Source organism: Aulonocara sp. 'chitande type north' Nkhata Bay, linkage group LG7 (genome assembly GCF_057382095.1).
Source record: "Aulonocara sp. 'chitande type north' Nkhata Bay isolate Kocher_YH1m ecotype deep benthic linkage group LG7, A_spYH_male_GT1.1, whole genome shotgun sequence".
Lineage (NCBI taxonomy): Eukaryota > Metazoa > Chordata > Actinopteri > Cichliformes > Cichlidae > Aulonocara > Aulonocara sp. 'chitande type north' Nkhata Bay.
Window position 1 is genome coordinate 60,888,799 of NC_141350.1, and position 72,089 is coordinate 60,960,887.

General features: G+C 38.8%; 2 long non-coding RNA genes and 1 other non-coding gene across 3 annotated transcripts in view; all 3 read left to right on the forward strand.

Annotated features, from left to right (window-relative positions):
• Positions 1-3,839: 3,839 nt before the first annotated feature.
• On the forward strand, positions 3,840-6,193 carry LOC147326482 (uncharacterized). The gene is made up of 4 exons (XR_015130611.1): positions 3,840-4,141; positions 5,018-5,066; positions 5,224-5,287; positions 5,686-6,193. It is a non-coding gene; the product is annotated as an uncharacterized LOC147326482 (long non-coding RNA).
• Positions 6,194-12,797: 6,604 nt separating this feature from the next.
• Positions 12,798-12,961, forward strand: LOC147326483 (U1 spliceosomal RNA). Its single transcript, XR_015130657.1, has one exon. It is a non-coding gene; the product is annotated as a U1 spliceosomal RNA (small nuclear RNA).
• A 57,940-nt stretch (positions 12,962-70,901) lies between these two features.
• The window catches only part of LOC147326484 (uncharacterized), a 2,402-nt gene continuing 1,214 nt past the window's right edge, over positions 70,902-72,089 (forward strand). The window contains exon 1 of the long non-coding RNA XR_015130613.1: positions 70,902-71,221. This is a non-coding gene — a long non-coding RNA (uncharacterized LOC147326484). The remainder of the gene's footprint in view (positions 71,222-72,089) is intronic.

The following is a 72,089-nucleotide window of genomic DNA, read 5'->3' on the forward strand; positions in this document are numbered from 1 at the left end:
CCTATGTCTGTACTTGACCACAGAGGCAGAGCATCATTCAACCTGCCAGCTGCCTATCTTGGGAGCTTTTCAAGGATGACAGACTCCACTTTCTCTGCAGCAAGACAGCTCATAACTTTTTTACAGTGTCTCCCTGTCCTCAGACTTCTATATATTCTTCTGTAATAGATAACTATACACTATCATTGCAATCTACACTACAGCTCAAAGGTTTGAAGTCAGTTTTCACCTGGTTTATAACCATGTGATCTGTCCACACAGCAGTGATGGTTACTAAAAATGGGCCCATGTATATGTGTGTAGACATTTCCTAATGCATCATGGGTGATTTAACATAAATGATTCATTAAACACACATCTGTGAAAACATTTCTGATCATTTTCATGTAATATTATGTTAAAAGTAAATGTAAATTATTAATTAAAAAGACGACAGTTTGAATCTGACCACAAACCTTTGAGCAGTAGTGTGTGTTGTATGCATGTGTCTGTCTGTATCTGATCAGGATTTTGTCATCAGTGTCAACAAAACGCTCCTTTTTTTAGCTTTTTCTGTCATCAAAATTGAGTTGGAGTGTTTTAACACTGATGGCAATCTCTCCCTAACAAGTCCACTTTATTGCGTGCTCATTTTCTCCTATTAGTGGTTCATAGGAGTCTAACTAATGAACTGTATGCATGTTTCCTAATCTGTCACACTTATCAGTGGCTCATGGTTGCTTAAGGCCTATGTCTGTACTTGACCACAGAGGCAGAGCATCATTCAACCTGCCAGCTGCCTATCTTGGGAGCTTTTCAAGGATGACAGACTCCACTTTCTCTGCAGCAAGACAGCTCATAACTTTTTTACAGTGTCTCCCTGTCCTCAGACTTCTATATATTCTTCTGTAATAGATAACTATACACTATCATTGCAATCTACACTACAGCTCAAACGTTTGAAGTCAGTTTTCAGCTGGTTTATAACCATGTGATCTGTCCACACAGCAGTGATGGTTACTAAAAATGGGCCCATGTATAAGTGTGTAGACATTTCCTAATGCATCATGGGTGATTTAACATAAATGATTCATTAAACACACATCTGTGAAAACATTTCTGATAAACTTTGCCTAATTTTATGTTATAGCAAATATAATTTTAAAATTAAGACAAGAATGTTTGAATCTGACCACAAACTTTTGAGCAGTAGTGTGTGTTGTATGCATGTGTCTGTCTGTATCTGATCAGGATTTTGTCATCAGTTTCAACAAAACGCTCATTTTTTAGCTGTTTCTATCATCAAAATTGAGTTGGAGTGTTTTAACTCTGATGGCAATCTCTCCCTAACAAGTCCACTTTATTGCGTGCTCATTTTCTCCTATTAGTGGCTCATACGTATATAATTAGGAAACATGCATTAAGTCAGTGGTCCTCAACCTTTTTTGTGCCACGGACCGGTTTATGCCCGACAATATTTTCACAGACCGGCCTTTAAGGTGTCGCGGATAAATACAACAAAATAAAACTAGTACCGGTACCGAAAAAAAGAAGATTTATTTATGACACACTTGAAAAGACCCAGGGACACTGAGTTAACGATAAAAACGATAACAAAATAACTCTGAATACCGATAAAAACACTGAAAACCATACATTTCACACCTGAGCCTCAACTCTCGCGGCCCGGCACCAAACGACTCACGGACCGGCACCGGTCCGAGGCCCGGGGGTTGGGGACCGCTGCATTAAGTGCACTAATTTCTCACACTTATCAGTGGCTCATGGTTGCTTAAGGCCTATGTCTGTACTTGACCACAGAGGCAGAGCATCATTCAACCTGCCAGCTGCCTATCTTGGGAGCTTTTCAAGGATGACAGACTCCACTTTCTCTGCAGCAAGACAGCTCATAACTTTTTTACAGTGTCTCCCTGTCCTCAGACTTCTATATATTCTTCTGTAATAGATAACTATACACTATCATTGCAATCTACACTACAGCTCAAACGTTTGAAGTCAATTTTCACCTGGTTTATAACCATGTGATCTGTCCACACAGCAGTGATGGTTACTAAAAATGGGCCCATGTATAAGTGTGTAGACATTTCCTAATGCATCATGGGTGATTTAACATAAATGATTCATTTAACACACATCTGTGAAAACATTTCTGATAAACTTTGCCTAATTTTATGTTATAGCAAATATAATTTTAAAATTAAGACAAGAATGTTTGAATCTGACCACAAACTTTTGAGCAGTAGTGTGTGTTGTATGCATGTGTCTGTCTGTATCTGATCAGGATTTTGTCATCAGTGTCAACAAAACGCTCATTTTTTAGCTGTTTCTGTCATCAAAATTGAGTTGGAGTGTTTTAACTCTGATGGCAATCTCTCCCTAACAAGTCCACTTTATTGCGTGCTCATTTTCTCCTATTAGTGGCTCATAGGAGTCTAACTAATGAACTGTATGCATGTTTCCTAATCTGCCACACTTATCAGTGGCTCATGGTTGCTTAAGGCCTATGTCTGTACTTGACCACAGAGGCAGAGCATCATTCAACCTCAATTCAAATATTATTCCTTAAAACTTGCATAGATCACCAATTATGAATGACGATTGATTAAATATTAACTGGTGTATGGATTGCAACAATAATAGCGAGTGTGTAGATTATATTACCTTTCCTCAGTTTATCACATTAAATCTCAGCTTACTAGTGACCCAGCATTTTTCTAAGTACAGAAGTGCTAAACAACATCATTTTTTCAAGTAATATAAAAATCATCTTTATATATTACCTTTTTAAACATCCCATTTTTCTTTCTAATGTCATTAAAACAATTTTGCACATTTGAATAACAGTAGTCAGACCTCCAGATCTTTTAAGCTTTCAGTTTTTTTCTCAGTGTCACACATGGATTAGTTTTCGTCTCTTTCAATAAGAAAGTCAAATCTTCAAACCCTAAAGCAATCTTTGTTTCTTTCAATCATTCCAATATTTTTCATCTTCTGTTATATAATTGCAGTTAACCAGGGCTTAGCTACTCTGATCTACAGGAATTTTGGGGGTGTGGATACCCATTTTCTTTTTTTCATAGGTGCGGAGCCTTTTTCTACAAAATTACGAATAAACTGCATTTTTTAAAATTACCTTTAACATAAATGTAGACTGACAAGTAACTCAACCGATCACACAGTGATCAGTAGAGAAGAAAGAAAATAACCCATTTCAAAATTTCTAGTTCAGATCAAACTTATTGTTCTGATTAAGGAAACAGTAAATCTGGCCACATTATTGTCCCGATCCTCCAATTTTCCCTTTCCAATGTGACTAAATTAAATTAAATTTTTTTTAAATAAAAGCAGTTGCACACCCAGATATTTCTTACAGTAAAAATCCTCCAACAACCTTTCAAAAGAAATTTTTTTGTCTTTCCTCAATTTTGAGACCAACTGAACCCACAAACCTGAAGCTGCAGACCCCAAACTAACCAAATTTAATGTTTCCTTAATCAGCACAGTAATTTTTAAGTCTTTATGTGTTATGTTTACTCACAGTTTTGATGCTTGCTTCTTCGACTTGACCCACGATTAGCCCTGCACCATCGCTCTGCTGTTTCCTCTCTCCTCATGCTTCTCCTTCATGCGTCCTGTCCTCAAATATAATCCAACCTGCCTCCTTGTTTCCTCCTTGACTTGTATTCGCAAAATTTCCAGTTAAATTAAGAGTAATCCAGAGAAGTTTCCCTGCTTCAAAAGCTCTTCCAGTTGCCTGTCTTCTTGTCCTCCTTCAAATGTGCAGTTTATATATTTGTATTTATTTGACTTCATATTGCCATGACAACATAACACAGAGCATCATGGTAGATTAAAGCAGGTGGTTCTGTCCGCTACAGAAATGCTGATAAACTCAATTTATTTGAGTTGTCTTAACTTAGAAAAACTAAGTAAGATGGAAGTTTTTCTTCTCAGTGTGGAAGGATGAAAGATGTGTTTTGAAAATGCCACGTCACTACCGTCCTCCTCCCTAGCACGGATCAGTCCGCATGTTCATGGTGCCAGCATTTTTTATGGAATATGTTGAGCAAACCTAGAAAAGCGTCAGCTCAAGGGATTATTGTTGTCATTGCTGTGGATCTTTACCTGATACACTGACTTGGTGAGTAAATGTTTACTCTTATTCAAACTGATTTTGTGGCTTCTCTTAGTTTAGAACCAGGTTTATAATCGTGCTAGCTAGTTAGTGTTAGCCTAGCGTTGCTGCTGCGGCTGGGCTCATGTTACTTAAAAATTAACACCACAGCCTTAAAAACCTTATATAAAAATATGTCTGTGAAATTTTCTGTTGATTGTTTGAAATAAAAAAGTGAGATAAGAGCCCAGACAAAATTCTTCGGGGGGGTGAAAACAATAAGCCAGGAGTTAGCTGTGCTTGCGGACTCTTATCAAGCCTTGACCTCCCGGTCAGCTATCGCGCTGGTGGGTAACAGAGCTCTCCGAAAACGTGGAAGCACTTTTGCAAATATGTGATATTTTGATAAATTAAGTAGATATTTGAGCATTACACAGCTACATTCTCCACTGAAAATATCTTAAAAGGTTATTTTGTGACCCAGAAAGGGTAATCTAGGGGAAAGGAGGATCGCATATGTCGGCCATGGTTGTCGGAGCCTGTGCGTACTTGTAAGCTCGCCAATGGCGGAGGAGCGCGGCTTATTGCTTTTTCTGGGTCACAAAATCAACTTTTAAGATATTTTCAGGCGAGAATGTAGCTGTCGAAAGTTCAAATATCTGCTCGATTTATCAAGACATCACATATTTGCAAAAATGCCCCGACGTTTTCTGAGATGTCCATTTTTTTCATGCTTTGTGGCACCTTGAACATCTGTGGCATCTATTAATGTCAAATCTAGCCTTTATTTAACAACATAAGCAAACTCTATGTTACAATGATTGCACAGCCATTAAGGATCAAATCGGTTTCTGAAAAATGTTCTGTTTTTTCTCCCTCTGCTTGCTTCTTACTGTCTTTGAGGCTCGGGACCAGCACTCCTGCTGTTGGACAGAAAGACATCAACTCAGTGGTAAGTATTTTGGTTTTCCAATATATTAGCAACTGTCAGTGACATTTATATTAATCAGGCTGAACTTTAGATCAGCCTGTTTTACTTATTGTTTTATTTGTTTTTTGGTTTGGGGAAGTTGTTTCTTTACTGATCTTTTCCTGTCTTCTGTTATTAGACTTGAGATATGACTGCACTAGGCTGTTGCTGGTGACTCCAGTTAATTCTACAAGACATGCTGTGTAAGTAAACAAACAACAACAGTTTGGTCTGCATTTCTTGAAAGATCACATCCCCCAAACTTAGTTTAGAGGGTCTACACTGAATATAGTGAAGTCTGCAAGTTTTCTAACAGCAAAATTTGTTTTGTGCCCAAATCATTTTGCACATCATTAGAATGAAAGTTATTGGCCATGTTTGCATAGCCCTTTTTAAAATGATGCTTTCATGACATTATTGTGTGTCGGGTGGGGGTCAGGGCTATCCAGACTGACAATTGGGACATTGAATGTCACCTCTCCAGTGGGGAGGGAGCCTGAGATTGTCCAAATTGGAGTCTGTTTTATACCAAATGCAGAAAAAAATGTTTTAAGAAAGCAATTAAGTTCATGTTCCAAAAAATATGATTGTTTGCTTGCAGGACACCAGGAGAGATGAGTCCTCCGTCACAGATGGTGTGGTCAGTGAAGATGGTCGCCTGCAGGTTCAAGCTCATTGCATCTCCAACCCACATCCACTGCCACTGTACTTAAGGGAAGTTAAAGACTTTCTTCTGCACCTACATTTGGATCACCACGATCCATGATAGTCATTCAGGCAGTAATGCCTGGAGTGGAAACAAGCCATCCTTAAAATATTACAACATTCCAGCTCATGTGTTGGAATGCAAAACAAATGTGTTGTTTAAATTAGAGACTACACTTGTGACAGAACAACACATATTTTTATTTTGATTATATAAGTAATGTAAGTACAAAACAAACTTGTGGTAGGCCTAAACTTATTTTCAGAATAATTACATCTGCGACCTTGTTTCATTGTAAGATTATAACAGTGATGGCAATATAATTGTTTGTTGTTCAGCAGAACAGTGTCCAGTATGTTGGCTGTTATACTTTGTTGTGTTTGAAAATAAAAGTTGGTCTGATTTTAACATCATGACAAAAAGTGTTGTTAATTATTTTTAATCATATTCAGGTTACCACAAATTGTTTTTTCATTTAGTTGAACTTGAAATGTTTGTCAGTAAGTAAACAATTAGCACTGTACAGTCAGAAATATCAAGTTATTCTTAATACTGCAGACTTGCACTGTATAAGTTGTCCTAACAGGCATCTTAAGTAAGCTTTACTTAGTTTTTTTTGAGGCAATGAGTTTCCTTAATTTTTTTGAGTTCTGGGAACTAACAAGGCTTTACAGTGTACTCAAAATGAGTAAGTTGCCCTAACTTGGTCAACTTACGTAAACTTGATCCAATTTTCTTGAGTTCTGGGAACAAATGAGCTTGTACAGAGTACTCAAAATAAATAAGTTGTCCTAATTTAGTCATTTTTAGCTAAGCTTTACTCAATTTTTTTGAGGCAACGAGTTTCCTCAATTATTTTGAGTTCTAACTAATTCGATTTTACAGTGTGTAAGAGCAGGAATTTAACTACAAACCCTCATAGTTCCCGTCAGTATCATTCATTCTGCTCTGCCTCAATGGTCACAGTGGCTAGTTTAAGTACGTTTGCCCCATAGAAATCCACTGATGTTCAGTGAGTCCCTTTGATACATGTTTAGACCTTCATAATTTTCAGGGTGCATGAGTGTTATATCTCCATCTCATCCTAAACATTTTACCAACATGTAAAAGGCATACGTCCACAAGATTTTGATTTTTTTAATTGAAACTTGTTTTATTCTGAATAAATGTGTGAGATGGCCCTCGGGCCTCTAAATCCACGTCCAGGTTTGGGTGACTACTTGGATTAGGGGAGTATTATTTAGAGCAATGTTTGTCACTTTGGTTAATTGCTAAACTCAGGCCGTTTTTGTTCAGTCTTTTTCTAACTGAACTTTCACATTTAACATGCTAACTGAAGCCTGTAGAGTCTGAGCTGTAGCTCTTTTATTTTCTGTATTGTACAGTCTGACTTAGGGGTGGATTTGCTGGGATTGGTGACTGTGTTGCATGTTTTGAATAATCTTCTTCAGAGTAGACTTTTGGTGTAAGCTGATAGTGAATGAAGAAAACTATAAAAAGCTGCTGTGGTTTTAATTTTCCAAGAGAGGTAATGCACATAATGCAGAGACGAGCGCACGGGGGATATCCAAATTCTAGGAAGGCAGCCTGCTGCTGTACACAGGCGGATTCTTCTCAGTCAGAGTTCTTAACAACTTGACTGTTTTCTCCAACCACACAAAGAGTGCTGTTTCCATTCTGGGAAGTCTACTCATTGGTGTAGGCAGCTCTTCAAATTATAAGTAGCTATATATGAGCAGCTATATTAGCTTTGACTTATCATGTGTTAAATATTATACTTTCCTGGTTTAAAATTTATGATGGCTCAAAATTCAAACCTTACAAATTAAAACCCTGAATCATCACCACCTGTGTGAACTACAAGGGTGCCATCCTTTTTCTTTTCAATCCATTAAGTACCACATTTTACACACTGAGCAAGAAAGGAAGTGAGCTCTTCATGGTGACCCCAGAAATTTTAATGTATCACTTTCTAGCATACTACTGACACTGCTCGACATCTTCTTTTCTTTTTTTTGCGTGTCCCGTTTGGTTCTTTTGCCATCAGAATTATTGTGGAAAGACAAAGAAAGATGCCCAACAGATTTACTTTACCAAATGGACCATCCCAGCCTTGCCTTAATGATCTATTTGATTCACCTTTGCTTTTATTGTTTATTTTGTTTTATTTTCACTTGCTAAACATGGGACAGATTTGACTGCGGGAAAGAAAACGGAGAAAGAAAGAGGGAAAGAAAAACAGCGGGGAAGAGGAACGTGATAAAGGACAAAAAAGAAAAACAAACAGACAAAAAAATACATATATCAATCACCTGGATCACCTGTCAGGAAAGAAAAAAGAGAAAACGAGCAAAAAAAAAAGAGAGCAATATAATAAATAACATCATCGCGATGATCTATGTGAATATAACAGTAAATACTAAATATTGAATATTATTGTGCAGCACGTAAGATCGACAGCACACAGTGTGCTTTGAGGTAGGAGCCAGAGTGACAGGGGGGGGTCACTGCTCGACATCTCACAGTACAGTATAAGAGTCCCGCCACAAGGAGACACAAAAGGCTTTCAAACCAACAGTTTCTGCTTCCAAAGTGGCGCCAGCCGTCACCACTGATCATCGTACTTATGTAACATAAACTGTGGATGCATGTTTAAGTTGATACATCACTTAAAGCCACCACTGTTCAGGCATCACATCTGTCCATTAGGTTTCCCTTTCATACTCAACATTTTTATCCCTGGGTACTAACTTTTTTGTTTTTGCTGACTGTTTATTTATTTGTTTGTTTGTCTAATGCTCTTGTTGCACTGCTAAATAGGCTGTAGCCAACATGATTTATAAAGGGATTATAAAATCTAAGAAATTACTGCATTATTTTACTCTTATTAAACTCACTTTCCTAAAAACTGATTGCAGCTTCTACTTTGTGATGTCAATGTTATGTCTCTAAATTATTTCATATCATTCATGGGAGATATGCTTGATAAATGATAAGTTAACAAGTCACTGCTACCAGCCTAATCAATTCATTGGGGCGACCTGCGTGTTGTGCTGCATTGTCTGATTTGGTCATAGTGTGTAAACACCTCTAGAGGCCACTGTTGTATAGCTGCTGCAAACTGAACGTGCCCGTACCAGAGGTTATACTTAAAATGGCAGCTGCCAGGAAGTCTCTTTGGACATTTGTGTTCGCCCTTTATGAAATAGATATGTTGTATTACAAGGTACTAATGCACCCTTGCATTGGTAAAATAAATTCTACTAGAATAGCTGATACTCCCTTACAGAAGATTTATTTTGACCTTTCTAAAGCCTTCTTTAAAATTTAGAAAATAAAATGAAAACAGGCATATCAAAAAAAGCCTACTAGAAATACTACTCTGCATTACATCCTAACACTTGGTTAAATCCTAATATGTAATTCTGGTTTAATAGTTTATTTCACTAAATGTGATTATGCACTGAAAAAGAACATGTTGGGTTTACTTAATTCAATAGTGGACACTGGTTGCACACAGATGTTTTGCTTTGGCAGGAGCTTAAACAACTGAGGTGAAGTTATTCATATTCAATAAACCTGTGCAATTTGTGTTGATAAAATATGATTGAAACAAAATATCCAATTTGAGCTCCTGGATATTTTAATTCTTCACAAATTTCACACTTTATTCCAACACTATTCAGTGACTTTTACCCAAATACTATTTGGTCACTGAAATACTATGTTATCTTCAAATGACATGTTGGTATTATATTCTAAATACACAATTTTCCAGTGAAGGCCTTACAACAGATTGTATTGTTCTCTTCCAAGATGGTTGCCAGCATCCACTAGTAACCTTTCAAAACAAAAACAGTAATTTCACTATAGTGACAGTAGGTGAATCAGCGGTCTGAAACACACGGCCCGGGGCCGACTTGCGTGAGGCCCACATCACCCCTACTTGCCACCCGTACTGTTGACGTGAGGAAATATTGTGCATTTTGGTCCTTGAAGTTAGTTTTTGTTACGGGGGATTTTGTTGTTGAGTGCAATGTGAAAATAACTTCTATAAAAAGCAAAAAATGATTTAATATGAAGGCAATATGAGCAGAGAGTAAAACCATGTTGAGGGATTGGCTGTGTTAGTTCAGTGAGAGTTATTTGTAAAGAAAACAATTTTCACTAGTAGACATAAATGTACACTTATGTCTGCATTTTTATTTTGTTAAATAAAACAAAAATTATAGCAAAGTGCTGCCACATGTCTGAGTGCCAATTCTTTTTTTATTCAATGAAAGGTTTTAGTTAATTAAGATTGAGGAAAAAGAATTTGCATTCACATTTGCAGTTTTGCCTTGTTATACAATATTTGAAAATTAAAACAAAACACTACATTTTCTGAAATATTAGTGAGTTTTTTCTTGTTTAAAGACAAACGTTTTTATACTACTTGAACACTAAAGTGACCCTCCAATGTGATGACAGTGCCAGCAGTGGCCCACAGCTCATTTAATGCTTTCTCCTAATTGGCTCATAATGGTCTCTCATATGTATGAACTATGTAGGCTATCTCTATTTTAAAATAATGGGTGGGCAATGAGAGCATCTCCTCGATGTGTACAACAGGACAACAGGGAATACAGAGAACTGACTGAGGACTTTGTCAACTGGTGCCAGCAGAACCACTTCCAGATCAACACTCCGAAAACCAAGGAGCAGGTAGTGGACTCCACCTACACCAGTGAACATCCAGAGAATGGGCATTAAGATAGCTGACTCATATAAGTGATCTGATTAATAAACGGATCTGGAGTAACAACAGAGTGTCCATCTACACAAAAGGATAAAGACGGTTGTATTTGCAACAGAGAAGTCTTTTGGAAGGGAGCAGGGAGAGCTCCTGAAGACCTCAGACGCTGTGGTGGTATTGTCCATGTTTTATGGTGTGGTCTGCTGGGGATAGGAAGAAACTGAACAGGTTCATCAAGAAAACTAGCTCTGTTCTGAGATGTCCTCTTGACCCAGTGGAGGTAGTTATCCCTGTCAGATAACAGCTCCCACCCCATACAGGTCACCCTTCAGTGACAGGCCGTGTTCCAAGTGGACATTTTGGAGGCCTTTCCCTCCAGCTGCTGTCAGACTGTACACTGCACAACAGCAATATTCACACACTGGGGTCTTTGCATATATCAGTGTGCAATACCTGTTAATACCTATTAACACCCAACCACTGCACTATGAAATGACCACGCCAAGCAAACAAACAATGTTTGGGTGCTGCAGATGGAAACGGACCATAGCTTCATGGTGAAATTCCTCACAAAGAGCAGAATCTACCTTGTCCTTTAAAGTTTTTATGGCCACCACTTGGGTCTGCTCACCAGGTACTGTGCCATATAGGTGGCCCTTGTACACCGTGCCAAACCGGTCCTCACCGAGCCCCTCCATAAATCGCACTGCTGACATGTTAATCTCACGCAGCTTCGCCTGCAGCCATGAAACAATAAATACATGTCACCAAAGACTCTGGCCACCAGAATTCAACAATACTTAAACAAATGTATGTAAATCACATTTACTGTGACCATATTTAATGTTACCTTGTTATTATTATTGCTACCTGTTGTTTTTGATGATTCAGGGGCGACAGCTCCGTGTCCTGGGAGGGTGAGCTGCTGAGCTGGGAACGAGGTGGTGTGTCATTTGAAGCCTTATGTTTATTGCGACACAAGCAAACCAGAAAGAAGAGGCAAGCGATAACCAATGGGATGGCAACTGCAGGTATTAAAATAAACAGGATCTCCTTCCTGGGGTTTTCTTGTGTTTCATTCTTCTTCTAATAGTAATCTGTATTATTACATCATATATAAGTATATGTATGTATGTAGATATATATAGATAGATGGCTATGGATATAAATAAATAGACTTACATATATAAGTACTTATCTATTTCTTAGTCTATATTTCTTCTATTTTTGCATAGCATTATTGCTGTTAGGTATGCTGTGTGTGTTCATTTGTTCCTGCCTTGTGTACTCTGCTGTAGTAACAATTTGAATTTCCCAACTCTGGGACTAACAAAGGTTTTCTTATCTGAAATGTATCTAAACCCAGCTGATATCTGGCTACATTTTCTGCTGAGCATCCAAATCACACTGAAGTTTACACACTGTATAATGCCTGATTTCTTGTAAATATTTAGCGATGGCCTTATGAAATATATTTTGATAAAATGTTTATCAGGCCACAGTGAACAATGGAAAATAAACAAAATTAAAACAAATAATTAAAAACACTGAAAAACACTCAAAAATATATTTTTTTAGAGATGTCTTAACCTGGTTATGCTGTACCATCCAGACGTGTATGTGCGCCGGACCCGCGTGATTTGAGACTTCCTGCCATCTTTAGCAGGTAATAAACTCCCGCCAAAGCAAAAAGTTGCTCTGAGTGAATTCAGTCGTTGTTAATGAGTAAATTTTTAGTGTTTTTATTTGGATTGTTTTCTGGTTGTTTGTTGCACACGGACATGTTCACAGACGTGTTTTCGTGAGCAACACTGTTCATACTCCGAGACCGTAGCGGGAAACTGTTGGTTGCCTAGCAGCAGTTAACGAAAAGACCGGAAGTGACTGTGCTTCAACTAGAAAACTTTTGCGTTTATCCTCTTTTTCCCGAGTATCAGACAAACTCGTTTAGCAGCGTGCTTTACCTTTGAGTTAGCTGAACTTCTGGTGGTTTGTTGGTGGATTTAAGGAGGTTAAATGGATGAAAAAAAGTTATCTTTCAGCTAGCTCTTGTTGCGCAGATACAGCAATGCATGATGGGAAATTCTCCCGGTATTTGTAAAGCTAAATAACCTTATGGGGCTCTGTTGGAAACTGCTTCATGTGTATATATAAATAGTGTGTAGTCCCAGCTTCCTACAGGCTGTGTTTGTGTTGATTTTGAGATTGTGAGCACCGTGAGTGTGCAGGGTTTGTGTGTGAAAGACTGCCCCATACGTGAGCTAAAGAATTCATACTTACCTGGTAGGAGAGATACCATGATCACGAAGGTGGTTCTCTCAGGCCGAGGCTCAGCCATTGCACTCTGGCTTTGCTGACAGCCTGCGAATTCCCCAAATGTGGGAATCTCGACTACATAATTTCTGGTAGTGGGGACTGCGTTCGCGCTCTCCCCTCATCATATGTTGAAAGAAAAATGAGTGGGAATGTTTGCGCTTATTTTCAATGATGACGTCATGCAATCTTCTGGCTTCCTAACTACAGTTTTATCAGTGAGGCCAGGGTAAGCAGGAGAGGATGCTGTCTTATTTAAAAAAGTCTGTGCAGCATTTGGGAGGCCTGTAAACATTAACAAACACAACTTTGGATGGGGCCTTCAGCTGTAAAGCCACATATTCAAAAGACTGAAAACTTCCAGAAGACAGCTGCTTACATTGAAATGATTCATTAATGACCTCAGTGAACTGCTGTCTGTGATCTGTGTTGATTTTGACTGTGTAATTATTGCTGGGGATTTTAACATTCATGTGGACAACCCTCAGGACAAAGGGACTAAAGACCTGAGTAACACTCTGGGCAACTTTGGGCTGACTCAGCATGTAACAGAGGCCACACATAATAGAGGACACACTCTTGACCTACTGATCTCCAAGCCTGAGCATTTCAAACATTGCTGTGTCTGATGTGGGCTTATCTGATCATTACTGTGTTTTCTTTGAAAGTAAAATCTCAGCCCACACAAATATATCAACAGCAGTGATCACAAAACGGTGTATAACTGAAGACAGTAGTGAGATCTTTAACCAGGTCTTCCCATTAACACCTGACCTGTCCAAAGGTTCAGTCAATGAGCTCGTCAATAGCTTTAATGCAAAACTGTTAAATGTAATGGATACTATTGCCCCCATTAAGGTGAAGGTTATCTCTGGAAGGAAAAAGTCTCCATGGAGAAACTCCACACTAGTGAAAAATGAAAAAAGAGAGTGTAGGAAAGCTGAGCGCAGATGGAGAAAAACAAACCTCCAGGTTCACTATGACATCTATAAAGAGAAACTTCACAATTATAATTTACAACTGAGGAGTGCAAGAAGGTCCTACTTCTCTGACATCATCACTAAAAACAGCCATAATGCTCGGGTCTTATTTTCTACAGTTGACAGGCTAACAAACCCTCCTGTGCCAGTGGCAGCTGAACTTCATTCAACCATGGCCTGCAATGACTTTGCCAAATTCTTCACAGACAAAATCCAAAAGATTAGACAAGCAGTTGGTACATCAACAGCAGATCCAGGATATGTACTGTGTCCACTGAAAAACTGTTTAAACACCATCAAAGAGTTTCACCCGATTAACAGCAAAGACCTGGAGGACATCTTAGGTCAACTGAACTCCTCCTCTTGCTGTTTAGATGTCCTGCCAACAAGTTTTTTCAAAAAGGTCTCAAAGACTTTAGAGTCAGACCTGTTACAGATCGTCAACTTTTCTTTATTATCAGGTGTGTTTCCAGAATCACTAAAAACTGCTGTAATCAAACCTATACTGAAAAAGGACAATCTTGACAAGACACAAATGAAAAACTACAGGCCGATCTCAAATCTCCCATTTTTAAGTAAGATCATTGAAAAAGCAGTTTCTCAACAGCTCAATTACTTCTTAAAACAGAATAACTGCTACGATGCCTTCCAGTCAGGTTTTAGACAGAACCACAGCACTGAAACCGCTCTGACCAAAGTGTTTAATGACATATGTCTGAATACAGACAGTGGAAAAATGTCAGTCCTAGTTTTACTGGATCTCAGTGCAGCATTTGATACAGTTGACCACAACATATTACTCAAATGACGGGAGAACTGGACAGGTCTTTCAGGAACTGTACTAAACTGGTTCAAAACATACTTAGAAAACAGGAAATACTTTGTATCAATAGGTAACTTCACATCTGAGCAGACAAGTATCACATGTGGAGTTCCCCAAGGTTCCATCTTGGGACCCCCTCTGTTTAACATTTACATGCTCCCACTGGCACAGATTATAAAGAACAACAAAATAAACTACCACAGCTATGCAGATGACACACAAATATATATCACAATGTCACCAGGAGACCGAGGCCCTGTACAGGCTCTTGGTAAATGCATTGAGGAAATTAATGACTGGTTGTGCCACAATTTTCTCCAACTAAACAAAAACAAAACTGAGGTAATAGTCTTTGGCGCCAAAGAAAAACGATTACAGGTCACCAGAGAACTTCAATCTATACATCTAAAAACCACAAACCAGGCGAGAAATTTGGGTGTAGTGATGGATGCAGACCTAAACTTAGAAAAACACATTAAGACAATAACAAAGTCAGCTTACTATCACCTCAAGAATATATCAAGGATAAAAGATCTGATGTCTCAACAGGACCTGGAAAAACTAGTCCATGCATTCATCTTTAGTAGGCTTGATTACTGTAACAGCATCTTTACAGGTCTACCTAAAAAATCAGTCAGACAACTACAGCTCATTCAGAACTCTGTTGCTCGAGTCCTCACTAAGACCAAAAAAGTGGACCACATCAGTCCAGCTCTGAGGTCTTTACACTGGCTGCCTGTCCGTCAGAGGATAGACTTTAAAGTTCTGATGCTGGCCTATAAAGCTCTGAATGGTTTAGGACCAAAATACATCAGTGACCTCCTGACCCAGTATGAACCTTCCAGATCCCTCAGGTCATCTGGATCCGGTCTTTTATCAGTTCCTAGAGTCAGAACCAGACACGGAGAAGCTGCATTCAGCTTTTATGCTCCTTATATCTGGAACAAACTCCCAGAAAGCCTCAGATCAGCTGAAACACTCAGTTTATTTAAATCCAGGTTGAAGACTCATCTATTCTCAGCTGCATTTGAATAAAGCACCAAATCCACACTTTTAAGCTTAAATTTCAAAACTTACATTAACTACTGATCTTATCTATTTCTGATTTTATCTGTTTTGATTTTATATACTGTTTTGTTTGTTTGTTAATTAGTTAAGCTTAAATTTCAAAACTTACATTAACTACTGATTTTATCTACTGTTCTGATTTTATCTGTTTTGATTTTACATACTGCTTTGTTTGTTTGTTTGTTTGTTAAGTGGGTTAGAGCTCTGGGTAGCTCCCCAGCTGGGTCTAGACTGGGTCTAGAGAGTATTTTAAATTCAGGGAATTTAAAATAGAAAGTAGCTCGTCCACAGAAGGACTGGTAGCTCCCCTTACGATAAGGGTTCAGATCGCGCGAACAGGTGTGAAATGTGTGTGTTTAGTTAGTTTGTTTGTTTGCTTGTTTTAATCAATTTTAAATCATACTTTTTATTTGTTTTTGTTTCTAATGTCTCTGTAAAGCACTTTGAATCACCTTGTTGTTGAATTGTGCTATACAAATAAATTTGCCTTGCCTTGCCTTTGTTCAAAATCACTACCCTTTCAGCTTGTTCGTGGCCACCAACAGATTAGGTCTGTTATTTTCATGTTTATTTTGCCATTTTATCTGCATAAAGCTTTTAAGTAACTTCAGTTCTTTTCATAAATATAAAATAATTATTACTTTTTACATTTTTAACCCTTTAAACACCAGTTTGTTTGTCCACTGCGACTAGCTGGAAGACAACCTCAAATCTTGCAATTTTATATAATTGAGTTGCTACTGAAATTTCTTGTATTATTAATAGTAGAGTATGGGTCATGTAATTGATTCACATCAACATTGATTATAATGCATTGTTATTTTTGTGCAGAGAGAGCAAAAACATGAAAACTCCCTCTCAGCTTGTTCGTGGCCAAAAATGGCCACCCCTTGTTTACAACTACAAAATGCTATAAAATTCATATATATTAAGAAAAATTTCCACTTTTTTTTACTTGATTTTTTAGATTAGCATCAGTGCTGTTCATGAAAATCAAAATTTCATTCAAATTCAGAATTCTAACCCTTTAAATACCAGTTAGATCACATAATCCTAGGAACTCATAAATGGAAAAAATCACAAAACCCCAATTTTTTTCCAAATAAAACATGCAAACTGAATTATTTTCTAACCATGATGGAGGTTAGATGCATAGCAATAAGTAAAAGTATCAATGAGTTTTATGTATCTTTGTTTTTTTTGGTGCAGTAACAGAAAAACAAAAAAACTCCCTCTCAGCTTGTTCGTGGCCAAAAATGGCCACCCCTGTTTACGTTTACAAAATACTATAAAATTAATATATATTAAAACATTTTTCTACTTTCATTGACTTGACATTTCACACCTGAGCCTCAACTCTCGTGGCCCGGTACCAAAGGACTCACGGACCGGGGGTTGGGGACCGCTGATCCAGATGAAGACGTGAGCCAAAGATCCTTTAAGTTTCATCTGATGAACTTACCTTTTCCTACATATGAAAAATGATGTGGTGTGAAGTAAATCGGGTTTGTATATATGTAGCCTCAGATGAGCATGAAATTTCATTTTTGACCTGCTTAATAGCAGTCTCAAATATTAAAGTCTTGGTGTTACAAAATCAATTGACATGTGCAGCAGCTGAAATATGACACCAAAGGCCACTCTTAATACAGACAGAAGTCGGGTAGTCAAAAATCTCTTATTCTGCTTTTTGTATTCTGAACTTCTTGAGTGGACAGCCAACAATCCTACAAATAGACTAGAGGATGTGCCTGAAATGTTTGTTAAAACAAATAACTGGACCTTACTTGTTAAGCTCAATGTTCTGACTGTCACATGGAGACTTTCAGGTTGTTTTACGTTTACTATCACAAATGAATGTTTTTTTCCCCTAATGAATATACATTTTAGGTCTAAAGTGTCTAAAATCTGCAGTTTTGGAATTTTTCATGTGGATAACAAAATTAAAAAACAGAAAAAAAACACTCCAAAAAAAAACAAGTGATACATGTCACGAAGGACTGACATAATTTGATTCATAAGACTTTATTTGATATTCACACACACCATATTAACGGTTTCAGATAGTTCATCAGCCATATTGATCAGTCTAAGGCAGGTGGTTTTGTATGCTGAATAAAAATCCTGTCGACAAACGTCAAATGTTACGTACGGTTCAAAATGACTCCCGTACAAGAACGTAGTAAGGTCTACTATTGACCAGTAAGAAACCACCACACTCACACTGCAATGGGGTCCACAAGATTTAGTTTTCTTCGTCCAAGTCAGACTACAGGCTGAGGACACAACTCCGGCCTGGAATCCAAGGCCCAAAGCCATGAACTTCTTCTTTTTGCATGTTGTTGTAAGTTAAAATCCTAATAAAACATCTAATTATTTATTTACCTGCTGACTGCAAAACAGCCACCACACCTCCGGCTGTCACTTCTCCTCCATTAGAAGCTGCAGCAGACGACATCATGCCTGCAGCGCAGGAGCCTGCAGCTATTCCAGCTGAATTGAAACCTGCAACTCCCAGAAGAGCAGGAGCAGTGACTACAGCACCTACTGCAGGAAGACAAGACATGTATCAGACATGGATCAGGCTTTGATTCAAATTAGTTAAAGATAAATAAACTGCTTACTTGCTCCTGCAGCAGTACACACAGCTGTCACTATAACACAACATAAGAACACACATTAACATCTAACTGGGCCATAGCTCAGCACACAGCTGATCAAGGATTTAGATCAAGTAACTGAGCTACAGAGAAGACGGGGAGGCTCTACGCTACGATGGAGTTTTAGAGCCACAAGAAAAAAGTTGTTGATATGGACATTACTGTTCCACAACAAACTGCTATAATTACTGTTTCTGCTACAAAATTCCTTATTTAGATGAGTTAGTGAAACAAATTGATCAGCCATTGTGTGATACAACATTCAACTTCTTTATTACACGAGGATGTAACCATCGATAACCTTGCATCTGTCCATTAGATCGTGGCTCAAGAGTTGGCAGTTTGTCTTGTAATTGGAAGGTTGCCGGTTCAAGCCACGGCTCGGACAGTCTTGGTCGTTGTGTCCTTGGGCAAGACACTTCACCTACCGCCTACTAGTAGAGGCCAGAGGGCCCGATGGCGTGATATGGCAGCCTCGCTTCTGTCGGCCTGCCTCAGGGCAGCTGTGGCTACAACTGTAGCTTGCCTCCACTAGTGTGTGAATGTGAGAGTGAATGAATAGTGGAATTGTAAAGCGCTTTGAGGGTCTTGAAAAGCGCTATATAAATGCAATCCATTATTATTATTACCAGCCCTTTTTTGGTACAACCTAATACTTATCACCACACTGCGTTTATGAGCTAAAACCAGGGAGTTTTAGCTCATGAGCTAAAACTCCTGTGAAAAGCATTTTAAAGTTGTGTTCTGGTTATTTTAGCTCATGTTTCCTTCTTGCTAAAACCAATTCTGAAGTACGGTTTCACCAACTCAGATGATATACAGTAGCAACCATGGCAGCTTGCCTTGAGACAGCTGTAATCTCCACATTTTGACTTTATTCTCAAAATGATCGATAATACCTTTCTTAACTTTGCCCTAATACTACATCGTATTATCCTGACTGCAGCACAGTTACATGTAATTGTTTCAGGAAGAAACACTTGGTTACTGATCATCAGGATGCTTCACAATGAATACATGTATTGATATGTATTTATGAGTTTTAGAGACAAAAATAAATAAATAAGCAAATAGGTTTGTTAAATGCCCGGCTGTGATGGCTAAGGCTGTCACTGAAACACAAGAAAGAAAATAAAAGATCTCACCACAGCTCAGTCTGGAATAATTAAGACATTATCTGTAATGCTAGAATCATCAACTCATATAATGTAGAGATGATCTGAAAAAGGCAGCTGTACTCACACTGTATATACATAACACTATTTATACCAATTCCATGTGCAATACTCAACTGTATATACATAACACTATTTATTACATATTACTTACGTCTTGTATATTGTACATTTTATATATATATATGTTTTTCCTCATGTTAATACTGTCCATATGTACATAGCGCTGCAGAACTGTACCCCCCCCCCCCCCCCCAGCATGTTTACACTGAGTATGAGATGCTCTGTACAACTGTATAGTGACAATAAAGGCATTCTATTCTATTCTATTCTATTCTATTCTATTCTATAGACCCATTGTTCCACTCAGGATGAGGAACCTAAGATTGGACTGTGTCTTAAACAGAAGTGAGCATCAGCTGTTATTTCCTGGATAATGAAACTGAATGGGCGTCACTGGGTCTGTGAAGTAAATAAACTTCCTTTAGTCATCATAGAACAAGTGATTGTGAGGCTGGATCTCAGGAGGTTTGACATAGTTATTTATTTTATTTATTTTATGTTTTTTATTATGTATTTCACACATGTGTTATTTCAAGGATTGTTCTTTCTATTTTAATCCTTATGTTAAATCAACTGCTTAAAATAAACACAAACAAAAAGGAGGTTATGATACGGAGCGTGTTTGAATGTTATTTGGGTCACTGAAAATGTGTCTGCATTATGTGTGTCCATTCTTTGGGGTGTGGTATGCAACAGAAGAAAGACCGCAGGTACCAATTAGTGTAGAATTTCCTCACATACTTGAGTCATACCTTGATTCTGGTTTAATCTTGTTAAGAAAAATAGTGAGAAACAGAAATGGAAATAAAATGGGTGAGTATAAAAGGCTTATCACAGCAGACACAAGAGCAGAAGGTGAGAGGAGTTATAAAAACAACCAACGTTTGAGAAGCCCTGGACAGGAGATCCTATGAAATGGCAGCACTGGAGATCATGACAAGACACACGTTCAGGAAAGTTTATTACACTGCATTTAATCCCAGTCATTTTCAGAGAGAGATTAAAGGTTGAAGACTGATTTATAACAAGTCCCCACACAAAAATAGATAAAGCACTAAAAGTGCCTCACTGACGAGCAAGAAGTGCAATAAATAACTGAGAAGTGATACATGCTGTATGGGCGTCGCACATATGACGAGTTAGGAGTGAGAACGTGTTGATCTGCAGGGAAGCAGGAGACTGTTGTTATAGAGTGGATTGAGGATTTTTATTCTTTATTTCTATTTTTCAAGACTTTGTGAATTGTCTTTTTTTAAAATAACTTGGCTTACCCTTTTTGGTTTTGTTAATATTGGCAATAGTGTGAAGTACTATTGTTGGGTTAGAATATATTTATTATATAGGTCATCCAGTTAAGGTAAATGTCATGTTTTGAATTGTTAGAATCTGATGAGCATTATTTTATTTTCTTTTTTGTTGTTTTGTTTTTCTGTTTTCCCCCTGAGAGATTACCACCTTAACGTGGTCAGGCGGTGTGATGGCTGCAGTTACAGCCACACAGTGGTAATATCAGTGTAGAGGCTTACACACAACACTGCATTCACATTGGTCTTTCTTTAAATATAAGGTTTAATTTACAGGATAATAAATAACTGGTTTTGGTCTCAGTTAGGTTTTTGTGTGCTTTACCCCTTTTTGTGATTTTTGTGGGCTGATCAGCCACTATTTAAGTTTCCCCCGTTGTCTTCTTTAGTGAGGTCAGTTTGTTTGAGGTATCAGTATTGGTTGTTGTTAACTTTGAGTAGAGTTCTGTTATTTTGACCTCTTTTATGGGCACATATGATTTTTTTTTTTTGTATAATTTAACCAACTATGTTGTTGGGTTAAATAAATAAAAAAATGGGGGGGGGGGGGGCTGTACTGTGGTGGCCCTGAGAGGCCAAACGCAAACCATCAAAAAGGAAAGTTATGAGTTTAATGTTAAAATACGAGAGCGTTTCTCTCGTATCTGTCCTGATACTGCTATTTCATCTGCTATCAACAATAACCATACACTATTATTGCAATCTATACTACAGCTCAAAAGTCTGTAGAGAATTAAAAATGTCTTATTTTCTGACAACAGTAAAAATCGTTTAGAAGTTTTACTAAATTAATCAGAAGCGTAAAGAAATATAAATAATTAACGGTAACATTTATCATAAATCACAAATGAGATTTAGTGGAATATCTCCTTAGTGTTGTTGAGACTCTCCAATTCTTTTTGTCTCGGTAGAGATCACGCAGAGATGTTTCCAAATTTCACACAATCCTTTTATTACCCATTTTCCTTACAGATGCATCTGGAGATCAGCACACTGCATCCTGTGCAGTCCTACTCTAAAGGCTGATCTGAAGAGTTTCACACAACAGCTACAGTTATAGTCTCTGGTCTCCAATTTCTACAGTAAATCCCCCACAATGGAAAAACACTGGTAAAGTGGCCTGGGGTGCTGACACCCTGACCCCCATCTCCTTTTAAGGTAATGTACATTGGCAATTGTCTGCCCCTCACCCTCAGTAAATCTTGCTACTGTCCTGTGTTTGGGGTTAATTGCCCCACTTCCCTGCACCCCAGTTCTTTGTTCCCATCCCAGGACTATTTTCTATTTTCTAATCTTAAATCCTATAAACAACAAAATCATACTACGACACACACTAATAAACTACATTCACTATGACCTCAATACCTATTACACAGTCCATTATTTCTACAGTGTACTGTTATGAAAACAACAGAATGATGATGAGACACTGTGGTAAAGTCTTACAGGTATATTTGCAGATAGTTATCAATACAGGATAAACACTGTGGGCTCCAGGAGACGGGGCAGAGGTAGGGAAGGTTGTCTGGAGGCACACTCAGACACTGTCACAGAAGGTCATGGAGATCCGTAACACTGAAACGTCTGCACAGAAACAAAGAGTGAGCAACCCATCTTGCCTCAATGATTACCGCCCAGTAGCACTCACCCCCATCATCACTAAGTGCTTAGAGCGACTGGTCCTAGCACACTTCAAATCCTGTCTCCCCCCCACCCTGGACCCCCACCAATTCGCATACCGCCGGAACAGGAGCACAGAGGATGCAGTCTCCATCGCAATGCACTCTGTCCTCTCACACCTGGACAACAACAACACCTACGCCAGAATGCTGTTTATAGACTTCAGTTCAGCATTCAATACAATCCACCCCTCACAACTCATCAGGAAACTGACAGACCTGGGTATCAGTTCCCTCATCTGCAAATGGTTACTGGACTTCCTGACCAACTGCCCCCAACATGTCCGGCTGGATAACCGCTGCTCATCTACCATCACAATGAACACCGGTGTACCACAAGGCTGTGTGATGAGCCCTTTCCTCTACTCCCTCTTCACCCACGACTGCAGACCTGCTGATGGTTCCAACACCATCATTAAGTTTGCAGATGACACCACGGTGATTGGCCTCATCAGTGACAACGATGAGGCCGCCTACAGGGAGGAGGTGGATCGTCTGGCTGAGTGGTGCGACAGAAACAACCTGCTGCTTAACACCGAGAAGACCAAGGAGCTCATCGTGGACTACAGGAGGAATGCTGACCCACATCCACCCATCCACATTAAGGGGACGGCTGTGGAGCGTGTGAGCAGCTTCAAGTTCCTGGGAGTCCACATCTCCGAGGATCTCACCTGGACGACCAACTGCTCCAAGCTGGTCAAGAAGGCTCACCAGCGCCTCTTCTTCTTGAGGACTCTGAGGAAGAACCACCTGTCCTCAGACATCCTGGTGAACTTCTATCGCTGCACCATCGAGAGCATCCTGACCAACTGTATAACAGTCTGGTACGGGAACTGCTCTGCCTCGGACCGGAAGGCGTTGCAGAGGGTCGTGAAAACTGCCCAGCGCATCGCCGGAGCACCACTTCCTGCCATAAAAGACATCTACAGGAAGCGGTGTCTGAAAAGGGCTGGGAAAATCATCAAAGACCCCAGTCACCCATCACATGGACTCTTCACCCTCCTGCCCTCTGGGAGGCGCCACAGGAGCCTCCGGACTAAGACCACCAGGTACCGGAACAGCTTCTTCCCCACAGCTGTCAGACTCCTGAACTCTGCCTCCTGACATCTGACCCACGTTAAACTCATGGACTGAACATACACACACCCACAATGGACAACTGTACCCTCAAACACAATAATAACATGGACTGAACCACCACTCACAACCACTAGCACTTTATACAGCCTCTGTAGAAACTATCTACACCCTCACTTATCTTAACTGCACTACTGTATAGCTCTGTGTAAATAATCATTCTGTACATTCGATAATTTTTAATCCTACAACTGTTTACAACTTGCATAGTTCCCATTTCTGTATAGCTGTATATCCCAGATTCTGTAAAGTTATTTATTTCATATTCTGTATAGTTTTTCATATTTATATCCTGTTCATATCCTGTACATAGCTTGTACTCACTACAGCCTGTACATACTTATAGTTATAGAATATTCACAACATACTTCATACCGTGTACATTATAACATACCATAATAGACCCATTTCTGTAATATACTCACATATCTATATTATTGCTAATATATATTGTAATATATCTATATCACTAAAGCACTTCTGGATGGATGCAAACTGCATTTCGTTGCCCTGTACCTGTGCATGTGCAATGACAATAAAGTTGAATTCTATTCTATTCTATTCTATTCTATTCTATTCTATTCAATTCAAAGGCAAGAACTGATGGAAAATGTGACATGACTGTGGCATAATACGTTACCTTGGTACTGCAATGATCTGGTTGTTTAGAAGCCAGCATGAAGACCTCGCGAGGAACAGGCGAGTAATCAGCTGATTGTTCACAAGTGACTGAGGGACGGGAAGATGGAGGAGCATCCCCTAAAAAAGACAAGCACACGGACAACAACACAGGCATACACCGAAAGAGGAGAGAGAAAGAAGCAGGCCAGCAAAAGAGAGCAAGGGAACCATGACATCTACTGAGGCCCATTTTTATTTGGTACATCGTATCACCAGATGTCAGTTTGTGATGTTAGATCCCAACTTGTCAGTGAAGAAATCTTTTTCCAAAGATATCAGCACAAACCAAAATCATTGTGTGGATTAAAAAGAGCAAATTGTTGAAGTTTGTGATGGATCATTCCATTTTCTGTTTGCACTTGTCAGATGTGTTGCAGGTATATAACCATGTGATCAGTCCATACAGCAGTGATCGTTACTACAAATGGGCCCATGTATAAGTGTGTAGATATTTCCTAATACATCATGGGTGATTTAACATAAATGATTCATTAAACACACATCTGTGAAAACATTTCTGATAAACTTTGCCTAATTTTATGTTATAGCAAATATAATTTAAAAATTAAAACAAGAATGTTTGAATCTGACCACAAACTTTTGAGCAGTAGTGTGTGTTGTATGCATGTGTCTGTCTGTATCTGATCAGGATTTTGTCATCAGTTTCAACAAAACGCTCATTTTTTAGCTGTTTCTATCATCAAAATTGAGTTGGAGTGTTTTAACTCTGATGGCAATCTCTCCCTAACAAGTCCACTTTATTGCGTGCTCATTTTCTCGTATTAGTTGCTCATACATATATAATTAGGAAACATGCATTAAGTCAGTAGTCCTCAACCTTTTTTGCGCCACGGACCGGTTTATGCCCAACAATATTTTCACGGACGGGCCTTTAAGGTGTCGCGGATAAATACAACAAAATAAAACTAGTACCGGTACCGGAAAAAAAGAAGATTTATTTATAACACACTTGAAAAGACCCAGGGACACCGAGTTAACGATAAAAACGATAACAAAATAATGCTGAATACCGATAAAAACCCTGAAAACCATACATTTCACACCTGAGCCTCAACTCTCGCGGCCCGGTACCAAACGACTCATGGACCGGCACCGGTCCGAGGCCCGGGGGTTGGGGACCGCTGCATTAAGTGCACTAATTTCTCACACTTATCAGTGGCTCATGGTTGCTTAAGGCCTATGTCTGTACTTGACCACAGAGGCAGAGCATCATTCAACCTGCCAGCTGCCTATCTTGGGAGCTTTTCAGGGATGACAGACTCCACTTTCTCTGCAGCAAGACAGCTCATAACTTTTTTACAGTGTCTCCCTGTCCTCAGACTTCTATATATTCTTCTGTAATAGATAACTATACACTATCATTGCAATCTACACTACAGCTCAAAGGTTTGAAGTCAGTTTTCACCTGGTTTATAACCATGTGATCTGTCCACACAGCAGTGATGGTTACTAAAAATGGGCCCATGTATTTGTGTGTAGACATTTCCTAATGCATCATGGGTGATTTAACATAAATGATTCATTAAACACACATCTGTGAAAACATTTCTGATAAACTTTGCCTAATTTTATGTTATAGCAAATATAATTTTAAAATTAAGACAAGAATGTTTGAATCTGACCACAAACTTTTGAGCAGTAGTGTGTGTTGTATGCATGTGTCTGTCTGTATCTGATCAGGATTTTTTCATCAGTGTCAACAAAACGCTCATTTTTTAGCTGTTTCTATCATCAAAATTGAGTTGGAGTGTTTTAACTCTGATGGCAATCTCTCCCTAACAAGTCCACTTTATTGCGTGCTCATTTTCTCCTATTAGTGGCTCACACGTATATAATTAGGAAACATGCATTAAGTCAGTAGTCCTCAACCTTTTTTGCGCCACGGACCGGTTTATGCCCAACAATATTTTCACGGACGGGCCTTTAAGGTGTCGCGGATAAATACAACAAAATAAAACTAGTACCGGTACCGGAAAAAAAGAAGATTTATTTATGACACACTTGAAAAGACCCAGGGACACCGAGTTAACGATAAAAACGATAACAAAATAACTCTGAATACCGATAAAAACCCTGAAAACCATACATTTCACAACTGAGCCTCAACTCTTGCGGCCCGGTACCAAACGACTCACGGACCGGCACCTTTCCGAGGCCCGGGGGTTGGGGACCGCTGCATTAAGTGCACTAATTTCTCACACTTATCAGTGGCTCATGGTTGCTTAAGGCCTATGTCTGTACTTGACCACAGAGGCAGAGCATCATTCAACCTGCCAGCTGCCTATCTTGGGAGCTTTTCAAGGATGACAGACTCCACTTTCTCTGCAGCAAGACAGCTCATAACTTTTTTACAGTGTCTCCCTGTCCTCAGACTTCTATATATTCTTCTGTAATAGATAACTATACACTATCATTGCAATCCACACTACAGCTCAAACGTTTGAAGTCAATTTTCACCTGGTTTATAACCATGTGATCTGTCCACACAGGAGTGATTGTTTCTAAAATTTGGCGCACGTATAAGTGTGTTGACATTTCCTAATGCATCATGGGTGATTTAACTTCAATGATTAATTAAACAAACATCTGTGAAAACATTTATGATCATTTTCATGTAATATTATGTTAAAAGTAAATGTAACTTATTAATTAAAAAGACGACAGTTTGAATCTGACCACAAACCTTTGAGCAGTAGTGTGTGTTGTATGCATGTGTCTGTCTGTATCTGATCAGGATTTTGTCATCAGTGTCAACAAAACGCTCATTTTTTAGCTGTTTCTGTCATCAAAATTGAGTTGGAGTGTTTTAACTCTGATGGCAATCTCTCCCTAACAAGTCCACTTTATTGCGTGCTCATTTTCTCCTATTAGTGGTTCATAGGAGTCTAACTAATGAACTGTATGCATGTTTCCTAATCTGTCACACTTATCAGTGGCTCATGGTTGCTTAAGGCCTATGTCTGTACTTGACCACAGAGGCAGAGCATCATTCAACCTGCCAGCTGCCTATCTTGGGAGCTTTTCAAGGATGACAGACTCCACTTTCTCTGCAGCAAGACAGCTCATAACTTTTTTACAGTGTCTCCCTGTCCTCAGACTTCTATATATTCTTCTGTAATAGATAACTATACACTATCATTGCAATCTACACTACAGCTCAAACGTTTGAAGTCAATTTTCACCTGGTTTATAACCATGTGATCTGTCCACACAGGAGTGATGGTTACTAAAAATGGGCCCATGTATAAGTGTGTAGACATTTCCTAATGCATCATGGGTGATTTAACATAAATGATTCATTAAACACACATCTGTGAAAACATTTCTGATAAACTTTGCCTAATTTTATGTTATAGCAAATATAATTTTAAAATTAAGACAAGAATGTTTGAATCTGACCACAAACTTTTGAGCAGTAGTGTGTGTTGTATGCATGTGTCTGTCTGTATCTGATCAGGATTTTGTCATCAGTTTCAACAAGACGCTCATTTTTTAGCTGTTTCTATCATCAAAATTGAGTTGGAGTGTTTTAACTCTGATGGCAATCTCTCCCTAACAAGTCCACTTTATTGCGTGCTCATTTTCTCCTATTAGTTGCTCATACGTATATAATTAGGAAACATGCATTAAGTCAGTAGTCCTCAACCTTTTTTGCGCCACGGACCGGTTTATGCCCAAAAATATTTTCACGGACCGGCCTTTAAGGTGTCGTGGATAAATACAACAAAATAAAACTAGTACCGGTACCGGAAAAAAAGAAGATTTATTCATAACACACTTGAAAAGACCCAGGGACACCGAGTTAACGATAAAAACGATAACAAAATAACTCTGAATACCGATAAAAACCCTGAAAACCACACATTTCACACCTGAGCCTCAATTCTCGCGGCCCGGCACCAAACGACTCACGGACCGGCACCGATCCGAGGCCCGGGGGTTGGGGACCGCTGCATTAAGTGCACTAATTTCTCAAACTTATCAGTGGCTCATGGTTGCTTAAGGCCTATGTCTGTACTTGACCACAGAGGCAGAGCATCATTCAACCTGCCAGCTGCCTATCTTGGGAGCTTTTCAAGGATGACAGACTCCACTTTCTCTGCAGCAAGACAGCTCATAACTTTTTTACAGTGTCTCCCTGTCCTCAGACTTGTATATGTTCTTCTGTAATAGATAACTATACACTATCATTGCAATCTACACTACAGCTCAAACGTTTGAAGTCAGTTTTCACCTGGTTTATAACCATGTGATCTGTCCACACAGGAGTGATTGTTTCTAAAATTTGGCGCACGTATAAGTGTGTTGACATTTCCTAATGCATCATGGGTGATTTAACTTCAATGATTAATTAAACAAACATCTGTGAAAACATTTATGATCATTTTCATGTAATATTATGTTAAAAGTAAATGTAAATTAATTAAAAGACAACTGTTTGAAACTGACCACAAACTTTTGAGCAGTAGTGTGTGTTGTATGCATGTGTCTGTCTGTATCTGATCAGGATTTTGTCATCAGTTTCAACAAGACGCTCATTTTTTAGCTGTTTCTATCATCAAAATTGAGTTGGAGTGTTTTAACTCTGATGGCAATCTCTCCCTAACAAGTCCACTTTATTGCGTGCTCATTTTCTCCTATTAGTTGCTCATACGTATATAATTAGGAAACATGCATTAAGTCAGTAGTCCTCAACCTTTTTTGCGCCACGGACCGGTTTATGCCCAACAATATTTTCACGGACGGGCCTTTAAGGTGTCGCGGATAAATACAACAAAATAAAACTAGTACCGGTACCGGAAAAAAAGAAGATTTATTTATAACACACTTGAAAAGACCCAGGGACACCGAGTTAACGATAAAAACGATAACAAAATAATGCTGAATACCGATAAAAACCCTGAAAACCATACATTTCACACCTGAGCCTCAACTCTCGCGGCCCGGTACCAAACGACTCATGGACCGGCACCGGTCCGAGGCCCGGGGGTTGGGGACCGCTGCATTAAGTGCACTAATTTCTCACACTTATCAGTGGCTCATGGTTGCTTAAGGCCTATGTCTGTACTTGACCACAGAGGCAGAGCATCATTCAACCTGCCAGCTGCCTATCTTGGGAGCTTTTCAGGGATGACAGACTCCACTTTCTCTGCAGCAAGACAGCTCATAACTTTTTTACAGTGTCTCCCTGTCCTCAGACTTCTATATATTCTTCTGTAATAGATAACTATACACTATCATTGCAATCTACACTACAGCTCAAAGGTTTGAAGTCAGTTTTCAGCTGGTTTATAACCATGTGATCTGTCCACACAGCAGTGATGGTTACTAAAAATGAGCCCATGTATTTGTGTGTAGACATTTCCTAATGCATCATGGGTGATTTAACATAAATGATTCATTAAACACACATCTGTGAAAACATTTCTGATAAACTTTGCCTAATTTTATGTTATAGCAAATATAATTTTAAAATTAAGACAAGAATGTTTGAATCTGACCACAAACTTTTGAGCAGTAGTGTGTGTTGTATGCATGTGTCTGTCTGTATCTGATCAGGATTTTTTCATCAGTGTCAACAAAACGCTCATTTTTTAGCTGTTTCTATCATCAAAATTGAGTTGGAGTGTTTTAACTCTGATGGCAATCTCTCCCTAACAAGTCCACTTTATTGCGTGCTCATTTTCTCCTATTAGTGGCTCACACGTATATAATTAGGAAACATGCATTAAGTCAGTAGTCCTCAACCTTTTTTGCGCCACGGACCGGTTTATGCCCAACAATATTTTCACGGACCGGCCTTTAAGGTGTCGCGGATAAATACAACAAAATAAAACTAGTACCGGTACCGGAAAAAAAGAAGATTTATTTATGACACACTTGAAAAGACCCAGGGACACCGAGTTAACGATAAAAACGATAACAAAATAACTCTGAATACCGATAAAAACCCTGAAAACCATACATTTCACAACTGAGCCTCAACTCTTGCGGCCCGGTACCAAACGACTCACGGACCGGCACCTTTCCGAGGCCCGGGGGTTGGGGACCGCTGCATTAAGTGCACTAATTTCTCACACTTATCAGTGGCTCATGGTTGCTTAAGGCCTATGTCTGTACTTGACCACAGAGGCAGAGCATCATTCAACCTGCCAGCTGCCTATCTTGGGAGCTTTTCAAGGATGACAGACTCCACTTTCTCTGCAGCAAGACAGCTCATAACTTTTTTACAGTGTCTCCCTGTCCTCAGACTTCTATATATTCTTCTGTAATAGATAACTATACACTATCATTGCAATCCACACTACAGCTCAAACGTTTGAAGTCAAATTTCACCTGGTTTATAACCATGTGATCTGTCCACACAGGAGTGATTGTTTCTAAAATTTGGCGCACGTATAAGTGTGTTGACATTTCCTAATGCATCATGGGTGATTTAACTTCAATGATTAATTAAACAAACATCTGTGAAAACATTTATGATCATTTTCATGTAATATTATGTTAAAAGTAAATGTAACTTATTAATTAAAAAGACGACAGTTTGAATCTGACCACAAACCTTTGAGCAGTAGTGTGTGTTGTATGCATGTGTCTGTCTGTATCTGATCAGGATTTTGTCATCAGTGTCAACAAAACGCTCATTTTTTAGCTGTTTCTGTCATCAAAATTGAGTTGGAGTGTTTTAACTCTGATGGCAATCTCTCCCTAACAAGTCCACTTTATTGCGTGCTCATTTTCTCCTATTAGTGGTTCATAGGAGTCTAACTAATGAACTGTATGCATGTTTCCTAATCTGTCACACTTATCAGTGGCTCATGGTTGCTTAAGGCCTATGTCTGTACTTGACCACAGAGGCAGAGCATCATTCAACCTGCCAGCTGCCTATCTTGGGAGCTTTTCAAGGATGACAGACTCCACTTTCTCTGCAGCAAGACAGCTCATAACTTTTTTACAGTGTCTCCCTGTCCTCAGACTTCTATATATTCTTCTGTAATAGATAACTATACAGTATCATTGCAATCTACACTACAGCTCAAACGTTTGAAGTCAGTTTTCACCTGGTTTATAACCATGTGATCTGTCCACACAGGAGTGATGGTTACTAAAAATGGGCCCATGTATAAGTGTGTAGACATTTCCTAATGCATCATGGGTGATTTAACATAAATGATTCATTAAACACACATCTGTGAAAACATTTCTGATAAACTTTGCCTAATTTTATGTTATAGCAAATATAATTTTAAAATTAAGACAAGAATGTTTGAATCTGACCACAAACTTTTGAGCAGTAGTGTGTGTTGTATGCATGTGTCTGTCTGTATCTGATCAGGATTTTGTCATCAGTTTCAACAAGACGCTCATTTTTTAGCTGTTTCTATCATCAAAATTGAGTTGGAGTGTTTTAACTCTGATGGCAATCTCTCCCTAACAAGTCCACTTTATTGCGTGCTCATTTTCTCCTATTAGTTGCTCATACGTATATAATTAGGAAACATGCATTAAGTCAGTAGTCCTCAACCTTTTTTGCGCCACGGACCGGTTTATGCCCAAAAATATTTTCACGGACCGGCCTTTAAGGTGTCGTGGATAAATACAACAAAATAAAACTAGTACCGGTACCAAAAAAAAGAAGATTTATTCATAACACACTTGAAAAGACCCAGGGACACCGAGTTAACGATAAAAACGATAACAAAATAACGCTGAAAACCGATAAAAACCCTGAAAACCACACATTTCACACCTGAGCCTCAACTCTCGCGGCCCGGCACCAAACGACTCACGGACCGGCACCGATCCGAGGCCCGGGGGTTGGGGACCGCTGCATTAAGTGCACTAATTTCTCACACTTATCAGTGGCTCATGGTTGCTTAAGGCCTATGTCTGTACTTGACCACAGAGGCAGAGCATCATTCAACCTGCCAGCTGCCTATCTTGGGAGCTTTTCAAGGATGACAGACTCCACTTTCTCTGCAGCAAGACAGCTCATAACTTTTTTACAGTGTCTCCCTGTCCTCAGACTTCTATATATTCTTCTGTAATAGATAACTATACACTATCATTGCAATCTACACTACAGCTCAAAGGTTTGAAGTCAATTTTCACCTGGTTTATAACCATGTGATCTGTCCACACAGGAGTGATGGTTACTAAAAATGGGCCCATGTATAAGTGTGTAGACATTTCCTAATGCATCATGGGTGATTTAACATAAATGATTCATTTAACACACATCTGTGAAAACATTTCTGATCATTTTCATGTAATATTATGTTAAAAGTAAATGTAAATTATTAATTAAAAAGACGACAGTTTGAATCTGACCACAAACTTTTGAACAGTAGTGTGTGTTGTATGCATGTGTCTGTCTGTATCTGATCAGGATTTTGTCATCAGTGTTAACAAAACGCTCATTTTTTAGCTGTTTCTATCATCAAAAATTGAGTTGGAGTGTTTTAACTCTGATGGCAATCTCTCCCTAACAAGTCCACTTTATTGCGTGCTCATTTTCTCCTATTAGTGGTTCATAGGAGTCTAACTAATGAACTGTATGCATGTTTCCTAATCTGTCACACTTATCAGTGGCTCATGGTTGCTTAAGGCCTATGTCTGTACTTGACCACAGAGGCAGAGCATCATTCAACCTGCCAGCTGCCTATCTTGGGAGCTTTTCAAGGATGACAGACTCCACTTTCTCTGCAGCAAGACAGCTCATAACTTTTTTACAGTGTCTCCCTGTCCTCAGACTTCTATATATTCTTCTGTAATAGATAACTATACACTATCATTGCAATCTACACTACAGCTCAAACGTTTGAAGTCAGTTTTCACCTGGTTTATAACCATGTGATCTGTCCACACAGGAGTGATTGTTTCTAAAATTTGGCGCACGTATAAGTGTGTTGACATTTCCTAATGCATCATGGGTGATTTAACATAAATGATTCATTAAACACACATCTGTGAAAACATTTCTGATAAACTTTGCCTAATTTTATGTTATAGCAAATATAATTTTAAAATTAAGACAAGAATGTTTGAATCTGACCACAAACTTTTGAGCAGTAGTGTGTGTTGTATGCATGTGTCTGTCTGTATCTGATCAGGATTTTGTCATCAGTGTCAACAAAACGCTCATTTTTTAGCTGTTTCTATCATCAAAATTGAGTTGGAGTGTTTTAACTCTGATAGCAATCTCTCCCTAACAAGTCCACTTTATTGCGTGCTCATTTTCTCCTATTAGTTGCTCATACGTATATAATTAGGAAACATGCATTAAGTCAGTAGTCCTCAACCTTTTTTGCGCCACGGACCGGTTTATGCCCAACAATATTTTCACGGACGGGCCTTTAAGGTGTCGCGGATAAATACAACAAAATAAAACTAGTACCGGTACCGGAAAAAAAGAAGATTTATTTATGACACACTTGAAAAGACCCAGGGACACCGAGTTAACGATAAAAACGATAACAAAATAACGCTGAAAACCGATAAAAACCCTGAAAACCATACATTTCACACCTGAGCCTCAACTCTCGCGGCCCGGTACCAAAAGACTCACGGACCGGCACCTTTCCGAGGCCCGGGGGTTGGGGACCGCTGCATTAAGTGCACTAATTTCTCACACTTATCAGTGGCTCATGGTTGCTTAAGGCCTATGTCTGTACTTGACCACAGAGGCAGAGCATCATTCAACCTGCCAGCTGCCTATCTTGGGAGCTTTTCAAGGATGACAGACTCCACTTTCTCTGCAGCAAGACAGCTCATAACTTTTTTACAGTGTCTCCCTGTCCTCAGACTTCTATATATTCTTCTGTAATAGATAACTATACACTATCATTGCAATCTACACTACAGCTCAAAGGTTTGAAGTCAGTTTTCACCTGGTTTATAACCATGTGATCTGTCCACACAGCAGTGATGGTTACTAAAAATGGGCCCATGTATATGTGTGTAGACATTTACTAATGCATCATGGGTGATTTAACATAAATGATTCATTAAACACACATCTGTGAAAACATTTCTGATCATTTTCATGTAATATTATGTTAAAAGTAAATGTAAATTATTAATTAAAAAGACGACAGTTTGAATCTGACCACAAACTTTTGAGCAGTAGTGTGTGTTGTATGCATGTGTCTGTCTGTATCTGATCAGGATTTTGTCATCAGTGTCAACAAAACGCTCATTTTTTAGCTGTTTCTATCATCAAAAATTGGGTTGGAGTGTTTTAACTCTGATGGCAATCTCTCCCTAACAAGTCCACTTTATTGCGTGCTCATTTTCTCCTATTAGTGGTTCATAGGAGTCTAACTAATGAACTGTATGCATGTTTCCTAATCTGTCACACTTATCAGTGGCTCATGGTTGCTTAAGGCCTATGTCTGTACTTGACCACAGAGGCAGAGCATCATTCAACCTGCCAGCTGCCTATCTTGGGAGCTTTTCAGGGATGACAGACTCCACTTTCTCTGCAGCAAGACAGCTCATAACTTTTTTACAGTGTCTCCCTGTCCTCAGACTTCTATATATTCTTCTGTAATAGATAACTATACACTATCATTGCAATCTACACTACAGCTCAAAGGTTTGAAGTCAGTTTTCACCTGGTTTATAACCATGTGATCTGTCCACACAGCAGTGATGGTTACTAAAAATGGGCCCATGTATAAGTGTGTAGACATTTCCTAATGCATCATGGGTGATTTAACATAAATGATTCATTAAACACACATCTGTGAAAACATTTCTGATAAACTTTGCCTAATTTTATGTTATAGCAAATATAATTTTAAAATTAAGACAAGAATGTTTGAATCTGACCACAAACTTTTGAGCAGTAGTGTGTGTTGTATGCATGTGTCTGTCTGTATCTGATCAGGATTTTGTCATCAGTGTCAACAAAACGCTCATTTTTTAGCTGTTTCTATCATCAAAATTGAGTTGGAGTGTTTTAACTCTGATGGCAATCTCTCCCTAACAAGTCCACTTTATTGCGTGCTCATTTTCTCCTATTAGTTGCTCATATGTATATAATTAGGAAACATGCATTAAGTCAGTGGTCCTCAACCTTTTTTGCGCCACGGACCGGTTTATGCCCAACAATATTTTCACGGACGGGCCTTTAAGGTGTCGCGGATAAATACAACAAAATAAAACTAGTACCGGTACCGGAAAAAAAGAAGATTTATTTATGACACACTTGAAAAGACCCAGGGACACCGAGTTAACGATAAAAACGATAACAAAATAACGCTGAATACCGATAAAAACCCTGAAAACCATACATTTCACACCTGAGCCTCAACTCTCGCGGCCCGGCACCAAACGACTCACGGACCGGCACCTTTCCGAGGCCCGGGGGTTGGGGACCGCTGCATTAAGTGCACTAATTTCTCACACTTATCAGTGGCTCATGGTTGCTTAAGGCCTATGTCTGTACTTGACCACAGAGGCAGAGCATCATTCAACCTGCCAGCTGCCTATCTTGGGAGCTTTTCAAGGATGACAGACTCCACTTTCTCTGCAGCAAGACAGCTCATAACTTTTTTACAGTGTCTCCCTGTCCTCAGACTTCTATATATTCTTCTGTAATAGATAACTATACAGTATCATTGCAATCCACACTACAGCTCAAACGTTTGAAGTCAATTTTCACCTGGTTTATAACCATGTGATCTGTCCACACAGGAGTGATGGTTACTAAAAATGGGCCCATGTATAAGTGTGTAGACATTTCCTAATGCATCATGGGTGATTTAACATAAATGATTCATTAAACACACATCTGTGAAAACATTTCTGATAAACTTTGCCTAATTTTATGTTATAGCAAATATAATTTTAAAATTAAGACAAGAATGTTTGAATCTGACCACAAACTTTTGAGCAGTAGTGTGTGTTGTATGCATGTGTCTGTCTGTATCTGATCAGGATTTTGTCATCAGTTTCAACAAGACGCTCATTTTTTAGCTGTTTCTATCATCAAAATTGAGTTGGAGTGTTTTAACTCTGATGGCAATCTCTCCCTAACAAGTCCACTTTATTGCGTGCTCATTTTCTCCTATTAGTTGCTCATACGTATATAATTAGGAAACATGCATTAAGTCAGTGGTCCTCAACCTTTTTTGCGCCACGGACCGGTTTATGCCCAACAATATTTTCACGGACCGGCCTTTAAGGTGTCGCGGATAAATACAACAAAATAAAACTAGTACCGGTACCGGAAAAAAAGAAGATTTATTTATGACACACTTGAAAAGACCCAGGGACACCGAGTTAACGATAAAAACGATAACAAAATAACGCTGAAAACCGATAAAAACCCTGAAAACCATACATTTCACACCTGAGCCTCAACTCTCGCGGCCCGGTACCAAACGACTCACGGACCGGTACCGGTCCGAGGCCCGGGGGTTGGGGACCGCTGCATTAAGTGCACTAATTTCTCACACTTATCAGTGGCTCATGGTTGCTTAAGGCCTATGTCTGTACTTGACCACAGAGGCAGAGCATCATTCAACCTGCCAGCTGCCTATCTTGGGAGCTTTTCAAGGATGACAGACTCCACTTTCTCTGCAGCAAGACAGCTCATAACTTTTTTACAGTGTCTCCCTGTCCTCAGACTTCTATATATTCTTCTGTAATAGATAACTATACACTATCATTGCAATCTACACTACAGCTCAAACGTTTGAAGTCAATTTTCACCTGGTTTATAACCATGTGATCTGTCCACACAGCAGTGATGGCTACTAAAAATGGGCCCATGTATAAGTGTGTAGACATTTCCTAATGCATCATGGGTGATTTAACATAAATGATTCATTAAACACACATCTGTGAAAACATTTCTGATAAACTTTGCCTAATTTTATGTTATAGCAAATATAATTTTAAAATTAAAACAAGACTGTTTGAATCTCACCACAAACTTTTGAGCAGTAGTGTGTGTTGTATGCATGTGTCTGTCTGTATCTGATCAGGATTTTGTCATCAGTGTCAACAAAACGCTCATTTTTTAGCTGGTTCTATCATCAAAATTGAGTTGGAGTGTTTTAACTCTGGTGGCAATCTCTCCCTAACAAGTCCACTTTATTGCGTGCTCATTTTCTCCTATTAGTTGCTCATACGTATATAATTAGGAAACATGCATTAAGTCAGTGGTCCTCAACCTTTTTTGCGCCACGGACCGGTTTATGCCCGACAATATTTTCACGGACCGGCCTTTAAGGTGTCGCGGATAAATACAACAAAATAAAACTAGTACCGGTACCGGAAAAAAAGAAGATTTATTTATGACACACTTGAAAAGACCCAGGGACACCGAGTTAACGATAAAAACGATAACAAAATAACCCTGAATACCGATAAAAACCCTGAAAACCATACATTTCACACCTGAGCCTCAACTCTCGCGGACCGGCACCTTTCCGAGGCCCGGGGGTTGGGGACCGCTGCATTAAGTGCACTAATTTCTCACACTTATCAGTGGCTCATGGTTGCTTAAGGCCTATGTCTGTACTTGACCACAGAGGCAGAGCATCATTCAACCTGCCAGCTGCCTATCTTGGGAGCTTTTCAAGGATGACAGACTCCACTTTCTCTGCAGCAAGACAGCTCATAACTTTTTTACAGTGTCTCCCTGTCCTCAGACTTCTATATATTCTTCTGTAATAGATAACTATACACTATCATTGCAATCTACACTACAGCTCAAACGTTTGAAGTCAATTTTCACCTGGTTTATAACCATGTGATCTGTCCACACAGCAGTGATGGCTACTAAAAATGGGCCCATGTATAAGTGTGTAGACATTTCCTAATGCATCATGGGTGATTTAACATAAATGATTCATTAAACACACATCTGTGAAAACATTTCTGATCATTTTCATGTAATATTATGTTAAAAGTAAATGTAAATTATTAATTAAAAAGACGACAGTTTGAATCTGACCACAAACCTTTGAGCAGTAGTGTGTGTTGTATGCATGTGTCTGTCTGTATCTGATCAGGATTTTGTCATCAGTGTCAACAAAACGCTCATTTTTTAGCTGTTTCTGTCATCAAAATTGAGTTGGAGTGTTTTAACACTGATGGCAATCTCTCCCTAACAAGTCCACTTTATTGCGTGCTCATTTTCTCCTATTAGTGGTTCATAGGAGTCTAACTAATGAACTGTATGCATGTTTCCTAATCTGTCACACTTATCAGTGGCTCATGGTTGCTTAAGGCCTATGTCTGTACTTGACCACAGAGGCAGAGCATCATTCAACCTGCCAGCTGCCTATCTTGGGAGCTTTTCAAGGATGACAGACTCCACTTTCTCTGCAGCAAGACAGCTCATAACTTTTTTACAGTGTCTCCCTGTCCTCAGACTTGTATATGTTCTTCTGTAATAGATAACTATACACTATCATTGCAATCTACACTACAGCTCAAACGTTTGAAGTCAATTTTCACCTGGTTTATAACCATGTGATCTGTCCACACAGCAGTGATGGCTACTAAAAATGGGCCCATGTATAAGTGTGTAGACATTTCCTAATGCATCATGGGTGATTTAACATAAATGATTCATTAAACACACATCTGTGAAAACATTTCTGATAAACTTTGCCTAATTTTATGTTATAGCAAATATAATTTTAAAATTAAGACAAGAATGTTTGAATCTGACCACAAACTTTTGAGCAGTAGTGTGTGTTGTATGCATGTGTCTGTCTGTATCTGATCAGGATTTTGTCATCAGTGTCAACAAAACGCTCATTTTTTAGCTGTTTCTATCATCAAAATTGAGTTGGAGTGTTTTAACTCTGATGGCAATCTCTCCCTAACAAGTCCACTTTATTGCGTGCTCATTTTCTCCTATTAGTGGCTCATACGTATATAATTAGGAAACATGCATTAAGTCAGTGGTCCTCAACCTTTTTTGCGCCACGGACCGGTTTATGCCCGACAATATTTTCATGGACCGGCCTTTAAGGTGTCGCGGATAAATACAACAAAATAAAACTAGTACCGGTACCGGAAAAAAAGAAGATTTATTTATGACACACTTGAAAAGACCCAGGGACACCGAGTTAACGATAAAAACGATAACAAAATAACTCTGAATACCGATAAAAACCCTGAAAACCATACATTTCACAACTGAGCCTCAACTCTCGCGGACCGGCACCTTTCCGAGGCCCGGGGGTTGGGGACCGCTGCATTAAGTGCACTAATTTCTCACACTTATCAGTGGCTCATGGTTGCTTAAGGCCTATGTCTGTACTTGACCACAGAGGCAGAGCATCATTCAACCTGCCAGCTGCCTATCTTGGGAGCTTTTCAAGGATGACAGACTCCACTTTCTCTGCAGCAAGACAGCTCATAACTTTTTTACAGTGTCTCCCTGTCCTCAGACTTCTATATGTTCTTCTGTAATAGATAACTATACACTATCATTGCAATCTACACTACAGCTCAAAGGTTTGAAGTCAGTTTTCACCTGGTTTATAACCATGTGATCTGTCCACACAGCAGTGATGGTTACTAAAAATGGGCCCATGTATATGTGTGTAGACATTTCCTAATGCATCATGGGTGATTTAACATAAATGATTCATTAAACACACATCTGTGAAAACATTTCTGATCATTTTCATGTAATATTATGTTAAAAGTAAATGTAAATTATTAATTAAAAAGACGACAGTTTGAATCTGACCACAAACCTTTGAGCAGTAGTGTGTGTTATATGCATGTGTCTGTCTGTATCTGATCAGGATTTTGTCATCAGTGTCAACAAAATGCTCATTTTTTAGCTGTTTCTGTCATCAAAATTGAGTTGGAGTGTTTTAACACTGATGGCAATCTCTCCCTAACAAGTCCACTTTATTGCGTGCTCATTTTCTCCTATTAGTGGTTCATAGGAGTCTAACTAATGAACTGTATGCATGTTTCCTAATCTGTCACACTTATCAGTGGCTCATGGTTGCTTAAGGCCTATGTCTGTACTTGACCACAGAGGCAGAGCATCATTCAACCTGCCAGCTGCCTATCTTGGGAGCTTTTCAAGGATGACAGACTCCACTTTCTCTGCAGCAAGACAGCTCATAACTTTTTTACAGTGTCTCCCTGTCCTCATACTTCTATATGTTCTTCTGTAATAGATAACTATACACTATCATTGCAATCTACACTACAGCTCAAAGGTTTGAAGTCAGTTTTCACCTGGTTTATAACCATGTGATCTGTCCACACAGCAGTGATTGTTTCTAAAATTTGGCGCACGTATAAGTGTGTTGACATTTCCTAATGCATCATGGGTGATTTAACATAAATGATTCATTAAACACACATCTGTGAAAACATTTCTGATAAACTTTGCCTAATTTTATGTTATAGCAAATATAATTTTAAAATTAAAACAAGAATGTTTGATTCTGACCACAAACTTTTGAGCAGTAGTGTGTGTTGTATGCATGTGTCTGTCTGTATCTGATCAGGATTTTGTCATCAGTTTCAACAAGACGCTCATTTTTTAGCTGTTTCTATCATCAAAATTGAGTTGGAGTGTTTTAACTCTGATGGCAATCTCTCCCTAACAAGTCCACTTTATTGCGTGCTCATTTTCTCCTATAAGTTGCTCATACGTATATAATTAGGAAACATGCATTAAGTCAGTGGTCCTCAACCTTTTTTGCGCCACGGACCGGTTTATGCCCGACAATATTTTCATGGACCGGCCTTTAAGGTGTCGCGGATAAATACAACAAAATAAAACTAGTACCGGTACCGGAAAAAAGAAGATTTATTCATAACACACTTGAAAAGACCCAGGGACACCGAGTTAACGATAAAAACGATAACAAAATAACTCTGAATACCGATAAAAACCCTGAAAACCATACATTTCACAACTGAGCCTCAACTCTCGCGGACCGGCACCTTTCCGAGGCCCGGGGGTTGGGGACCGCTGCATTAAGTGCACTAATTTCTCACACTTATCAGTGGCTCATGGTTGCTTAAGGCCTATGTCTGTACTTGACCACAGAGGCAGAGCATCATTCAACCTGCCAGCTGCCTATCTTGGGAGCTTTTCAAGGATGACAGACTCCACTTTCTCTGCAGCAAGACAGCTCATAACTTTTTTACAGTGTCTCCCTGTCCTCAGACTTCTATATATTCTTCTGTAATAGATAACTATACACTATCATTGCAATCTACACTACAGCTCAAAGGTTTGAAGTCAGTTTTCACCTGGTTTATAACCATGTGATCTGTACACACAGCAGTGATGGTTACTAAAAATGGGCCCATGTATATGTGTGTAGACATTTCCTAATGCATCATGGGTGATTTAACATAAATGATTCATTAAACACACATCTGTGAAAACATTTCTGATCATTTTCATGTAATATTATGTTAAAAGTAAATGTAAATTATTAATTAAAAAGACGACAGTTTGAATCTGACCACAAACCTTTGAGCAGTAGTGTGTGTTGTATGCATGTGTCTGTCTGTATCTGATCAGGATTTTGTCATCAGTGTCAACAAAACGCTCATTTTTTAGCTGTTTCTGTCATCAAAATTGAGTTGGAGTGTTTTAACACTGATGGCAATCTCTCCCTAACAAGTCCACTTTATTGCGTGCTCATTTTCTCCTATTAGTGGTTCATAGGAGTCTAACTAATGAACTGTATGCATGTTTCCTAATCTGTCACACTTATCAGTGGCTCATGGTTGCTTAAGGCCTATGTCTGTACTTGACCACAGAGGCAGAGCATCATTCAACCTGCCAGCTGCCTATCTTGGGAGCTTTTCAAGGATGACAGACTCCACTTTCTCTGCAGCAAGACAGCTCATAACTTTTTTACAGTGTCTCCCTGTCCTCATACTTCTATATGTTCTTCTGTAATAGATAACTATACACTATCATTGCAATCTACACTACAGCTCAAACGTTTGAAGTCAGTTTTCACCTGGTTTATAACCATGTGATCTGTCCACACAGCAGTGATTGTTTCTAAAATTTGGCGCACGTATAAGTGTGTTGACATTTCCTAATGCATCATGGGTGATTTAACATAAATGATTCATTAAACACACATCTGTGAAAACATTTCTGATAAACTTTGCCTAATTTTATGTTATAGCAAATATAATTTTAAAATTAAAATAAGAATGTTTGATTCTGACCACAAACTTTTGAGCAGTAGTGTGTGTTGTATGCATGTGTCTGTCTGTATCTGATCAGGATTTTGTCATCAGTTTCAACAAGACGCTCATTTTTTAGCTGTTTCTATCATCAAAATTGAGTTGGAGTGTTTTAACTCTGATGGCAATCTCTCCCTAACAAGTCCACTTTATTGCGTGCTCATTTTCTCCTTTTAGTGGCCCATACGTATATAATTAGGAAACATGCATTAAGTCAGTGGTCCTCAACCTTTTTTGCGCCACGGACCGGTTTATGCCCGACAATATTTTCATGGACCGGTCTTTAAGGTGTCGCGGATAAATACAACAAAATAAAACTAGTACCGGTACCGAAAAAAAGAAGATTTATTCATAACACACTTGAAAAGACCCAGGGACACCGAGTTAACGATAAAAACGATAACAAAATAACTCTGAATACCGATAAAAACCCTGAAAACCATACATTTCACAACTGAGCCTCAACTCTCGCGGACCGGCACCTTTCCGAGGCCCGGGGGTTGGGGACCGCTGCATTAAGTGCACTAATTTCTCACACTTATCAGTGGCTCATGGTTGCTTAAGGCCTATGTCTGTACTTGACCACAGAGGCAGAGCATCATTCAACCTGCCAGCTGCCTATCTTGGGAGCTTTTCAAGGATGACAGACTCCACTTTCTCTGCAGCAAGACAGCTCATAACTTTTTTACAGTGTCTCCCTGTCCTCAGACTTCTATATATTCTTCTGTAATAGATAACTATACACTATCATTGCAATCTACACTACAGCTCAAAGGTTTGAAGTCAATTTTCAGCTGTTTATAACCATGTGATCTGTCCACACAGCAGTGATGGCTACTAAAAATGGGCCCATGTATAAGTGTGTAGACATTTCCTAATGCATCATGGGTGATTTAACATAAATGATTCATTAAACACACATCTGTGAAAACATTTCTGATAAACTTTGCCTAATTTTATGTTATAGCAAATATAATTTAAAAATTAAAACAAGAATGTTTGAATCTGACCACAAACTTTTGAGCAGTAGTGTGTGTTGTATGCATGTGTCTGTCTGTATCTGATGAGGATTTTGTCATCAGTTTCAACAAGACGCTCATTTTTTAGCTGGTTCTATCATCAAAATTGAGTTGGAGTGTTTTAACTCTGGTGGCAATCTCTCCCTAACAAGTCCACTTTATTGCGTGCTCATTTTCTCCTATTAGTTGCTCATACGTATATAATTAGGAAACATGCATTAAGTCAGTGGTCCTCAACCTTTTTTGCGCCACGGACCGGTTTATGCCCGACAATATTTTCACGGACCGGCCTTTAAGGTGTCGCGGATAAATACAACAAAATAAAACTAGTACCGGTACCGGAAAAAAAGAAGATTTATTTATGACACACTTGAAAAGACCCAGGGACACCGAGTTAACGATAAAAACGATAACAAAATAACTCTGAATACCGATAAAAACCCTGAAAACCATACATTTCACACCTGAGCCTCAACTCTCGCGGCCCGGTACCAAACGACTCACGGACCGGCACCTTTCCGAGGCCCGGGGGTTGGGGACCGCTGCATTAAGTGCACTAATTTCTCACACTTATCAGTGGCTCATGGTTGCTTAAGGCCTATGTCTGTACTTGACCACAGAGGCAGAGCATCATTCAACCTGCCAGCTGCCTATCTTGGGAGCTTTTCAAGGATGACAGACTCCACTTTCTCTGCAGCAAGACAGCTCATAACTTTTTTACAGTGTCTCCCTGTCCTCAGACTTGTATATGTTCTTCTGTAATAGATAACTATACACTATCATTGCAATCTACACTACAGCTCAAAGGTTTGAAGTCAGTTTTCACCTGGTTTATAACCATGTGATCTGTCCACACAGCAGTGATGGTTACTAAAAATGGGCCCATGTATATGTGTGTAGACATTTCCTAATGCATCATGGGTGATTTAACATAAATGATTCATTAAACACACATCTGTGAAAACATTTCTGATCATTTTCATGTAATATTATGTTAAAAGTAAATGTAAATTATTAATTAAAAAGACGACAGTTTGAATCTGACCACAAACCTTTGAGCAGTAGTGTGTGTTGTATGCATGTGTCTGTCTGTATCTGATCAGGATTTTGTCATCAGTGTCAACAAAATGCTCATTTTTTAGCTGTTTCTGTCAACAAAATTGAGTTGGAGTGTTTTAACACTGATGGCAATCTCTCCCTAACAAGTCCACTTTATTGCGTGCTCATTTTCTCCTATTAGTGGTTCATAGGAGTCTAACTAATGAACTGTATGCATGTTTCCTAATCTGTCACACTTATCAGTGGCTCATGGTTGCTTAAGGCCTATGTCTGTACTTGACCACAGAGGCAGAGCATCATTCAACCTGCCAGCTGCCTATCTTGGGAGCTTTTCAAGGATGACAGACTCCACTTTCTCTGCAGCAAGACAGCTCATAACTTTTTTACAGTGTCTCCCTGTCCTCAGACTTGTATATGTTCTTCTGTAATAGATAACTATACACTATCATTGCAATCTACACTACAGCTCAAACGTTTGAAGTCAATTTTCACCTGGTTTATAACCATGTGATCTGTCCACACAGCAGTGATGGCTACTAAAAATGGGCCCATGTATAAGTGTGTAGACATTTCCTAATGCATCATGGGTGATTTAACATAAATGATTCATTAAACACACATCTGTGAAAACATTTCTGATAAACTTTGCCTAATTTTATGTTATAGCAAATATAATTTTAAAATTAAGACAAGAATGTTTGAATCTGACCACAAACTTTTGAGCAGTAGTGTGTGTTGTATGCATGTGTCTGTCTGTATCTGATCAGGATTTTGTCATCAGTGTCAACAAAACGCTCATTTTTTAGCTGGTTCTATCATCAAAATTGAGTTGGAGTGTTTTAACTCTGGTGGCAATCTCTCCCTAACAAGTCCACTTTATTGCGTGCTCATTTTCTCCTATTAGTGGCTCATACGTATATAATTAGGAAACATGCATTAAGTCAGTGGTCCTCAACCTTTTTTGCGCCACGGACCGGTTTATGCCCGACAATATTTTCATGGACCGGCCTTTAAGGTGTCGCGGATAAATACAACAAAATAAAACTAGTACCGGTACCGGAAAAAAAGAAGATTTATTTATGACACACTTGAAAAGACCCAGGGACACCGAGTTAACGATAAAAACGATAACAAAATAACTCTGAATACCGATAAAAACCCTGAAAACCATACATTTCACAACTGAGCCTCAACTCTCGCGGACCGGCACCTTTCCGAGGCCCGGGGGTTGGGGACCGCTGCATTAAGTGCACTAATTTCTCACACTTATCAGTGGCTCATGGTTGCTTAAGGCCTATGTCTGTACTTGACCACAGAGGCAGAGCATCATTCAACCTGCCAGCTGCCTATCTTGGGAGCTTTTCAAGGATGACAGACTCCACTTTCTCTGCAGCAAGACAGCTCATAACTTTTTTACAGTGTCTCCCTGTCCTCAGACTTCTATATATTCTTCTGTAATAGATAACTATACACTATCATTGCAATCTACACTACAGCTCAAAGGTTTGAAGTCAATTTTCACCTGGTTTATAACCATGTGATCTGTCCACACAGCAGTGATGGTTACTAAAAATGGGCCCATGTATATGTGTGTAGACATTTCCTAATGCATCATGGGTGATTTAACATAAATGATTCATTAAACACACATCTGTGAAAACATTTCTGATCATTTTCATGTAATATTATGTTAAAAGTAAATGTAAATTATTAATTAAAAAGACGACAGTTTGAATCTGACCACAAACCTTTGAGCAGTAGTGTGTGTTGTATGCATGTGTCTGTCTGTATCTGATCAGGATTTTGTCATCAGTGTCAACAAAACGCTCATTTTTTAGCTGTTTCTGTCATCAAAATTGAGTTGGAGTGTTTTAACTCTGATGGCAATCTCTCCCTAACAAGTCCACTTTATTGCGTGCTCATTTTCTCCTATTAGTGGTTCATAGGAGTCTAACTAATGAACTGTATGCATGTTTCCTAATCTGTCACACTTATCAGTGGCTCATGGTTGCTTAAGGCCTATGTCTGTACTTGACCACAGAGGCAGAGCATCATTCAACCTGCCAGCTGCCTATCTTGGGAGCTTTTCAAGGATGACAGACTCCACTTTCTCTGCAGCAAGACAGCTCATAACTTTTTTACAGTGTCTCCCTGTCCTCAGACTTCTATATGTTCTTCTGTAATAGATAACTATACACTATCATTGCAATCTACACTACAGCTCAAAGGTTTGAAGTCAGTTTTCAGCTGGTTTATAACCATGTGATCTGTCCACACAGGAGTGATGGCTACTAAAAATGGGCCCATGTATAAGTGTGTAGACATTTCCTAATGCATCATGGGTGATTTAACATAAATGATTCATTAAACACACATCTGTGAAAACATTTCTGATAAACTTTGCCTAATTTTATGTTATAGCAAATATAATTTTAAAATTAAGACAAGAATGTTTGAATCTGACCACAAACTTTTGAGCAGTAGTGTGTGTTGTATGCATGTGTCTGTCTGTATCTGATCAGGATTTTGTCATCAGTTTCAACAAAACGCTCATTTTTTAGCTGTTTCTGTCATCAAAATTGAGTTGGAGTGTTTTAACTCTGGTGGCAATCTCTCCCTAACAAGTCCACTTTATTGCGTGCTCATTTTCTCCTATTAGTGGCTCATACGTATATAATTAGGAAACATGCATTAAGTCAGTGGTCCTCAACCTTTTTTGCGCCACGGACCGGTTTATGCCCAACAATATTTTCATGGACCGGCCTTTAAGGTGTCGTGGATAAATACAACAAAATAAAACTAGTACCGGTACCGGAAAAAAATAAGATTTATTTATGACACACTTGAACAGACCCAGGGACACCGAGTTAACGATAAAAACGATAACAAAATAACTCTGAATACCGATAAAAACCCTGAAAACCATACATTTCACAACTGAGCCTCAACTCTCGCGGACCGGCACCTTTCCGAGGCCCGGGGGTTGGGGACCGCTGCATTAAGTGCACTAATTTCTCACACTTATCAGTGGCTCATGGTTGCTTAAGGCCTATGTCTGTACTTGACCACAGAGGCAGAGCATCATTCAACCTGCCAGCTGCCTATCTTGGGAGCTTTTCAAGGATGACAGACTCCACTTTCTCTGCAGCAAGACAGCTCATAACTTTTTTACAGTGTCTCCCTGTCCTCAGACTTCTATATATTCTTCTGTAATAGATAACTATACACTATCATTGCAATCTACACTACAGCTCAAACGTTTGAAGTCAGTTTTCAGCTGGTTTATAACCATGTTATCTGTCCACACAGCAGTGATGGCTACTAAAAATGGGCCCATGTATAAGTGTGTAGACATTTCCTAATGCATCATGGGTGATTTAACATAAATGATTCATTAAACACACATCTGTGAAAACATTTCTGATAAACTTTGCCTAATTTTATGTTATAGCAAATATAATTTTAAAATTAAGACAAGAATGTTTGAATCTGACCACAAACTTTTGAGCAGTAGTGTGTGTTGTATGCATGTGTCTGTCTGTATCTGATCAGGATTTTGTCATCAGTTTCAACAAGACGCTCATTTTTTAGCTGTTCCTATCATCAAAAATTGAGTTGGAGTGTTTTAACTCTGATGGCAATCTCTCCCTAACAAGTCCACTTTATTGCGTGCTCATTTTCTCCTATTAGTGGTTCATAGGAGTCTAACTAATGAACTGTATGCATGTTTCCTAATCTGTCACACTTATCAGTGGCTCATGGTTGCTTAAGGCCTATGTCTGTACTTGACCACAGAGGCAGAGCATCATTCAACCTGCCAGCTGCCTATCTTGGGAGCTTTTCAAGGATGACAGACTCCACTTTCTCTGCAGCAAGACAGCTCATAACTTTTTTACAGTGTCTCCCTGTCCTCAGACTTGTATATGTTCTTCTGTAATAGATAACTATACACTATCATTGCAATCTACACTACAGCTCAAACGTTTGAAGTCAATTTTCACCTGGTTTATAACCATGTGATCTGTCCACACAGCAGTGATGGCTACTAAAAATGGGCCCATGTATAAGTGTGTAGACATTTCCTAATGCATCATGGGTGATTTAACATAAATGATTCATTAAACACACATCTGTGAAAACATTTCTGATAAACTTTGCCTAATTTTATGTTATAGCAAATATAATTTTAAAATTAAGACAAGAATGTTTGAATCTGACCACAAACTTTTGAGCAGTAGTGTGTGTTGTATGCATGTGTCTGTCTGTATCTGATCAGGATTTTGTCATCAGTGTCAACAAAACGCTCATTTTTTAGCTGGTTCTATCATCAAAATTGAGTTGGAGTGTTTTAACTCTGGTGGCAATCTCTCCCTAACAAGTCCACTTTATTGCGTGCTCATTTTCTCCTATTAGTGGCTCATACGTATATAATTAGGAAACATGCATTAAGTCAGTGGTCCTCAACCTTTTTTGCGCCACGGACCGGTTTATGCCCGACAATATTTTCATGGACCGGCCTTTAAGGTGTCGCGGATAAATACAACAAAATAAAACTAGTACCGGTACCGGAAAAAAAGAAGATTTATTTATGACACACTTGAAAAGACCCAGGGACACCGAGTTAACGATAAAAACGATAACAAAATAACTCTGAATACCGATAAAAACCCTGAAAACCATACATTTCACAACTGAGCCTCAACTCTCGCGGACCGGCACCTTTCCGAGGCCCGGGGGTTGGGGACCGCTGCATTAAGTGCACTAATTTCTCACACTTATCAGTGGCTCATGGTTGCTTAAGGCCTATGTCTGTACTTGACCACAGAGGCAGAGCATCATTCAACCTGCCAGCTGCCTATCTTGGGAGCTTTTCAAGGATGACAGACTCCACTTTCTCTGCAGCAAGACAGCTCATAACTTTTTTACAGTGTCTCCCTGTCCTCAGACTTCTATATATTCTTCTGTAATAGATAACTATACACTATCATTGCAATCTACACTACAGCTCAAAGGTTTGAAGTCAATTTTCACCTGGTTTATAACCATGTGATCTGTCCACACAGCAGTGATGGTTACTAAAAATGGGCCCATGTATATGTGTGTAGACATTTCCTAATGCATCATGGGTGATTTAACATAAATGATTCATTAAACACACATCTGTGAAAACATTTCTGATCATTTTCATGTAATATTATGTTAAAAGTAAATGTAAATTATTAATTAAAAAGACGACAGTTTGAATCTGACCACAAACCTTTGAGCAGTAGTGTGTGTTGTATGCATGTGTCTGTCTGTATCTGATCAGGATTTTGTCATCAGTGTCAACAAAACGCTCATTTTTTAGCTGTTTCTGTCATCAAAATTGAGTTGGAGTGTTTTAACACTGATGGCAATCTCTCCCTAACAAGTCCACTTTATTGCGTGCTCATTTTCTCCTATTAGTGGTTCATAGGAGTCTAACTAATGAACTGTATGCATGTTTCCTAATCTGTCACACTTATCAGTGGCTCATGGTTGCTTAAGGCCTATGTCTGTACTTGACCACAGAGGCAGAGCATCATTCAACCTGCCAGCTGCCTATCTTGGGAGCTTTTCAAGGATGACAGACTCCACTTTCTCTGCAGCAAGACAGCTCATAACTTTTTTACAGTGTCTCCCTGTCCTCACACTTGTATATGTTCTTCTGTAATAGATAACTATACACTATCATTGCAATCTACACTACAGCTCAAAGGTTTGAAGTCAGTTTTCAGCTGGTTTATAACCATGTGATCTGTCCACACAGGAGTGATGGTTACTAAAAATGGGCCCATGTATAAGTGTGTAGACATTTCCTAATGCATCATGGGTGATTTAACATAAATGATTCATTAAACACACATCTGTGAAAACATTTCTGATAAACTTTGCCTAATTTTATGTTATAGCAAATATAATTTTAAAATTAAGACAAGAATGTTTGAATCTGACCACAAACTTTTGAGCAGTAGTGTGTGTTGTATGCATGTGTCTGTCTGTATCTGATCAGGATTTTGTCATCAGTTTCAACAAAACGCTCATTTTTTAGCTGTTTCTATCATCAAAATTGAGTTGGAGTGTTTTAACTCTGGTGGCAATCTCTCCCTAACAAGTCCACTTTATTGCGTGCTCATTTTCTCCTATTAGTTGCTCATACGTATATAATTAGGAAACATGCATTAAGTCAGTGGTCCTCAACCTTTTTTGCGCCACGGACCGGTTTATGCCCGACAATATTTTCATGGACTGGCCTTTAAGGTGTCGCGGATAAATACAACAAAATAAAACTAGTACCGGTACCGGAAAAAAAGAAGATTTATTTATGACACACTTGAAAAGACCCAGGGACACCGAGTTAACGATAAAAACGATAACAAAATAACTCTGAATACCGATAAAAACCCTGAAAACCATACATTTCACAACTGAGCCTCAACTCTCGCGGACCGGCACCTTTCCGAGGCCCGGGGGTTGGGGACCGCTGCATTAAGTGCACTAATTTCTCACACTTATCAGTGGCTCATGGTTGCTTAAGGCCTATGTCTGTACTTGACCACAGAGGCAGAGCATCATTCAACCTGCCAGCTGCCTATCTTGGGAGCTTTTCAAGGATGACAGACTCCACTTTCTCTGCAGCAAGACAGCTCATAACTTTTTTACAGTGTCTCCCTGTCCTCAGACTTCTATATATTCTTCTGTAATAGATAACTATACACTATCATTGCAATCTACACTACAGCTCAAAAGTTTGAAGTCAATTTTCACCTGTTTATAACCATGTGATCTGTCCACACAGCAGTGATGGCTACTAAAAATGGGCCCATGTATAAGTGTGTAGACATTTCCTAATGCATCATGGGTGATTTAACATAAATGATTCATTAAACACACATCTGTGAAAACATTTCTGATCATTTTCATGTAATATTATGTTAAAAGTAAATGTAAATTATTAATTAAAAAGACGACAGTTTGAATCTGACCACAAACCTTTGAGCAGTAGTGTGTGCTGTATGCATGTGTCTGTCTGTATCTGATCAGGATTTTGTCATCAGTGTCAACAAAACGCTCATTTTTTAGCTGTTTCTATCATCAAAAATTGAGTTGGAGTGTTTTAACTCTGATGGCAATCTCTCCCTAACAAGTCCACTTTATTGCGTGCTCATTTTCTCCTATTAGTGGTTCATAGGAGTCTAACTAATGAACTGTATGCATGTTTCCTAATCTGTCACACTTATCAGTGGCTCATGGTTGCTTAAGGCCTATGTCTGTACTTGACCACAGAGGCAGAGCATCATTCAACCTGCCAGCTGCCTATCTTGGGAGCTTTTCAAGGATGACAGACTCCACTTTCTCTGCAGCAAGACAGCTCATAACTTTTTTACAGTGTCTCCCTGTCCTCAGACTTCTATATATTCTTCTGTAATAGATAACTATACACTATCATTGCAATCAAGCTATACTACAGCTCAAACGTTTGAAGTCAATTTTCACCTGGTTTATAACCATGTGATCTGTCCACACAGGAGTGATGGTTACTAAAAATGGGCCCATGTATAAGTGTGTAGACATTTCCTAATGCATCATGGGTGATTTAACATAAATGATTCATTAAACACACATCTGTGAAAACATTTCTGATAAACTTTGCCTAATTTTATGTTATAGCAAATATAATTTTAAAATTAAGACAAGAATGTTTGAATCTGACCACAAACTTTTGAGCAGTAGTGTGTGTTGTATGCATGTGTCTGTCTGTATCTGATCAGGATTTTGTCATCAGTGTCAACAAAACGCTCATTTTTTAGCTGGTTCTATCATCAAAATTGAGTTGGAGTGTTTTAACTCTGGTGGCAATCTCTCCCTAACAAGTCCACTTTATTGCGTGCTCATTTTCTCCTATTAGTTGCTCATACGTATATAATTAGGAAACATGCATTAAGTCAGTGGTCCTCAACCTTTTTTGCGCCACGGACCGGTTTATGCCCGACAATATTTTCACGGACCGGCCTTTAAGGTGTCGCGGATAAATACAACAAAATAAAACTAGTACCGGTACCGGAAAAAAATAAGATTTATTTATGACACACTTGAACAGACCCAGGGACACCGAGTTAACGATAAAAACGATAACAAAATAACTCTGAATACCGATAAAAACCCTGAAAACCATACATTTCACACCTGAGCCTCAACTCTCGCGGACCGGCACCTTTCCGAGGCCCGGGGGTTGGGGACCGCTGCATTAAGTGCACTAATTTCTCACACTTATCAGTGGCTCATGGTTGCTTAAGGCCTATGTCTGTACTTGACCACAGAGGCAGAGCATCATTCAACCTGCCAGCTGCCTATCTTGGGAGCTTTTCAAGGATGACAGACTCCACTTTCTCTGCAGCAAGACAGCTCATAACTTTTTTACAGTGTCTCCCTGTCCTCAGACTTCTATATATTCTTCTGTAATAGATAACTATACACTATCATTGCAATCTACACTACAGCTCAAAGGTTTGAAGTCAATTTTCACCTGGTTTATAACCATGTGATCTGTCCACACAGGAGTGATGGTTACTAAAAATGGGCCCATGTATAAGTGTGTAGACATTTCCTAATGCATCATGGGTGATTTAACATAAATGATTCATTAAACACACATCTGTGAAAACATTTCTGATCATTTTCATGTAATATTATGTTAAAAGTAAATGTAAATTATTAATTAAAAAGACGACAGTTTGAATCTGACCACAAACCTTTGAGCAGTAGTGTGTGTTGTATGCATGTGTCTGTCTGTATCTGATCAGGATTTTGTCATCAGTGTCAACAAAACGCTCATTTTTTAGCTGTTTCTGTCATCAAAATTGAGTTGGAGTGTTTTAACACTGATGGCAATCTCTCCCTAACAAGTCCACTTTATTGCGTGCTCATTTTCTCCTATTAGTGGTTCATAGGAGTCTAACTAATGAACTGTATGCATGTTTCCTAATCTGTCACACTTATCAGTGGCTCATGGTTGCTTAAGGCCTATGTCTGTACTTGACCACAGAGGCAGAGCATCATTCAACCTGCCAGCTGCCTATCTTGGGAGCTTTTCAAGGATGACAGACTCCACTTTCTCTGCAGCAAGACAGCTCATAACTTTTTTACAGTGTCTCCCTGTCCTCAGACTTGTATATGTTCTTCTGTAATAGATAACTATACACTATCATTGCAATCTACACTACAGCTCAAACGTTTGAAGTCAATTTTCACCTGGTTTATAACCATGTGATCTGTCCACACAGCAGTGATGGCTACTAAAAATGGGCCCATGTATAAGTGTGTAGACATTTCCTAATGCATCATGGGTGATTTAACATAAATGATTCATTAAACACACATCTGTGAAAACATTTCTGATAAACTTTGCCTAATTTTATGTTATAGCAAATATAATTTTAAAATTAAGACAAGAATGTTTGAATCTGACCACAAACTTTTGAGCAGTAGTGTGTGTTGTATGCATGTGTCTGTCTGTATCTGATCAGGATTTTGTCATCAGTGTCAACAAAACGCTCATTTTTTAGCTGTTTCTATCATCAAAATTGAGTTGGAGTGTTTTAACTCTGATGGCAATCTCTCCCTAACAAGTCCACTTTATTGCGTGCTCATTTTCTCCTATTAGTGGCTCATACGTATATAATTAGGAAACATGCATTAAGTCAGTGGTCCTCAACCTTTTTTGCGCCACGGACCGGTTTATGCCCGACAATATTTTCATGGACCGGCCTTTAAGGTGTCGCGGATAAATACAACAAAATAAAACTAGTACCGGTACCGGAAAAAAAGAAGATTTATTTATGACACACTTGAAAAGACCCAGGGACACCGAGTTAACGATAAAAACGATAACAAAATAACTCTGAATACCGATAAAAACCCTGAAAACCATACATTTCACAACTGAGCCTCAACTCTCGCGGACCGGCACCTTTCCGAGGCCCGGGGGTTGGGGACCGCTGCATTAAGTGCACTAATTTCTCACACTTATCAGTGGCTCATGGTTGCTTAAGGCCTATGTCTGTACTTGACCACAGAGGCAGAGCATCATTCAACCTGCCAGCTGCCTATCTTGGGAGCTTTTCAAGGATGACAGACTCCACTTTCTCTGCAGCAAGACAGCTCATAACTTTTTTACAGTGTCTCCCTGTCCTCAGACTTCTATATGTTCTTCTGTAATAGATAACTATACACTATCATTGCAATCTACACTACAGCTCAAAGGTTTGAAGTCAGTTTTCACCTGGTTTATAACCATGTGATCTGTCCACACAGCAGTGATGGTTACTAAAAATGGGCCCATGTATATGTGTGTAGACATTTCCTAATGCATCATGGGTGATTTAACATAAATGATTCATTAAACACACATCTGTGAAAACATTTCTGATCATTTTCATGTAATATTATGTTAAAAGTAAATGTAAATTATTAATTAAAAAGACGACAGTTTGAATCTGACCACAAACCTTTGAGCAGTAGTGTGTGTTATATGCATGTGTCTGTCTGTATCTGATCAGGATTTTGTCATCAGTGTCAACAAAATGCTCATTTTTTAGCTGTTTCTGTCATCAAAATTGAGTTGGAGTGTTTTAACACTGATGGCAATCTCTCCCTAACAAGTCCACTTTATTGCGTGCTCATTTTCTCCTATTAGTGGTTCATAGGAGTCTAACTAATGAACTGTATGCATGTTTCCTAATCTGTCACACTTATCAGTGGCTCATGGTTGCTTAAGGCCTATGTCTGTACTTGACCACAGAGGCAGAGCATCATTCAACCTGCCAGCTGCCTATCTTGGGAGCTTTTCAAGGATGACAGACTCCACTTTCTCTGCAGCAAGACAGCTCATAACTTTTTTACAGTGTCTCCCTGTCCTCATACTTCTATATGTTCTTCTGTAATAGATAACTATACACTATCATTGCAATCTACACTACAGCTCAAAGGTTTGAAGTCAGTTTTCACCTGGTTTATAACCATGTGATCTGTCCACACAGCAGTGATTGTTTCTAAAATTTGGCGCACGTATAAGTGTGTTGACATTTCCTAATGCATCATGGGTGATTTAACATAAATGATTCATTAAACACACATCTGTGAAAACATTTCTGATAAACTTTGCCTAATTTTATGTTATAGCAAATATAATTTTAAAATTAAAACAAGAATGTTTGATTCTGACCACAAACTTTTGAGCAGTAGTGTGTGTTGTATGCATGTGTCTGTCTGTATCTGATCAGGATTTTGTCATCAGTTTCAACAAGACGCTCATTTTTTAGCTGTTTCTATCATCAAAATTGAGTTGGAGTGTTTTAACTCTGATGGCAATCTCTCCCTAACAAGTCCACTTTATTGCGTGCTCATTTTCTCCTATAAGTTGCTCATACGTATATAATTAGGAAACATGCATTAAGTCAGTGGTCCTCAACCTTTTTTGCGCCACGGACCGGTTTATGCCCGACAATATTTTCATGGACCGGCCTTTAAGGTGTCGCGGATAAATACAACAAAATAAAACTAGTACCGGTACCGGAAAAAAGAAGATTTATTCATAACACACTTGAAAAGACCCAGGGACACCGAGTTAACGATAAAAACGATAACAAAATAACTCTGAATACCGATAAAAACCCTGAAAACCATACATTTCACAACTGAGCCTCAACTCTCGCGGACCGGCACCTTTCCGAGGCCCGGGGGTTGGGGACCGCTGCATTAAGTGCACTAATTTCTCACACTTATCAGTGGCTCATGGTTGCTTAAGGCCTATGTCTGTACTTGACCACAGAGGCAGAGCATCATTCAACCTGCCAGCTGCCTATCTTGGGAGCTTTTCAAGGATGACAGACTCCACTTTCTCTGCAGCAAGACAGCTCATAACTTTTTTACAGTGTCTCCCTGTCCTCAGACTTCTATATATTCTTCTGTAATAGATAACTATACACTATCATTGCAATCTACACTACAGCTCAAAGGTTTGAAGTCAGTTTTCACCTGGTTTATAACCATGTGATCTGTACACACAGCAGTGATGGTTACTAAAAATGGGCCCATGTATATGTGTGTAGACATTTCCTAATGCATCATGGGTGATTTAACATAAATGATTCATTAAACACACATCTGTGAAAACATTTCTGATCATTTTCATGTAATATTATGTTAAAAGTAAATGTAAATTATTAATTAAAAAGACGACAGTTTGAATCTGACCACAAACCTTTGAGCAGTAGTGTGTGTTGTATGCATGTGTCTGTCTGTATCTGATCAGGATTTTGTCATCAGTGTCAACAAAACGCTCATTTTTTAGCTGTTTCTGTCATCAAAATTGAGTTGGAGTGTTTTAACACTGATGGCAATCTCTCCCTAACAAGTCCACTTTATTGCGTGCTCATTTTCTCCTATTAGTGGTTCATAGGAGTCTAACTAATGAACTGTATGCATGTTTCCTAATCTGTCACACTTATCAGTGGCTCATGGTTGCTTAAGGCCTATGTCTGTACTTGACCACAGAGGCAGAGCATCATTCAACCTGCCAGCTGCCTATCTTGGGAGCTTTTCAAGGATGACAGACTCCACTTTCTCTGCAGCAAGACAGCTCATAACTTTTTTACAGTGTCTCCCTGTCCTCATACTTCTATATGTTCTTCTGTAATAGATAACTATACACTATCATTGCAATCTACACTACAGCTCAAACGTTTGAAGTCAGTTTTCACCTGGTTTATAACCATGTGATCTGTCCACACAGCAGTGATTGTTTCTAAAATTTGGCGCACGTATAAGTGTGTTGACATTTCCTAATGCATCATGGGTGATTTAACATAAATGATTCATTAAACACACATCTGTGAAAACATTTCTGATAAACTTTGCCTAATTTTATGTTATAGCAAATATAATTTTAAAATTAAAATAAGAATGTTTGATTCTGACCACAAACTTTTGAGCAGTAGTGTGTGTTGTATGCATGTGTCTGTCTGTATCTGATCAGGATTTTGTCATCAGTTTCAACAAGACGCTCATTTTTTAGCTGTTTCTATCATCAAAATTGAGTTGGAGTGTTTTAACTCTGATGGCAATCTCTCCCTAACAAGTCCACTTTATTGCGTGCTCATTTTCTCCTTTTAGTGGCCCATACGTATATAATTAGGAAACATGCATTAAGTCAGTGGTCCTCAACCTTTTTTGCGCCACGGACCGGTTTATGCCCGACAATATTTTCATGGACCGGTCTTTAAGGTGTCGCGGATAAATACAACAAAATAAAACTAGTACCGGTACCGAAAAAAAGAAGATTTATTCATAACACACTTGAAAAGACCCAGGGACACCGAGTTAACGATAAAAACGATAACAAAATAACTCTGAATACCGATAAAAACCCTGAAAACCATACATTTCACAACTGAGCCTCAACTCTCGCGGACCGGCACCTTTCCGAGGCCCGGGGGTTGGGGACCGCTGCATTAAGTGCACTAATTTCTCACACTTATCAGTGGCTCATGGTTGCTTAAGGCCTATGTCTGTACTTGACCACAGAGGCAGAGCATCATTCAACCTGCCAGCTGCCTATCTTGGGAGCTTTTCAAGGATGACAGACTCCACTTTCTCTGCAGCAAGACAGCTCATAACTTTTTTACAGTGTCTCCCTGTCCTCAGACTTCTATATATTCTTCTGTAATAGATAACTATACACTATCATTGCAATCTACACTACAGCTCAAAGGTTTGAAGTCAATTTTCAGCTGTTTATAACCATGTGATCTGTCCACACAGCAGTGATGGCTACTAAAAATGGGCCCATGTATAAGTGTGTAGACATTTCCTAATGCATCATGGGTGATTTAACATAAATGATTCATTAAACACACATCTGTGAAAACATTTCTGATAAACTTTGCCTAATTTTATGTTATAGCAAATATAATTTAAAAATTAAAACAAGAATGTTTGAATCTGACCACAAACTTTTGAGCAGTAGTGTGTGTTGTATGCATGTGTCTGTCTGTATCTGATGAGGATTTTGTCATCAGTTTCAACAAGACGCTCATTTTTTAGCTGGTTCTATCATCAAAATTGAGTTGGAGTGTTTTAACTCTGGTGGCAATCTCTCCCTAACAAGTCCACTTTATTGCGTGCTCATTTTCTCCTATTAGTTGCTCATACGTATATAATTAGGAAACATGCATTAAGTCAGTGGTCCTCAACCTTTTTTGCGCCACGGACCGGTTTATGCCCGACAATATTTTCACGGACCGGCCTTTAAGGTGTCGCGGATAAATACAACAAAATAAAACTAGTACCGGTACCGGAAAAAAAGAAGATTTATTTATGACACACTTGAAAAGACCCAGGGACACCGAGTTAACGATAAAAACGATAACAAAATAACTCTGAATACCGATAAAAACCCTGAAAACCATACATTTCACACCTGAGCCTCAACTCTCGCGGCCCGGTACCAAACGACTCACGGACCGGCACCTTTCCGAGGCCCGGGGGTTGGGGACCGCTGCATTAAGTGCACTAATTTCTCACACTTATCAGTGGCTCATGGTTGCTTAAGGCCTATGTCTGTACTTGACCACAGAGGCAGAGCATCATTCAACCTGCCAGCTGCCTATCTTGGGAGCTTTTCAAGGATGACAGACTCCACTTTCTCTGCAGCAAGACAGCTCATAACTTTTTTACAGTGTCTCCCTGTCCTCAGACTTGTATATGTTCTTCTGTAATAGATAACTATACACTATCATTGCAATCTACACTACAGCTCAAAGGTTTGAAGTCAGTTTTCACCTGGTTTATAACCATGTGATCTGTCCACACAGCAGTGATGGTTACTAAAAATGGGCCCATGTATATGTGTGTAGACATTTCCTAATGCATCATGGGTGATTTAACATAAATGATTCATTAAACACACATCTGTGAAAACATTTCTGATCATTTTCATGTAATATTATGTTAAAAGTAAATGTAAATTATTAATTAAAAAGACGACAGTTTGAATCTGACCACAAACCTTTGAGCAGTAGTGTGTGTTGTATGCATGTGTCTGTCTGTATCTGATCAGGATTTTGTCATCAGTGTCAACAAAATGCTCATTTTTTAGCTGTTTCTGTCAACAAAATTGAGTTGGAGTGTTTTAACACTGATGGCAATCTCTCCCTAACAAGTCCACTTTATTGCGTGCTCATTTTCTCCTATTAGTGGTTCATAGGAGTCTAACTAATGAACTGTATGCATGTTTCCTAATCTGTCACACTTATCAGTGGCTCATGGTTGCTTAAGGCCTATGTCTGTACTTGACCACAGAGGCAGAGCATCATTCAACCTGCCAGCTGCCTATCTTGGGAGCTTTTCAAGGATGACAGACTCCACTTTCTCTGCAGCAAGACAGCTCATAACTTTTTTACAGTGTCTCCCTGTCCTCAGACTTGTATATGTTCTTCTGTAATAGATAACTATACACTATCATTGCAATCTACACTACAGCTCAAACGTTTGAAGTCAATTTTCACCTGGTTTATAACCATGTGATCTGTCCACACAGCAGTGATGGCTACTAAAAATGGGCCCATGTATAAGTGTGTAGACATTTCCTAATGCATCATGGGTGATTTAACATAAATGATTCATTAAACACACATCTGTGAAAACATTTCTGATAAACTTTGCCTAATTTTATGTTATAGCAAATATAATTTTAAAATTAAGACAAGAATGTTTGAATCTGACCACAAACTTTTGAGCAGTAGTGTGTGTTGTATGCATGTGTCTGTCTGTATCTGATCAGGATTTTGTCATCAGTGTCAACAAAACGCTCATTTTTTAGCTGGTTCTATCATCAAAATTGAGTTGGAGTGTTTTAACTCTGGTGGCAATCTCTCCCTAACAAGTCCACTTTATTGCGTGCTCATTTTCTCCTATTAGTGGCTCATACGTATATAATTAGGAAACATGCATTAAGTCAGTGGTCCTCAACCTTTTTTGCGCCACGGACCGGTTTATGCCCGACAATATTTTCATGGACCGGCCTTTAAGGTGTCGCGGATAAATACAACAAAATAAAACTAGTACCGGTACCGGAAAAAAAGAAGATTTATTTATGACACACTTGAAAAGACCCAGGGACACCGAGTTAACGATAAAAACGATAACAAAATAACTCTGAATACCGATAAAAACCCTGAAAACCATACATTTCACAACTGAGCCTCAACTCTCGCGGACCGGCACCTTTCCGAGGCCCGGGGGTTGGGGACCGCTGCATTAAGTGCACTAATTTCTCACACTTATCAGTGGCTCATGGTTGCTTAAGGCCTATGTCTGTACTTGACCACAGAGGCAGAGCATCATTCAACCTGCCAGCTGCCTATCTTGGGAGCTTTTCAAGGATGACAGACTCCACTTTCTCTGCAGCAAGACAGCTCATAACTTTTTTACAGTGTCTCCCTGTCCTCAGACTTCTATATATTCTTCTGTAATAGATAACTATACACTATCATTGCAATCTACACTACAGCTCAAAGGTTTGAAGTCAATTTTCACCTGGTTTATAACCATGTGATCTGTCCACACAGCAGTGATGGTTACTAAAAATGGGCCCATGTATATGTGTGTAGACATTTCCTAATGCATCATGGGTGATTTAACATAAATGATTCATTAAACACACATCTGTGAAAACATTTCTGATCATTTTCATGTAATATTATGTTAAAAGTAAATGTAAATTATTAATTAAAAAGACGACAGTTTGAATCTGACCACAAACCTTTGAGCAGTAGTGTGTGTTGTATGCATGTGTCTGTCTGTATCTGATCAGGATTTTGTCATCAGTGTCAACAAAACGCTCATTTTTTAGCTGTTTCTGTCATCAAAATTGAGTTGGAGTGTTTTAACTCTGATGGCAATCTCTCCCTAACAAGTCCACTTTATTGCGTGCTCATTTTCTCCTATTAGTGGTTCATAGGAGTCTAACTAATGAACTGTATGCATGTTTCCTAATCTGTCACACTTATCAGTGGCTCATGGTTGCTTAAGGCCTATGTCTGTACTTGACCACAGAGGCAGAGCATCATTCAACCTGCCAGCTGCCTATCTTGGGAGCTTTTCAAGGATGACAGACTCCACTTTCTCTGCAGCAAGACAGCTCATAACTTTTTTACAGTGTCTCCCTGTCCTCAGACTTCTATATGTTCTTCTGTAATAGATAACTATACACTATCATTGCAATCTACACTACAGCTCAAAGGTTTGAAGTCAGTTTTCAGCTGGTTTATAACCATGTGATCTGTCCACACAGGAGTGATGGCTACTAAAAATGGGCCCATGTATAAGTGTGTAGACATTTCCTAATGCATCATGGGTGATTTAACATAAATGATTCATTAAACACACATCTGTGAAAACATTTCTGATAAACTTTGCCTAATTTTATGTTATAGCAAATATAATTTTAAAATTAAGACAAGAATGTTTGAATCTGACCACAAACTTTTGAGCAGTAGTGTGTGTTGTATGCATGTGTCTGTCTGTATCTGATCAGGATTTTGTCATCAGTTTCAACAAAACGCTCATTTTTTAGCTGTTTCTGTCATCAAAATTGAGTTGGAGTGTTTTAACTCTGGTGGCAATCTCTCCCTAACAAGTCCACTTTATTGCGTGCTCATTTTCTCCTATTAGTGGCTCATACGTATATAATTAGGAAACATGCATTAAGTCAGTGGTCCTCAACCTTTTTTGCGCCACGGACCGGTTTATGCCCAACAATATTTTCATGGACCGGCCTTTAAGGTGTCGTGGATAAATACAACAAAATAAAACTAGTACCGGTACCGGAAAAAAATAAGATTTATTTATGACACACTTGAACAGACCCAGGGACACCGAGTTAACGATAAAAACGATAACAAAATAACTCTGAATACCGATAAAAACCCTGAAAACCATACATTTCACAACTGAGCCTCAACTCTCGCGGACCGGCACCTTTCCGAGGCCCGGGGGTTGGGGACCGCTGCATTAAGTGCACTAATTTCTCACACTTATCAGTGGCTCATGGTTGCTTAAGGCCTATGTCTGTACTTGACCACAGAGGCAGAGCATCATTCAACCTGCCAGCTGCCTATCTTGGGAGCTTTTCAAGGATGACAGACTCCACTTTCTCTGCAGCAAGACAGCTCATAACTTTTTTACAGTGTCTCCCTGTCCTCAGACTTCTATATATTCTTCTGTAATAGATAACTATACACTATCATTGCAATCTACACTACAGCTCAAACGTTTGAAGTCAGTTTTCAGCTGGTTTATAACCATGTTATCTGTCCACACAGCAGTGATGGCTACTAAAAATGGGCCCATGTATAAGTGTGTAGACATTTCCTAATGCATCATGGGTGATTTAACATAAATGATTCATTAAACACACATCTGTGAAAACATTTCTGATAAACTTTGCCTAATTTTATGTTATAGCAAATATAATTTTAAAATTAAGACAAGAATGTTTGAATCTGACCACAAACTTTTGAGCAGTAGTGTGTGTTGTATGCATGTGTCTGTCTGTATCTGATCAGGATTTTGTCATCAGTTTCAACAAGACGCTCATTTTTTAGCTGTTCCTATCATCAAAAATTGAGTTGGAGTGTTTTAACTCTGATGGCAATCTCTCCCTAACAAGTCCACTTTATTGCGTGCTCATTTTCTCCTATTAGTGGTTCATAGGAGTCTAACTAATGAACTGTATGCATGTTTCCTAATCTGTCACACTTATCAGTGGCTCATGGTTGCTTAAGGCCTATGTCTGTACTTGACCACAGAGGCAGAGCATCATTCAACCTGCCAGCTGCCTATCTTGGGAGCTTTTCAAGGATGACAGACTCCACTTTCTCTGCAGCAAGACAGCTCATAACTTTTTTACAGTGTCTCCCTGTCCTCAGACTTGTATATGTTCTTCTGTAATAGATAACTATACACTATCATTGCAATCTACACTACAGCTCAAACGTTTGAAGTCAATTTTCACCTGGTTTATAACCATGTGATCTGTCCACACAGCAGTGATGGCTACTAAAAATGGGCCCATGTATAAGTGTGTAGACATTTCCTAATGCATCATGGGTGATTTAACATAAATGATTCATTAAACACACATCTGTGAAAACATTTCTGATAAACTTTGCCTAATTTTATGTTATAGCAAATATAATTTTAAAATTAAGACAAGAATGTTTGAATCTGACCACAAACTTTTGAGCAGTAGTGTGTGTTGTATGCATGTGTCTGTCTGTATCTGATCAGGATTTTGTCATCAGTGTCAACAAAACGCTCATTTTTTAGCTGGTTCTATCATCAAAATTGAGTTGGAGTGTTTTAACTCTGGTGGCAATCTCTCCCTAACAAGTCCACTTTATTGCGTGCTCATTTTCTCCTATTAGTGGCTCATACGTATATAATTAGGAAACATGCATTAAGTCAGTGGTCCTCAACCTTTTTTGCGCCACGGACCGGTTTATGCCCGACAATATTTTCATGGACCGGCCTTTAAGGTGTCGCGGATAAATACAACAAAATAAAACTAGTACCGGTACCGGAAAAAAAGAAGATTTATTTATGACACACTTGAAAAGACCCAGGGACACCGAGTTAACGATAAAAACGATAACAAAATAACTCTGAATACCGATAAAAACCCTGAAAACCATACATTTCACAACTGAGCCTCAACTCTCGCGGACCGGCACCTTTCCGAGGCCCGGGGGTTGGGGACCGCTGCATTAAGTGCACTAATTTCTCACACTTATCAGTGGCTCATGGTTGCTTAAGGCCTATGTCTGTACTTGACCACAGAGGCAGAGCATCATTCAACCTGCCAGCTGCCTATCTTGGGAGCTTTTCAAGGATGACAGACTCCACTTTCTCTGCAGCAAGACAGCTCATAACTTTTTTACAGTGTCTCCCTGTCCTCAGACTTCTATATATTCTTCTGTAATAGATAACTATACACTATCATTGCAATCTACACTACAGCTCAAAGGTTTGAAGTCAATTTTCACCTGGTTTATAACCATGTGATCTGTCCACACAGCAGTGATGGTTACTAAAAATGGGCCCATGTATATGTGTGTAGACATTTCCTAATGCATCATGGGTGATTTAACATAAATGATTCATTAAACACACATCTGTGAAAACATTTCTGATCATTTTCATGTAATATTATGTTAAAAGTAAATGTAAATTATTAATTAAAAAGACGACAGTTTGAATCTGACCACAAACCTTTGAGCAGTAGTGTGTGTTGTATGCATGTGTCTGTCTGTATCTGATCAGGATTTTGTCATCAGTGTCAACAAAACGCTCATTTTTTAGCTGTTTCTGTCATCAAAATTGAGTTGGAGTGTTTTAACACTGATGGCAATCTCTCCCTAACAAGTCCACTTTATTGCGTGCTCATTTTCTCCTATTAGTGGTTCATAGGAGTCTAACTAATGAACTGTATGCATGTTTCCTAATCTGTCACACTTATCAGTGGCTCATGGTTGCTTAAGGCCTATGTCTGTACTTGACCACAGAGGCAGAGCATCATTCAACCTGCCAGCTGCCTATCTTGGGAGCTTTTCAAGGATGACAGACTCCACTTTCTCTGCAGCAAGACAGCTCATAACTTTTTTACAGTGTCTCCCTGTCCTCACACTTGTATATGTTCTTCTGTAATAGATAACTATACACTATCATTGCAATCTACACTACAGCTCAAAGGTTTGAAGTCAGTTTTCAGCTGGTTTATAACCATGTGATCTGTCCACACAGGAGTGATGGTTACTAAAAATGGGCCCATGTATAAGTGTGTAGACATTTCCTAATGCATCATGGGTGATTTAACATAAATGATTCATTAAACACACATCTGTGAAAACATTTCTGATAAACTTTGCCTAATTTTATGTTATAGCAAATATAATTTTAAAATTAAGACAAGAATGTTTGAATCTGACCACAAACTTTTGAGCAGTAGTGTGTGTTGTATGCATGTGTCTGTCTGTATCTGATCAGGATTTTGTCATCAGTTTCAACAAAACGCTCATTTTTTAGCTGTTTCTATCATCAAAATTGAGTTGGAGTGTTTTAACTCTGGTGGCAATCTCTCCCTAACAAGTCCACTTTATTGCGTGCTCATTTTCTCCTATTAGTTGCTCATACGTATATAATTAGGAAACATGCATTAAGTCAGTGGTCCTCAACCTTTTTTGCGCCACGGACCGGTTTATGCCCGACAATATTTTCATGGACTGGCCTTTAAGGTGTCGCGGATAAATACAACAAAATAAAACTAGTACCGGTACCGGAAAAAAAGAAGATTTATTTATGACACACTTGAAAAGACCCAGGGACACCGAGTTAACGATAAAAACGATAACAAAATAACTCTGAATACCGATAAAAACCCTGAAAACCATACATTTCACAACTGAGCCTCAACTCTCGCGGACCGGCACCTTTCCGAGGCCCGGGGGTTGGGGACCGCTGCATTAAGTGCACTAATTTCTCACACTTATCAGTGGCTCATGGTTGCTTAAGGCCTATGTCTGTACTTGACCACAGAGGCAGAGCATCATTCAACCTGCCAGCTGCCTATCTTGGGAGCTTTTCAAGGATGACAGACTCCACTTTCTCTGCAGCAAGACAGCTCATAACTTTTTTACAGTGTCTCCCTGTCCTCAGACTTCTATATATTCTTCTGTAATAGATAACTATACACTATCATTGCAATCTACACTACAGCTCAAAAGTTTGAAGTCAATTTTCACCTGTTTATAACCATGTGATCTGTCCACACAGCAGTGATGGCTACTAAAAATGGGCCCATGTATAAGTGTGTAGACATTTCCTAATGCATCATGGGTGATTTAACATAAATGATTCATTAAACACACATCTGTGAAAACATTTCTGATCATTTTCATGTAATATTATGTTAAAAGTAAATGTAAATTATTAATTAAAAAGACGACAGTTTGAATCTGACCACAAACCTTTGAGCAGTAGTGTGTGCTGTATGCATGTGTCTGTCTGTATCTGATCAGGATTTTGTCATCAGTGTCAACAAAACGCTCATTTTTTAGCTGTTTCTATCATCAAAAATTGAGTTGGAGTGTTTTAACTCTGATGGCAATCTCTCCCTAACAAGTCCACTTTATTGCGTGCTCATTTTCTCCTATTAGTGGTTCATAGGAGTCTAACTAATGAACTGTATGCATGTTTCCTAATCTGTCACACTTATCAGTGGCTCATGGTTGCTTAAGGCCTATGTCTGTACTTGACCACAGAGGCAGAGCATCATTCAACCTGCCAGCTGCCTATCTTGGGAGCTTTTCAAGGATGACAGACTCCACTTTCTCTGCAGCAAGACAGCTCATAACTTTTTTACAGTGTCTCCCTGTCCTCAGACTTCTATATATTCTTCTGTAATAGATAACTATACACTATCATTGCAATCAAGCTATACTACAGCTCAAACGTTTGAAGTCAATTTTCACCTGGTTTATAACCATGTGATCTGTCCACACAGGAGTGATGGTTACTAAAAATGGGCCCATGTATAAGTGTGTAGACATTTCCTAATGCATCATGGGTGATTTAACATAAATGATTCATTAAACACACATCTGTGAAAACATTTCTGATAAACTTTGCCTAATTTTATGTTATAGCAAATATAATTTTAAAATTAAGACAAGAATGTTTGAATCTGACCACAAACTTTTGAGCAGTAGTGTGTGTTGTATGCATGTGTCTGTCTGTATCTGATCAGGATTTTGTCATCAGTGTCAACAAAACGCTCATTTTTTAGCTGGTTCTATCATCAAAATTGAGTTGGAGTGTTTTAACTCTGGTGGCAATCTCTCCCTAACAAGTCCACTTTATTGCGTGCTCATTTTCTCCTATTAGTTGCTCATACGTATATAATTAGGAAACATGCATTAAGTCAGTGGTCCTCAACCTTTTTTGCGCCACGGACCGGTTTATGCCCGACAATATTTTCACGGACCGGCCTTTAAGGTGTCGCGGATAAATACAACAAAATAAAACTAGTACCGGTACCGGAAAAAAATAAGATTTATTTATGACACACTTGAACAGACCCAGGGACACCGAGTTAACGATAAAAACGATAACAAAATAACTCTGAATACCGATAAAAACCCTGAAAACCATACATTTCACACCTGAGCCTCAACTCTCGCGGACCGGCACCTTTCCGAGGCCCGGGGGTTGGGGACCGCTGCATTAAGTGCACTAATTTCTCACACTTATCAGTGGCTCATGGTTGCTTAAGGCCTATGTCTGTACTTGACCACAGAGGCAGAGCATCATTCAACCTGCCAGCTGCCTATCTTGGGAGCTTTTCAAGGATGACAGACTCCACTTTCTCTGCAGCAAGACAGCTCATAACTTTTTTACAGTGTCTCCCTGTCCTCAGACTTCTATATATTCTTCTGTAATAGATAACTATACACTATCATTGCAATCTACACTACAGCTCAAAGGTTTGAAGTCAATTTTCACCTGGTTTATAACCATGTGATCTGTCCACACAGGAGTGATGGTTACTAAAAATGGGCCCATGTATAAGTGTGTAGACATTTCCTAATGCATCATGGGTGATTTAACATAAATGATTCATTAAACACACATCTGTGAAAACATTTCTGATAAACTTTGCCTAATTTTATGTTATAGCAAATATAATTTTAAAATTAAAACAAGAATGTTTGATTCTGACCACAAACTTTTGAGCAGTAGTGAGTGTTGTATGCATGTGTCTGTCTGTATCTGATCAGGATTTTGTCATCAGTTTCAACAAGACGCTCATTTTTTAGCTGTTTCTATCATCAAAATTGAGTTGGAGTGTTTTAACTCTGATGGCAATCTCTCCCTAACAAGTCCACTTTATTGCGTGCTCATTTTCTCCTATTAGTGGCTCATAGGAGTCTAACTAATGAACTGTATGCATGTTTCCTAATCTGTCACACTTATCAGTGGCTCATGGTTGCTTAAGGCCTATGTCTGTACTTGACCACAGAGGCAGAGCATCATTCAACCTGCCAGCTGCCATCTTGGGAGCTTTTCAAGGATGACAGACTCCACTTTCTCTGCAGCAAGACAGCTCATAACTTTTTTACAGTGTCTCCCTGTCCTCAGACTTCTATATATTCTTCTGTAATAGATAACTATACACTATCATTGCAATCTACACTACAGCTCAAACGTTTGAAGTCAATTTTCACCTGGTTTATAACCATGTGATCGGTCCACACAGGAGTGATGGCTACTAAAAATGGGCCCATGTATAAGTGTGTAGACATTTCCTAATGCATCATGGGTGATTTAACATAAATGATTCATTAAACACACATCTGTGAAAACATTTCTGATAAACTTTGCCTAATTTTATGTTATAGCAAATATAATTTTAAAATTAAGACAAGAATGTTTGAATCTGACCACAAACCTTTGAGCAGTAGTGTGTGTTGTATGCATGTGTCTGTCTGTATCTGATCAGGATTTTGTCATCAGTGTCAACAAAACGCTCATTTTTTAGCTGTTTCTGTCATCAAAATTGAGTTGGAGTGTTTTAACTCTGATGGCAATCTCTCCCTAACAAGTCCACTTTATTGCGTGCTCATTTTCTCCTATTAGTGGTTCATAGGAGTCTAACTAATGAACTGTATGCATGTTTCCTAATCTGCCACACTTATCAGTGGCTCATGGTTGCTTAAGGCCTATGTCTGTACTTGACCACAGAGGCAGAGCATCATTCAACCTCAATTCAAATATTATTCCTTAAAACTTGCATAGATCACCAATTATGAATGACGATTGATTAAATATTAACTGGTGTATGGATTGCAACAATAATAGCGAGTGTGTAGATTATATTACCTTTCCTCAGTTTATCACATTAAATCTCAGCTTACTAGTGACCCAGCATTTTTCTAAGTACAGAAGTGCTAAACAACATCATTTTTTCAAGTAATATAAAAATCATCTTTATATATTACCTTTTTAAACATCCCATTTTTCTTTCTAATGTCATTAAAACAATTTTGCACATTTGAATAACAGTAGTCAGACCTCCAGATCTTTTAAGCTTTCAGTTTTTTTCTCAGTGTCACACATGGATTAGTTTTCGTCTATTTCAATAAGAAAGTCAAATCTTCAAACCCTAAAGCAATCTTTGTTTCTTTCAATCATTCCAATATTTTTCATCTTCTGTTATATAATTGCAGTTAACCAGGGCTTAGCTACTCTGATCTACAGGAATTTTGGGGGTGTGGATACCCATTTTCTTTTTTTCATAGGTGCGGAGCCTTTTTCTACAAAATTACGAATAAACTGCATTTTTTAAAATTACCTTTAACATAAATGTAGACTGACAAGTAACTCAACCGATCACACAGTGATCAGTAGAGAAGAAAGAAAATAACCCATTTCAAAATTTCTAGTTCAGATCAAAATTATTGTTCTGATTAAGGAAACAGTAAATCTGGCCACATTATTGTCCCGATCCTCCAATTTTCCCTTTCCAATGTGACTAAATAAAATTAAATTTTTTTTTAAATAAAAGCAGTTGCACACCCAGATATTTCTTACAGTAAAAATCCTCCAACAACCTTTCAAAAGAAATTTTTTTGTCTTTCCTCAATTTTGAGACCAACTGAACCCACAAACCTGAAGCTGCAGACCCCAAACTAACCAAATTTAATGTTTCCTTAATCAGCACAGTAATTTTTAAGTCTTTATGTGTTATGTTTACTCACAGTTTTGATGCTTGCTTCTTCGACTTGACCCACGATTAGCTCTGCACCATCGCTCTGCTGTTTCCTCTCTCCTCATGCTTCTCCTTCGTGCGTCCTGTCCTCAAATATAATCCAACCTGCCTCCTTGTTTCCTCCTTGACTTGTATTCGCAAAATTTCCAGTTAAATTAAGAGTAATCCAGAAAAGTTTTCCTGCTTCAAAAGCTCTTCCAGTTGCCTGTCTTCTTGTCCTCCTTCAAATGTGCATTTTATGAATTTGTATTTATTTGACTTCATATTGCCATGACAACATAACACAGAGCATCATGGTAGATTAAAGCAGGTGGTTCTGTCCGCTACAGAAATGCTGATAAACTCAATTTATTTGAGTTGTCTTAACTTAGAAAAACTAAGTAAGATGGAAGTTTTTCTTCTCAGTGTGGAAGGATGAAAGATGTGTTTTGAAAATGCCACGTCACTACCGTCCTCCTCCCTAGCATGGATCAGTCCGCATGTTCATGGTGCCAGCATTTTTTATGGAATATGTTGAGCAAACCTAGAAAAGCGTCAGCTCAAGGGATTATTGTTGTCATTGCTGTGGATCTTTACCTGATACACTGACTTGGTGAGTAAATGTTTACTCTTATTCAAACTGATTTTGTGGCTTCTCTTAGTTTAGCACCAGGTTTATAATCGTGCTAGCTAGTTAGTGTTAGCCTAGCGTTGCTGCTGCGGCTGGGCTCATGTTACTTAAAAATTAACACCACAGCCTTAAAAACCTTATATAAAAATATGTCTGTGAAATTTTCTGTTGATTGTTTGAAATAAAAAAGTGAGATAAGAGCCCAGACAAAATTCTTCGGGGGGGTGAAAACAATAAGCCAAGAGTTAGCTGTGCTTGCGGACTCTTATCAAGCCTTGACCTCCCGGTCAGCTATCGCGCTGGTGGGTAACAGAGCTCTCCGAAAACGTGGAAGCACTTTTGCAAATATGTGATATTTTGATAAATTAAGTAGATATTTGAGCATTACACAGCTACATTCTCCACTGAAAATATCTTAAAAGGTTATTTTGTGACCCAGAAAGGGTAATCTAGGGGAAAGGAGGATCGCATATGTCGGCCATGGTTGTCGGAGCCTGTGCGTACTTGTAAGCTCGCCAATGGCGGAGGAGCGCGGCTAAAAAACTTATTGCTTTTTCTGGGTCACAAAATCAACTTTTAAGATATTTTCAGGCGAGAATGTAGCTGTCGAAAGTTCAAATATCTGCTCGATTTATCAAGACATCACATATTTGCAAAAATGCCCCGACGTTTTCTGAGATGTCCATTTTTTTCATGCTTTGTGGCACCTTGAACATCTGTGGCATCTATTAATGTCAAATCTAGCCTTTATTTAACAACATAAGCAAACTCTATGTTACAATGATTGCACAGCCATTAAGGATCAAATCGGTTTCTGAAATATGTTGTTTTTTCTCCCTCTGCTTGCTTC